Source organism: Lolium rigidum, chromosome 2, assembly GCF_022539505.1.
Source record: "Lolium rigidum isolate FL_2022 chromosome 2, APGP_CSIRO_Lrig_0.1, whole genome shotgun sequence".
Taxonomy (NCBI): domain Eukaryota; kingdom Viridiplantae; phylum Streptophyta; class Magnoliopsida; order Poales; family Poaceae; genus Lolium; species Lolium rigidum.
In genome coordinates, this window is record NC_061509.1 from 49,267,598 (window position 1) to 49,339,686 (window position 72,089).

At 45.0% G+C, this 72,089-nt stretch overlaps 1 protein-coding gene and 2 long non-coding RNA genes across 3 annotated transcripts; 2 read left to right on the forward strand and 1 right to left on the reverse strand.

Moving 5' to 3' along the window:
* The first annotated feature begins 1,929 nt into the window (after positions 1-1,929).
* On the forward strand, positions 1,930-4,400 carry LOC124686393. The gene is made up of 2 exons (XR_006997816.1): positions 1,930-2,247; positions 4,210-4,400. It is a non-coding gene; the product is annotated as an uncharacterized LOC124686393 (long non-coding RNA).
* An 11,106-nt stretch (positions 4,401-15,506) lies between these two features.
* Positions 15,507-18,143, reverse strand: LOC124686394. The gene is made up of 3 exons (XR_006997817.1): positions 18,042-18,143; positions 17,546-17,770; positions 15,507-16,778 (listed from the first exon to the last, which is right to left on the reverse strand). It is a non-coding gene; the product is annotated as an uncharacterized LOC124686394 (long non-coding RNA).
* Positions 18,144-51,053: 32,910 nt separating this feature from the next.
* Positions 51,054-56,692, forward strand: LOC124691718 (spliceosome-associated protein 130 A-like). The gene is made up of 3 exons (XM_047224991.1): positions 51,054-54,125; positions 54,590-55,081; positions 56,176-56,692. The coding sequence occupies exons 1-3, from the start codon at positions 51,069-51,071 to the stop codon at positions 56,311-56,313; spliced, it is 3,687 nt and encodes a 1,228-aa protein (XP_047080947.1). The 5' UTR covers positions 51,054-51,068; the 3' UTR covers positions 56,314-56,692.
* The last annotated feature ends 15,397 nt before the right edge of the window (positions 56,693-72,089 follow it).

Here is a 72,089-nt window from a genome sequence, read left to right on the forward strand (position 1 = left end):
GTCCTTCATCTCAGTATCAACACCAATAACAACATTTGCGGACTTGCCGCTGTTCTCACGCCGATCATGGCGTTCTGGGCAATCAGGAGCCCAATGTCCAGGAGCGCCACAAACATGGCAGTTCCCTTTCTTCTTATAAGGAGTCTTCCTCTTGAAGTTGGTTGAGTTGGAGGCTTTGTTCTTCACGTCAAACTTGCCTTTTCCATTGTTCTTATTCTTAGACTTGTGAGATTGGAAGTTCTTCTTACGTACCACATTGGCACTAGAATCTCCCTCAAAACTACGAGCGCGTGTGTCCTTTGCTCTCGCCTTCTCTTCCACATGAAGCGAGCCAATGAGATCCGAAACGGAAAACTCTTGTCTCTTATGTTTCAGAGAAGTAGCAAAGTTCCTCCACGAGGGAGGAAGCTTGGCAATAATGCCGCCGGCCACAAATTTGTCCGGTAAGGTACACTTAAACTGCTCGAGTTCTTTGGCAAGGGACTGAATCTCATGATCGAGCCTGCTCAACCACGGAGCGCTCATCAGTCATCCTGTAGTCATAGTATTGCTCCATGACATACAATTCAGTGCCAGCGTCCGAGGCCCCAAATTTGGCCTCGAGCGCATCCCACGCATCTTTACCATGGTCGAAAGCCATGTACGGGTCAACAATGTTGTCCCCAAGAATGCTGAACAAGGCCGCCTTAAACATGGCGTCGACCTTCTCAAACTTTTCCTGCTCCTCTACAGAGAGAGGCCCCTCAGGTCTAGCATTTGTGGCGCTAAAACAGCCTAGGTTTGTAAACCATAGAACTGTCTTTGTGCGCCACCTCTTGTAATGCATACCATCAAAGAGGGGAGGTCGAGTAGCGGCAGCAACGCTGCTTGAATTGATTTGCCTAGAATCAGGTTTTTGGATTGTTGAATATATAAGCAAATATCCATATGAAATAATCCGTACAAGTAAATGATAAATCATGACTATGAAAATAACAAATAAACTAATCATGCAGACTAGTAAGGTAGATGAACAGATCACATCTAAACAAGATAAACTGATCGCATCTACCATACAAACTAGAAGAAGAAACTCTAACAGAAACTGAAAGAGAGACGACAAGATCACATACTTTGCAGCAGCGTCGTTGTCGTCCATGTTGAGGTTGCCGAAGAAGTCGCTGAGGTCCGGGAAGAAGTTGTCGGTGTGGAGGAACTCGTCGTCCGATGACGACGTCGTGATGCCATGAGTCACGCCGGAGCGCTCCCCAAAAACCTGATTGCCCATCACCCGTACAGGTTCACGAGAGGCAGGGTTCCGGAGGCCTACTGTCCCGGCAGTCGGTGCACGCCGACGGACGGGATGAGGAAGACGAAGGCGGCAGCGCAATGAACTGGAAACGGGTAGTAGCGTATGCGTCTGATTCAGACTAGGGTTGGAGTCCGCGCTTATATAGTGGCAAAACGGCTGAGTAACGCGTCCGTTAATGACTCGAAATTGATTACACAACTAATTTCCCAAACAGCAAAAAAGATAAGCTCGGCTCGGCGAGATTCCCGCAACCCGCGCCGCGTCGCGTCGAGGCAGGCGGCGGAGGAGGAGTGCGCGAGGGCTCTCTCTCTTCTCACTCACTTACTAGGACTAGAACAGTCCACCTTATATACCACTCCAACTCTCTCCCAACTAGCAATGTGAGACTAAACTTTAGCTCCCACTAGTGCTGCCACTGATTATTGGAATGGACCATGTGAGTTTCAGAATTTGATAATGGATCATGGGCCAAAGGCCAAATGCCCCAAATTCCAGCAGTTGGGCACCGCGGCTGGTGGCCTCGGCGGTGTTCGGCTTGACTGGATTCGTGCGGGCGGAGCGATTCTTATTCTCTGCCTGTGCTCTTCAATTGCTATCACGGATTCATCTGGCAATTTTCCGGAGCAGGATTTCAGCGGCAAGGGCATGAGCATGGAGCAGGGAGGTCATTGACTCCTCGTTGTTACTGCTCCTCACCATGGCTTAGGAGTCCAACACGCCTGGAACCAGCACGGCCGGCTGAAGAAGCAACGGCTCCTATGGAATCCCAACATTTGGGGCCTCATCGTCGGCTGGAACCGAATATGGCACGTCACCTCGACCTTGCTCTTCATGAACACCCACTGTCCCCGACCTCCACTAGCCGCTGAATCAACCACCGCTTATGTACCTTGAGTTCCCCCCAATCTGCAGTTCCTATCCAAGATCCCTGACCTCCAAATGTCCCCCAAGGTTAGGTATGATTTTTTTTTTTCTGTAGGAGCATTCTGAATTGTGAATGACCATGACATAAAATTCTTATATTTTTTCATGTAGGTTTTTTATACTGTTCTTTAGTACTATGTGAGCTACCACAATTGTGCGATTGATATAGCTGAAATAGTGAGTGATACAGTTTAGGTAGATCCAGTTGCAAGTACTCTTGTTTTTGTTCTTGGTTAGATCAATTGGTCAACCTAAGCGAAAGTGGTTTTAGTTCATGTGTATTTTCATGTACTCCGTACATCAATATGGCACCCAAATCTCTTCTCGGTCCAGATGCGATGTATCACATAGTTTTCTTTGTTATAGTTATCACACATGATCATGTTGTTTATGTAGCTGCAAATTCGAGTTATATTTATGCCAATTAAAGCTGGTGTTTGCTTCTTAATACATGCTGAAGGCATTCGGCCATATGTTGTGTACACCAGTTACACTAATCGCGGTAAAAAATTGTTACCTTGCCATTAAATATATATGTGACTGTTCCTAATTGGATTGTTTTCCGTATCAATGGAATTTTGTTGGCTTGCTTTTTACTGGCCGTTATCAATGGTTGATGTGGTAGCTGTTACTTATAAAGAAAGTTACACATCACAATCTTCTCGGTATGTATAGTCTAAAGATTGATGTTGCATTCTCTGTTCTGCCTATCAGTTATAATCTTAAGAGCTGAATGCTTTCTGAAGGATCTTCTGCCTTTGTACTAGCCATTTTGAGTAGTTTAAAATTACTTTGCGTCCTATGGAGTAATAAGCTTTACTTGGACATGCTCCTGATTAGCATGCACAAGCTGCATCACCTCTTAAAATTCTACATTTTGGAGAGCCATGTACATGTTTTCCTCCGAAACCTTGTCTCTGACTTGAATGTCTCCAATCGTTTCAGGATTACTTTGTTCAGCAGTATGTTCAGCTTGTTTGGGATGTACGCATTTTTTTTACTTCTAAGCATTTCCCTAATTTATCGCTAAAGCTTCATATTTGAATATGGCCTTCTTTTGTTCTTTCATTGATGACAGCAACATTATGACTAGTTTTTCCATCCTTCATGGAATGAACTACTAATTTTTAATGGAGCGTGCTGTTTTAGTATCTGTTTTGGCACATTTTGAATTAAACATAATTTTTTGTTCATTGCAAAGCCTTTGATACTATATGGAATATTACTATGCCACGGAATCGAGGGATGTGAATGACTTTTTCTTAATGGTTGAGGTAAACTGACCTCTCTGAAACACAGCCATACCCGCAGTGCTTCATCCTCCATATGGATGCAAGAATGAGATGAGAAAGGTTGCGAAGAAGGTCCATGATTTTTTGGGCTGAGTAGGAAATACACTGCTTGATTTCATAGCAGAGTTTAGTATTTACCTACTTTTTGAAACTGAAGCTTGGATTTTGCCATATTTTTCTGTTGCACTAAAAAAACCACCATGTTAATTCCCTTGTAGCTTATGTTGATTTAGCATCAGACTATAGGATTGAACTTCATCACGCATGATATTTGACCAAATCGTCAGCAAACTATTTAGAGTATATGAAATGGAATATGTTCATTAAATGGCTTTCTTTATTCTGAAGGCCACTGAAATAATCGTAAGGCCACGTTTGGAGAATGGGGACATGTAGTTTTTCTTACTCGTTGTCATTTTAAGGCACATGATGGTTAGATGGTGTGATATTGCCAGTCATCCCACCATGCCATTAGTTCTTATGTCGCGTAATTTTATGGCCATGTCCATTCATGCTGGTAATTCTTGCCTCGGGCCAACAACCAATGCGGGTACGAAGTTTTTATGGCACATCAGACCATGCATGATAGTATTCTTATGTGGCGCAATCTTATGTTCCATAATTTTACCCTTTGTATTTGACTCACTTTATACTTCGTATCTTTCCCTCTGTTGAGCATTAAATGAGTTCCATTATGTGCAGCTTCTGATACGAGGAAGTCGGTCGTGGGCAAGTGATATGAAGTTAACATTGATTGACATTATAGTTTCTTTTGTCCGTGTTTAACACGGCTTATGCATTAGAAATTATCACTGATTTGAATTGTGTATACACAAGCCTTCCTATGTAACTATACGGTGCACACAAATATTATGTGTATTCTTTTCATGACATATCTCTCGGAGTTCTTAAGTTTCTTTTCATGACTTTTTTTTTTTGAAATAACCAGCACGCTGGATTTCATTGATTAGAAGGGGGAAAAACTTTACAAGTGACCCATCGATGTGTAACTACACGATCGAATAGGGCAGGGAAAACAGGAGAAAAAGGAAAAGAAAAGAGCCACCCGATGATCAAGGAGGCTCGAAGAGCAGCTTTCTAAGGGCCTTAGCATTAGCGAAACTCCATTCGCGCGCCTCATCACGGATCCAGGCGATGATGAGCTGGAAGGTCGCTGATTTGTGGCGAAAAATTCGCGCATTCTGTTCCTTCCAAACGTTCCAGCAGATCAGCGTAAAGAGCGAACTCAACCCTTTCTTGTGTGCAGCGGTCGATCGCTGCATCATAAGTTGCCAAATGTCTTGAGGCGACGTCGCTGTCTCCCAACATGTAGGAGCGAGGGAGGAACAGTGCGTCCAGTTTGCCACCGCCGCCCAGATCCTCCTGGTGAAAGGGCATTCGAAGAATAGGTGTTGTGAAGTCTCCAAGCTTCTGAGGCAAAGAGGACAGAAATACGCATTGGGCAAACGTCGGCGTTGGAGGCGATCGGCGCACCAAAGTCGATTGTGGAGCAACAGCCAAAGGAAAAATTTGCACTTGGCCGGGGCCCAAGGGGACCAGATCATCTCCGGCGCCGGGGAGAGCGTTCGTCCCTCGAAGAGCAGACGATAGGCCGAGGCGAGAAGAGTAGATGCCGTCCGCCGTGAGAGTCCACCGTATGGAGTCGGGCGTGCTCGGACTCAGTACGAGAGTCTGCACGAGACGCCAAAGATCGACGAACTGGGAGAGCAGTGTGGCTGGGAAATTTTGGCCCAAGTCAGCAACCCAACTGTCGTTGAGGATCGCGGCCGCGACGGTTTTGTTCTTCCTTCTTGATCTGGCGTAAATCAGCGGAAATTGGGTTCGAAGGGGAGTGTCACCATGCCATGAGGAGCGCCAGAACAGGGCCCGATTCCCGTCCCCTATGGTAACTCTAGTGGCTTCGTGGAAAAAGTCTTGGTCCTTGGCGTCGCATGGCGTTGGTGTGCCGACCCAGGGGCGAGTCGGCTCGCTCCACTCATGCCACAACCAGCGGAGGCGTAGGGCACGGCCGAAAAACTTCAAGTTCGGCAACCCTAGTCCGCCCACCTCCTTGGGCGAACAGACGGTGAGCCAACGCACTTTGCATTTGCCTCCTGGATTGGTTTCTTCATCGATGTCCCAGAGGAAGTTGCGCCTGATTCTGTCAAACTCGTGGATGAATTTAGGCGGAAGCTTGAGGGCCGTCATAGCGAAAATTGGAATGGCACTGAGCACGGAGGAGGCCAGGGCTTGGCGGCCGCCTGCGTTGATCCAACGGATCTTCCAGGATGCGAGATGCGAACGGGCGCGATCAAGCACGTGCTGGAGGTGCACCATTCTGAGCCTACCCAAGCTCAGCGGCATGCCTAGGTACCGAATCGGGAAGGATGTGCGCTCGCCAGAGAAAGATGACAGCACATCGTCGAGGTCAATGTCATCACATCTGATCGGTGTCACGGAGCTCTTGTCGACGTTGATCCGCAGGCCCGTAGCCTGCCCGAAGGCATGAAGAATCCGCAGAACCGAGTCTACCTCGGCGCGGATGGGGTTGAGGAAGAGAACTGCGTCGTCAGCGTAAAGGCTGGTGCGCAGCTTGGCTTCGCGGATCGGCAACCGCGAAAGGATCCCCGCGTCGGTGGCCGCCTGAAGGATCCTTTGCAGAGGGTCGAGGGCGAGGATGAAGAGCAAGGGCGAGAGGGGGTCACCCTGGCGCAAGCCGCGGCGGTGCCTGACGGGTTTGCCTTCGGTGCCGTTGAGGAGAACGACCGAGGTGGCAGACGACAGAAGCAAGGAGATCCAGTCCCGCCACCTAGCAGAGAAGCCCAGGCGCTGCAAGAGCTCGAGCAGAAACTCCCATGAAACTGAATCAAAGGCTTTGGCGAAGTCGATTTTGAGAAGTAGCGTTGCTTTCTTCTTCCGATGGAGAGCTCGAGCAGTGTTTCGGACGTAGACGAAGTTATCATGCAGAGTCCTTCCCTTGAGGAAAGCGCTTTGCGCCGGGGAAACCATCCTCCCGATCACCGGCGAGAGGCGCCTAGCGAGCACCTTAGCGAAAAGTTTCGCTATCGAGTGGATTAGACTAATGGGGCGGAACTCAGAGACACGCGCCGCATTTGTAGTTTTGGGCAGCAGGCAGACAAAGGCGCGGTTGAGCGACGCGAAATCGCCTCCGGCTATGTTGTAGATGTGTTGAAAGAAGGCCATGATCTCGGGTCTGATGATGCCCCAACAGCGTATGTAGAAAACGCCGTTGAAGCCGTCGGGGCCGGGCGCCTTCTCCGCGGGAGAATCCATGATTGCATCCCAGATCTCTTTGGCCGTGAAGGGATGGTCGAGGCCGTTCACCGGTAGCGTCGAAAGGTTGAGGGCCTCCCAGTCGAGGGAGCGTGTGCGAGGGACCGAAGTCCCCAAGATCGCCGAAAAGTGGTCGAAGAGGACCCCCTCCTTGTCCGGATGGGAGGTGGCGATGGTGGTGTCCGTGGTGAGGGCGTGGATGAAGTTCTTTCGTCGGCGGGAATTCATCTTGACGTGGAAGTAGCGCGTATTGGCGTCCCCCTCCCGTAGCCAAGAGACGCGAGACGCTTGGTGCCGGCGAGAGCGCTCAATCGCAGCGAGGCCCAAGACCCGAGCCTTGAGGGACCTGCGCAGGTGGAACTCGTGATCGGACAGGCCACGGTTCTCCTGGGCAAGATCAAGACGCAGGATGATCTCGTTTGCGAGGTGGAGTTGGAAACGTGCGTCGCCGAAGAGCCCCTTGCTCCAGGCGCACCGCGCCCGCGCCGTGCGGGCAAGCTTGACCCGCAGGCGAGTGAGCGGGTTTGTGGAGCGAAGCTCCATCGTCCATGCACCCTTGACGATGTCGATGAAGCCAGGGTGCCGGGACCAGAAATTCTCGAAGCGGAACCGGGCTTTCCGCGGCTGCATGCACGTGCTGAAGAGCGGCAGAGGGCAGTGATCGGAGTGTGACGACGAAAGAGCTTGTACCGAGCAGGACGGGAAACAGACGTCCCAGGGCACGTTGAAGAAGAAACGATCCAGGTAAACCAAGGTGGGGTCTACACGCTCGTTAGACCAGGAGAAGCGCCGATTGGAACATCTGAGCTCCGAGAGCTCAGACTCATCGAGGGCGGCGCGGAACTGCCCCATGAGACGCCGACAGAGGTTGGAGTTGCTTTTGTCTCTAGCTTCATAGATCATATTGAAATCACCGACGATGAGCCAAGGTGTGCCGTTCTGCGGTTTGGTGCTGATGAGCTCTTGGAGGAACGCCGGCTTGTCGGCGTCCACGGACGGTCCGTAGACCACAGTGAGCGAGAAAGAAGTTCAAGTGTGTAAGATGGTCGTCGTCGCGGTGATGGAGTGGTTTCGAATAACCGCGTTAGAGATTGAGACGATCGCCGAGTTCCAGAAGATGGCGATACCGCCACGCGTTTCGTCGGCCGGCAGGAAGACGAAGTCCTTGCGTGTGGCTCCGGCAATCTCAATAGCAAGGGAGCAGTCGATGTGCGCCAGCTTTGTCTCCTGAAGGCAAAGGACGGCCACCTTGGCGGCGGCAGCGAGCTCCGCAACGGCGGTGCGACGCGCGGGCATATTGAGGCCACGGGGGTTCCAGGACAGAATGGGGCAAATGGCTTCACTCATTGGGGAACCAGGGGAACAGCTTAGTTGATGACAGGCAGAGCAGGCGACGCGGAGAAGAGCAGCAGCAAACTGGTTGAAAAAGGAAGAACACCACCAAAGCATACATGGGGCGGGACGGCACCCAACTACACAGCCTCAAACAAGCCGTCCCGATGAAGAACACGCCACTAACCCAACACAAGGATCTAAAGCATCGGTTTAAGACCGACACCTGCTGCAACAGAGCTAAGGAACCTAACATTGGAAACTAAATGGCCACCGTGGCGGCTCTCCCAGCGGCTGCCTGCTTGGCAGCACGGTGAACGGCGTCGCGGTCGATGCGGGTGAGCTTCGCGAGTCCGTCGATGTCGACCTCGGTGAGAGGCTCCTTGAAGCGCTCGACGAGGCCGGCCGCAGCAACCTCCGTGCGGCGCTCCTCGCCACTGATGACGTGCATCTCCTTGGCCAGGCGCAGGGTGGCGCGCTGCGCCACCGGGATGGAGCACGCAGACGAGGCCTGGCGTTGGCTGCGCTTGGGCGCCGGGGATTTGGACCTAGGTGAGCCAGGATGCACCGTCGTGGGCGACGCGGGGTTTAGCGGCGAGGCCCCCAGGACCGACGCCGGCGGTGCCTTGAATAGCATCTGCAGAAAGTCATCGACTGGCTCTTCGCGTGCCAAGGGCACAGGTGCAGGAACGTCGACAATGTGCAGGTCGTCAACCTGCGAGGCGACGCAGGCGACCTGCTCAGGCCTATCCATGGTGGACAGACCAAAATCTGCCGTTGCCCAGGGATGAGGCACCATCGGCATGTCAGCAGAAGAGTTGCCCTTGAAGGAGAGCGGCAGGCTGACGGCCGCCGCACACGCGGCCTCCATCTCAAAGCACATCGGGTCCACACCAGAGGGCCCCCAGGTGGAGACGTCGAGGCAGGCCGAGGACACCATGTCCACCAGGGGGTCCGGAGCACCTGGGCTTGCGGACTGCTCCTGCGCAGCGTGGGTGGCGACGGGAAGCGAGGCGTCGAGCGTCGGCATGATCAGGCGCTGAGGTGGAGGGCCCGACGTGGGCAGCGGCGGCGGTGGAGGCAGCAGCACGTCCACCACCTTGGTAGATGGTGAAGGGACGCTGGTGGCGCGCTGTCGATGGCCTGCCGGGGAGCGGCTGCGGTGGCGTGTTCCCCCGCGCCCAGCAGCGTCGGCGGCAGGCGCCCCCGTGCGGGCGGGAGCAGCGGCCACGTCGCGCCAAATCTTGCGCTGGCCGGAAGAGTCGCCCTCATCGTCACGGCGCCGGTAGGAGGGAATGTTGTGGCAGCCATCCTGGCGGCGGCCACCGTAGCTCCTCTCCTCCCCATCAGGAATTCCGAAACGCCAGGTGAAAGGCTGCACCATGGGGTACGGTGGCTCGTCGGAAGAAGTGGAGGAGGGGATCCCGCTCTGTCCCGTAGAGGGGGTGCGAGAATCGCGCACGGTCCAGTCCTCCACGAGGTCGACGTGGATGAGGGAGTCGTATCGAAGGCACTCCGGCGGCGGCGCCACCTCCCTACGCGGCGGAGAGAAGCCGTTCATCTCGACGACGCGGCCCGCCTCCTGCGGGAAAACAGAGAAACCGTGGTGCCCCGGGATGTGGTCGATGCTACGGCACCACACCCAGCAGCTGAAGAGCTCAGTGTTGTCCTGCGCGTACGTGCGACTGTCGAGGCGGTCGACGAGGACATGGCTGCCCAGCACCTCCTGTGCCCCCTCCCTGGACCACATGTGCATCGGCATCCGCTCGATGCAGATGCGAGCGTGCAGGTTGTAGACGATATGCACGGCATGATCGGATTCGCGCCATGCCTGCAGGAGGAAGGTGGAGCCCTCAACGTGCAGACGACCATGCGCAATGGCGCGGTCACGGTGCGGCGGAGTGTCGAAGAGGACGAAGAACGCTTCTGGATGATGGCGAGTGACGCGGAGCTGGTGCGGTGGGAGCCGGAGCTCCCGCTCCAGCGCCTGACCCACCAGGTGCGGGTTGGCACAGTGCCGCGCTTCAGTGGCGGTGACGAGGACGCCGCGGCTGCGAAGGTTGAAGATCTGCTGCTCGATGCTGCGGGAAGCGATGACGATGGAGTGGCTCGAGGTCGGACCGGAGCGACGAGGCGCAGGCTTGGAGGCGACGAAGCGACGAAGCGGTCCATGACCGGAGGCGGGGCGGGGAAACGCAGCCGGTCGCGCACCGTCTCCAGGCGAGGCGCCGCCGTCCGCTTGAGCGAACAGCGAGGGCCGGCAGTGTGTCCCCAACCCCAGCAGTCGATGCACCGTACTGGATCACGGCAGGCGGCGCGGCGGTGATTCTTGCTGAGGCAGCGGAGGCAGCGCCCCCGGAAGCGCCTTAAAAAGGCCGAGCGAGCAGGGTCAGGGGCCGTGCCAGGGCGTCGGGGCGGCGGAGGGATGGGCCGCCGCTCGGCCGGAAGTGGGGTGGAGCGCCCATGCCGGCCGCTCCTGGAAGTCACCACCTCCCAGGGAGGGAAAGACTCTTCTTCCGAGGCTTTGACCGGAGGGGCGTCGCAGACCACGATGGAGCGGAGACGCGGGCGTTCCCCATCCAGCGTGGAAGCGGGAGCCGGCGACGAAAGGAGCGGCGGCGACGAGCAAGATCTACCGGATCTGGAGGAGTGCCCCGAGGGAGCAGAGGCCGGACCGCGGGTCCCCGCCGCGTTGCAGGTTGTGGGGGAAGGACCGACGGACGAAGCGCGGGAGATGGCGACCACCTCGGAGTCAAGGCCAGGGGCGGCCATGCCGCAGGGGACAGCGGCGCCGGGCGGCCGGAGGGCCTGCGGGAGAGAGCTAGGACTTACCTTCTCCTCCTTTCACGGTAGTTAGTAGGGTCTTGATTTTGCGGCGCATTAGGCCATGGTGTGATTTTGCCAGCACATTAATCCTTCTCACAACAAAATTTTCCTATGGATATGTAATCAGGCCGGCAGTTCTCGCAAGCAAATCTGCGTTGCCGCCTCAGAATATGCCATCAAAATATTACGCTGGTGTGTAGCTGAATGTCTCACGCGAAATGAATTAGTGATCTTGTTCCTGTGTGCTACGGTTCCTAGCTTCTGAAGTAACTTTTCATAATTAAATTACGTCGCATGCATACGAAGTGCACGTTATGCAGGCTGATCGATCGATCGGTTGAAGGAATCTTATGTCGCGTAGGCATTTCTTACGGCGCTTGGGACATGCGGTCGGGCGGTCAGTTGCGCGTGAGCCAGTGGGACTCCGCGCGAGATGGATGGAGCGACTAGTGCATAGGCCGGCCAGGGACAGGGATTCAGTGACATTCAAACAGCATGGCACGCTGTGCCATGATCTCCTATCCACCCTACACTCTTCATCTAACGGCTGCTATCAACCGATCTGAAAATTTTGCTAAATTTGTCTTTTTTGCTGCGTCCAAAATACAAAATATTTTTGATTGAAACTTTCCGTACTTACAACATGATTCGTTGGTAATACTTACATTTTTTGTTTTGAATTTTTTGATGATTTTTAATTTTTTTTTGAAAATCATCAAAAAAATTCAAAATAAAAAATATACATGTTGCCAACGAATCATGTTGTAAGTGTGGAAAGTTTCAATCAAAAATATTTTGTATTTTGGGCGCAGCAAAAAAGACAAATTTGGCAAAATTTTCAGATCGGTTGATAGCAGCCGTTAGATGAAGAGTGTAGGGTGGATAGGAGATCATGGCACAGCGTGCCATGCTATTTGAATGTCACTGAATCCCTGTCCGCCGGCCAGGTATGCGCTATTTGGCTCCCTGGGGGCAGAATATTATTCTGCACCCCGCCCGCCCGTACGGTGCCCAAAGCGTCCGAACCGAGCCAGACTTCACCAGCGCACGAAGCCCACGCCCCTGCTTGCATGGGACGTAAAATAATGTCCCTGGCGACGTAAGAATCTCTTGGTGCGTGCACCTGCGCACCACAACCGACGACATAAGAAAACCTTGGCCATCGTAAAGTAGGAGGGAAGTTCCACTCAGAGCCGGCAGACACAAGTGCATGTGACGTAAAAAAAAACAATACCAAGCTCCATTGAGGCATTGATCACCAGGCTTAATAAAATACGGAGTACTGATCAACTACACCAAACCGACGGTTTGGCGATCAATGATTGGAACAAGGAACATGATAATGCAATGAGAGCTGAGTAGGCAAAAGGATTTGGAATTTATGAAGGTAAAGTTTGTACATTCTGGATCACCAAATGCGCGAACCTACCTCATTATCAAAATCTAACCTAACCTATGTAACTATTTTAAGTCAGATCATATATGTATACAAATTACAAGCTGACATCTTTGTATACTAAGATCAACTAGTGCAAACGGTATATTGTCCGCGCTTCCAGAATAATATCTTGTCCTTGTAAGAAGTAGCTGAGACATTGTTCCTTCCTCTAGCCATATCATGTTCTCACACACATAAACAGGACAGCACATTCATTAATATGATATTATTTGAGCCATGGCAAATTTGCTGATCCACCGGCTTGACGCGGCGCAGGATACGAGAATCTTGACGGACGAGGAATGGTGGCTAAGGAAAACTCTGAAACACACGGTTCTTGGGTTGTCATCCCTGGAGAGAACGATGGCAAGGCAGAGGTCGAGGATGCGTTGGATGAAAGAAGGAGACGCCAACACGAAGCTTTTCCATGCGGTGGCGAATGGGAGAAGGGCTAGGAATTTTATTCCTTGCATCAAGCACAATGGAACAGTAATTACCGACCAAAGCAAGAAGGAGGAAGTGTTCTTTGAGGTGTATCAGCAGATGTTGGGTCAGATTCACACTAGGGAGGCTGATCTTGATCCGCGGAGCTTGGGCTGCCGGTACAAAGGGAGCTCCTTCAAGACCTGGGTTTGATTTTCACCGAGGAGGAGGTTTGGAGGATTGTTAAAGAGCTGCCAGCTGATCGTGCACCAGGCCCGGATGGCTTTGTGGGCGCTTTTTACCACCGTGCTTGGGGGACTATCAAGCGTGAGATCATGGCTGCAGTCCTGAAGCTATACGTGGGAGACGGCAGAAACTTTGGCAAGCTCAACTGCGCGTACATAACGTTGGTGCCAAAGAAATCGGACGCCGAGGAAGTGGGTGATTTTCGCCCTATCGCCTTAGTACACAGTTTTGCCAAACTTTTCTCCAAGCTACTTGCGAATAGGCTAAGGCCGAAAATGGAGAAACTGGTGAGCTGCAACCAGTCGGCATTCATAAAGGGGAGGAACTTGCATGACAACTTTCTGTTAGTGCGTCAGTTAGCAAGGAAAATTCACATTTCCAAGGAGAAAGGGGTACTGTTGAAACTCGACATTTCTAGAGCTTTTGACTCTCTGTCTTGGTCATTTCTGCTGGAGATTCTTAGGAGGATGGGCTTCCCGGACTGTTGGATACAATGGATTCAGATTTCTCTGCGTACGGCGAGCACAAAGCTCCTGGTGAATGGGGCTCCGGGCAGGAAAATTTGGCATGCCAGGGGGGTAAGGCAAGGCGACCCGCTATCTCCCCAACTCTTCGTCCTGGCCATGGAAGCTGTGACGCTGTTGTTCTGCCATGCGGCGGATCGGGGGCTCTTATCCCCAATTGGCAGATGCTCACAGGTGCAAAGGCTCTCGATCTTTGCGGATGATGTGGTGGTGTTTGTTAAACCGACAGTACGGGATCTAGTGACAGTAAGAGAGCTGCTAAAGATCTTTGGGGATGCCTCTGGTTTGCGTGTCAACTACAACAAAACGGCGGCGACTATGATCGAGGGTGCGAGAGGTTGAGAGGGAGTTAGTGTCCACAATCCTAACTCCGCGGATAACCGATTTCCCCATCCGATATCTTGGGCTCCAACCGGCCTTAAAACCGCTAACTAGGGCGCAATGGCAACCCATGATTGATGCAGCAGATGAGGATTGCACCTCCTTGGCGGAGGGCTTGATCACCAAGGCTGGTAGGGTCGTGTTGGTACAAGCAGTGATGACGGCGAGGCCCATACACCACCTGCTGGTTGCGGAAGCCCCGGCATGGGCTTTGGAGGAAATCGAGAAGGGGCTGAGAGGGTTTCTTTGGGCGGCCAAGGACAAGGCTAATGGAGGACAGTGCCTAGTCGCTTGGGATCAAGTCCGCGAGCCCGGGAGTTTGGAGGGCTAGGCATAAGGAATCTTCGCCTCCAAGGTTTGGCGTTAAGGATGAGATGGGAGTGGCTCCGGAGAACCGACAACACCGAGGCCATGGCAAGGACTGCCGATGCTCAAGGACGACAAGGCGAGAGAGGCATTCGACGGTTTGGTCAAGATCGATACGAGCTCGGGAAGGTCGGTTCTCTTCCGGAGGGACGAGATGGATTCATGGGTGTGCGACGGAAGACTTCGCCCGGGAATTACGCAACATGTCGGGACCGGGGTGAGAAACACTAGGACGGTGGAGCAAGCGATGCGTGGGAACGCTCGGATGCTAGATATACAAGGTTGTGTCGCAACGCTTGGGGCAAGGGAGTGTGTCGGGCTCGGCTTGCGATATCCTCCACTCGGCGCGATCCAAGTGTAGATGATGTCTTCGGATGGCCGTGGAGTGGTTCTCGTGCATACACGGCGAGTTCGGCGTACGAGATGCCGGCCTGTGGCCGTGTCGGATTTGAGTTGGGCGATGCGATCCGGAGGAGCCATGCAACGCCCAAGAGCAAGCTTTTATCCGGCTTGCGGTGCGGCACCGTATTTGGACGTCGATCGACGTACAAGGCACGGCTTGCGGGATGCTCCATCCCCCTGTTATATCGCACTCGCGGGAGGAGGACACGGGCGAGCATATCCTTGTCGGGTGTGTCTATGCCAGGGAGATCCGGTGGAGGTGCTGCCGGAGGCTAGGGATGCAATTCCAAACCCCGGATGTCGGTAGCTCTCCGAGGGAGTGGTGGACTAAGGAGAGAGGAAGGTTTAGGGCAAAGGAGAGAAGATGGTTCGATGGCTTGGTTTGCACGATGGGTCACGCGCTATGGAAGCAAAGGAATGCGTGGTGCTTTGCCAATGTCCACGAGACAGCACCCGGCGGAGACGTTGGTTGCACACATTTTGGAGGAGCTTAGGATGTATCGTGTAACGCATGATCGGGGTGTAGGAGTGTTAGACAATGGTTAGAGAGAGTAGTCTTGCTTAGTGTGGTGGAGTCAAATCCTTGCATGGTTCCATGTAAGGTATTCTTGTAAATACTGCTTCTACCTTCTATAAAAGTACGGTACGCATTCGCGTACTCTCAAAAAAAAAAAAAAAAAAAATATTATTTGAGGAACTCAAAGACTTTGGCCTGCTAAGGTTGGTGATGGTCTTCTTGTAACCTTCATCGATCCGAAAAGAAAGACAAATAAAATCTCATGTTGAAGGATTATCGTAAAAAGTCAGGTTAGATACCATCGATCGGTAATCTTGAAGGCCATGACATTACATTGGGGATACAATTGCAGAAAAAACAGAAGTACTTACCTCAAGATTAATTTTTTACAGCAACAATAAAATTTAACAAATACGAAGCAACATGGTACACAATGGAGAGAAAATCATCACTTACTCATCCAAATTGGTAGAAATTGGGTGGTAAAGAAAGAAGCAGCAAGCAACATTATAGGCGACAAAAGAAATGTCCATCGAGATTTTTAAACACTACTTGGCATTAGTACTAACACAACAGATTCTTACCCGTTGCAGTTGAGTATCAACCTGCCAGCACCTTCTGAAAAAAATTAGTCCGATGGGCCAACTATTCTGTCTAGATAACAGGCATAAATTTATCAAGGGCTTCAATTGAAGGCGGGTTTTTTAGAGAGCGTGCAAACAAGCATTTGAACATCTTTAAATTAAGTTCAGAAACTGAGAGATTTATTTGACTGCTATAGAGCAGTATACAGAGCTGTACCGTAACTTTAACTGTTTAAATATTTGACAGCAAAGTTCCTTGTAGTGCCCTACTGCCGTAAAGAGGTGCAGGCAAAAAATATTTTGTTGTTTTCTGTAGCCAATCTACCCTTGTTTATATGATCGGTCAGTTACTTCTGTGATCAGTTCTTATCCATTGTTTGGGGTGCTAATGTAATTTATCTTCTTTTAGCTTGATTAAGCAGGTACAGAAATCCCTAGTGGACATGTGAAGCCCCAATGACACAAGAACCTCGTAAAAGTAATTTGCTTATATCATAGTAATTACATTAATAGAATGCCTACTATCAGCTGGAAGAATAGCATACATTCAGATATATAAACATGTATCAGCAGGGTTTTTACCACTACCACAAGGACGTAACGCGGTTCTAATTTTCACTTGGCATCCAGGCACAATGCCCTTAATATCTTGAACATCACTAGACATCCAACAAAATGGACAGAGAATTAGCATAAGAATCAAGAAACTGAATATAATTTCCAACCGGAGATTTTCCTTTGGCAAAGATTGAACAATTGCAAAGGTAAGATGATCTCCACAATAGGATTTTGTTTGTTTGTTTTCACACCATGATCAGTACAGCTCAACATATTTAGAAATGTCACTTACTCATTCAAAATGGTAGAGATGGGGTGGTAATCAAAAGTGACAGGGCAAAGAAAGAAGCAGCCCGAGCCTTTCCCTGGTTGCGGACCACCTAAATCAGTAAAGTAGCACACATGAAGCAGCTTTATGATTAAAAGAAATTACATTTCGAAGTAGCTTCCGACAACTTTTGGGATTATTTAAATCCGCAATGATAAATAAAGGGCAGTACTGATGTCGCAGAATAACTAAAGAAGCACTAAGCTGTGTATGTTTGTGACTGAAAACACAATCATGGGGGATTAAGGAGCCCTAATTGATGAGCTACTAGCTGGGTATCAACTGCAAAATGCTCCATATAAGATGCATCAGTCAAAAATTAGATCAACGCAAATTAATAGAACAGGCTTCCGAGTACAACTATGCTATAATTTCAGAATCGTACTCGCGACTTACGAATCCAAGTATGCGACATTCAGGTGATATAAGAAAAGTACTCCCTCCGGTTCACAATAATTGCCAAAAACTGGCTATATCTAGACATGTGGTAGAAACTTTGACACTGCAAGACAATATTAACCAGAAAAAAATACTCGACGAGAACTACATATCGCAAGAACGAGGTTTCATCCAATATTTTGGTTGGTTTTGGTCCTCACTTCGTACTTATCACCATCATCTGGACGATGTAAATTCAACATGAGTTCCGATGGTGTGACAATGCAGTGGCTGAACAACAAAAAATCTATTTTTCCCCGAATTATACATGTCGTGAAAAAGATAATTGAGCTGCCAAGGGGAGCAAGATGATTCTCCAACATTTTTTAGCAGACTGATTATAAACAAACAGACCAAACAAGATTTAATTTGTGGAATCACCTTCAAGATTTAGCTCTTGTTCTCCTAATTCTGATAGTAGCACCGTCTCTCTCTCCAGTGAGGTTGAATGTGCTTCTCTTGGCCGATGTTACAAGCTTGCCATGAACCTGTTTGTTTTGGCCTCCCATGAGCTCTCGGTGCTGCAGCCGTGCGAAGTGTTGCTCAGCCTCACAACAAAATATTCAGGACATCGGTGTATCAGCAGTTGCATCTGATAGTTCAAATCTAGACATAATTGGATGAATTTTCGTCAGTAAATTGCACAATACTGCAAGTATATCTTCAAATGTTTTGGTGCATTCACAACCACATCAAATGAAATAAGAGGAAGAAGTATTTCTATAGACTGAGAAAGCAGATGCAGCAAGCAATGTCACGATGGCAGCGAGATAATCAGGAGTGCCAGCGGTAAGCACATCCAGGCAATTTCAGGATCAACCGTGAACAACCAGCGGTAAGCACATCCAGGCAATTTCAGGATCAATCGTGAACATACCTTGACGTCAAAGCCCACCAGCGTGCTCCAAACCCAGCAGTGCCGATGCCGACCGCCGCTCACGACCGAGGCCTCCCGATGTCGTCATCCGCAGCTGCAGTCGCCCGCGTCCCCGTCGCCTCGTAGCCCACCGCGACACCAGGTTGCAGTCACTCGCCGGTCACCTCAAGCAGTCTGGATCCCAAACCAGCCGCTACACACCACGCTCACGATTAATCCGAAGCATAAACGGGGAACAGAACCATAAAAACAATAGGTGGGGAGCGAGAGAGGGGGCTCACCCAGAGGATCTTCTCCTTGCCCGCATCGGCAGCGACAAATCCCATCTCCCGGAGATTGGTTAGGTCTCTCACCACCGCCTCCATTGACTTCCGTAGCGTCGCCCCGTACTACATGAGGTGCGCCTCGTCGGCCAAATCCCCCACCTCCATGGCCGACATAGGACAACCTGGCCAGCCATCCTCTCCAACGGGACCAACAGGCGCATCAACGGCAGGGCTCGCCGGAGGGTAGCTGCGCCGGTGAGCTCTATGGCTCGTTACGGCGAGATCTCGTTCCCCGCTCTCCCGGGCAAAACCTATACACCGACCAGGTCGGTGGCTACCGGCCACCGCACACCCCCTGGTCGGGTATGGGCCAGGCCCATTTGTGGCTGTTTAGCCTCGTTTTTTCTTTTTTCTTTTTTTATCTTATCTGGTTTCTTTTTTCTGTTTTCTTTTCTTTTTTCTGTTTTCGGTTTTGTTTATATTTTTTTTAGATTCGAAAATTTTGATTTTAAAAAATTGAGAAAATTGAGAAAATGTTTAAATTAAAAAATGTTCAAATTTGAAAACTGTTTAAATTTGAAAATCGTTCAAATTCGAAAACTGTTCAAATATGAAAATCGTTCAAATCGAAAAATCGTTCAAATTCGAAATTTGTTCATATTCAAAAAACGTTCAATTTTGAAAATTATTCGGGTTAAAAATTGTTCAAATTTCGAATTTTGAAAAATATTCAAATCCAAAAAATGTTCAAATTTAAAAACTGTTTTAATTTCAGAAAACTGTTCAAATTTTATGAAAAACTTTTTCTCGAAAAAAGTTTTTAAAAGTGTTAGATTTTAAAAAACGAAAATATAAACAGAAAAGAAAAAAACAGAAAAGAAGGAAGAAAAAGGAAAAAAGACTCACCTGATGCAATGGGTCGCGGCCCACTAAATTACTGGATCGTGGGGGGTGTGCGGTTCCTTCCACCCACCGACCAGGTCGGTGGCGAGGAGCTCCCCTCTCCCGCTCCTAAAACCGTCCGCGCGAACCGCCGATGTAATAAAAAAATACGAAATCAACCGGGAGGTGGGAGGCTGGTTGGGCCGCGCCAGGTTCAGTGTATTGTCCGGCTCAGCCGATCGACCTGGGTGCAGAATTACTTATTCTGCACCCATGGTATCTAATAGAGTTTCTCTATATATATATACCCAGGATAAATATTTCCTACTCCTGGGTGTAACTACACCCATCTCTCGTATACGATTATACAAAAAGTATATATGATACTTTATCAATTTGAGTATGTTCGTATATTGTATCTAAGATACTCCATACCAACTTTGGTGAAAAAAAATTAAATACACCCATAGTTTGCACTATATATACAAAATACATGCATATTTATACATAAAGAAATAGTGTACGTAAAAAAGTGTACATACTACCTACAAAGTAGTATATATACTACCAAAATATTCTTATATACTTCATACTACATGTATATACTCTTCGGTATGATAGATACTACCTAGATTGTGTGAAACACACGTGGGAGTAACTACACCCGGGTGTATATATATTAATGTTGTAGATAGGTCTCTTTTGCAAACATTTTTTTCTCTTTATAGACCTCACTTACCGTTGCAGATTTTTTTTCTTCAATTTATTCTGTAGATAGATAGATGTATATACAACCACTCCACATATATACTTTGTTGACGTCACTTCACTGGGCACTGATAGGGACGGGCAATAGAGAGGACCCGAGAGTGAAACGCTCGCTCGGTATAAATCCCGTCAATTTATTCATCTCAAATAGTACGAGCTTAATTAGGTACGGCACGGCCAAGGGCACTTCTTGAAAACAATCGCGAAAGGCTGGCGCCCATCTTGCTCCACGGTCAGCCACCTATATCCATCGTAGTCAAACAAGACCTGACTACAAGACCAGATCGCGACACGGTTTCGTGCGGCATGACGTCAGCTTGTACCCGTTGCTGTGTCTCTCGGCCCGGAACCGGAACCCTTCTGTCATGTACGTCTTCTCCGGCACCAGCCCTCCAAGGGTGTGTCCAGTGATGACGTGCGTCTACCCCATGCTAAAGTAATCCGCGACGTGCCACTGGAGACTCATCATGCACGAGCTCCAGCTGTTGTTGAAAGTGAGCAGGACATCGCTCGAGAGGCGGGGCACGGAGCCGCCGCTCGCCTCCGTCGACGTCACCATCACAGGGACGCCCCCTGTGGGTCGGCACCATGCTACGTTCGCAAAAGGAGGGCAGTCGGCCGGCGTCAGATTGCCGATGTAGAGGCATAGGCCGCTCATGCGGCGATCGGCCGGCAGGATGGAGTAGAGGTTTTCCTTCGTCAGCTCGTGCCCGTCCGTGTCGTAGATCGGTTGCGCCTGCACCTGCGTGGCGTCGCAATGGGCGGTCTGCTGGCAGGCCATGGCCAAGCCCAAGAGCGGGAGGATGAACAGGGGGTGCTCCATATGGCTATGAATCAAAATATGTTGTTTAGTACCTGAGTTGTTGACTTGGTGGTGGTGATGATTCAGAGGCATCCACAGAGTGGACTTATATAGATAGATGGTGTGATCGAGCAACGTTTAATTGGCAACATTTATACCAGATAGATATGCATACTACAGCTGGTTCAATGTTACAGCCTGCAACTATTTTGATACACCTCATTTAGTGTTATTGGTTTTTCTAGAAATCTATTCTAAACATAGAAATACACTTTCCTGCAACAATTTATTTTGTAGGTACACCTCATTTAGTGTGATTGATTCTTCTATCAATTCATTCTAAATAAGATACTCAACCATCCATAAACAAAATCGAAGCAGGTATGTCCGCTAACTAGTCTTGTCTAGAAACCAAAGAAGATGGATGGGTTCTAGTAACAATGTGTAAAGGAAAAAATCAAAAGAACGAAGAGTCACCCGCTAGCTAGTTTGCTCTAGGTAATTTTTTCCGATATGCGATTCGCACCATCTATGGACGAGGCTGAAGCAAGAATAGGAACTTTCATCACAACACCCTTGTACAAGGGCGTTAGGTATGTTTCATCGGCACGTGGGGCGAGGAAGCATTACCATGAGTGCTACTACTTTGGTAGTGGTCGTGGGGTCCCCAGGCGAGATGTGAGCCCCACAATCTAGGTACATTCAATGGATAGGGCCAACAAAGCAGGCCAATAATAGAAGGTTGTGATTGTTGTGGAAAAAATAGCAACTTGATATTGCAATAGGGCAAAAGCCATATATATACAACTACAGCCGGGAGGCCAAAGGCCAAAGGACATCATAAACACGCATAAATATAACTCTAACAATTGTGAAGGCCAAGAGGAATGTGCTATCAAAGAGTGAGGAAGTTGAATAGGGTTGGCTTGCAGTAACAATAAGAAACTAGGAAAGAGTTGGCGCATGAATAATGGTGGGGGGGGGGGTGTTGATAGACCGGGAAAGATGAGCAAAAAGAGCAATATTGGAGCGGATGTTGTGCTCTAAGACTACATAGTATTCTCGTTTTATCACTAAATGATCTAACAAACGCATGATTTGATTACTCAATATTGAGTCATTGAACGAGAGTATTAGAGTAAATTCACCTTTTTCTATGAAAGCAAGGATTAGGTTGGAATGTTTATTCGTCATCACGGATGCAACCATGTACCTTTTCTTAGGCGGGCGTAATGCAGCATATGTGTCTCATCATACTTATTTTGCAAGTTTGGAGACTAAATTATTCATTTATATTGTATCGATTATATACCCTATGACGGTGATGATATAAATCCATATACCTTAGTTTAAATCGCATATTCATCCTTCTAGACGACATCGAGGTCCTTCCACCTACAGTTTTGAACCATAAACCCAAAATTACTTGAAGTCTCCAATCTTTTGCAATTTTCGTATATATTTCTATCACTCATGTGATGCTCGTTTTGGTCAAGCTACATAGCTCTTCTTCAGTAGAGAGGACCATCGAGTGGATTGGATGTTGCTTTTCTTGGCCCACCTACCCACTACCCGCGAGAGAATATACTCAACCTTATTCACTCACTGCCCCACTCTCTTTCGCTCCCCGTCTCTCCAACCCCGTGGGAAATCCTCATTCTTCAGGCGAGGGTGCAAGGAATCATGAAGTATATTAAACCTATTGTGGCTTCTAGTTTGCAGAGGGAGTAGTATCATGGAGAAACTTGAGGACACTCAGTTACCAATGGACATTGTTGCTGAAGGCGTTGCAGTCCCGCAGGCTGAACCACCGCGGCCGGCGGTGCTACGAGTGCGCGCACAGCTAGTGTGGTGCTGCCAAGACAAAAGAGAGCTGCTACAAACCATTGATGCTAGAGTTTCAATTAATGAGTTATGCCCTAGAGGCAATAACAATAAGAGTTACTTATTATCTATAACTCCATGTTTATTATTAAGTGTATTCTTTATGTTATAACTGTTGTGTTCTTCGAATATGAGATTCAAAGAAAATCTCACTGGCATGTGTAGAGAGATAAACAAGATAGAAAAGCTTCTAGGCTTGCCTCTAAATATGACTACCTCATTTATTGTTAGATGGTCAAGCTTTTTTGATCATGAGCATTGAAATGCGGAAAAATAAAGGTGGATTGTTTGACTAAACAATAACACTCAATATACCCAAGTCACTTACGTGATACGAGACATATTCATCATTGTTAGTAGCATCATCTTTAAGTGTTATCTTATGTAAAAGTTCTTACACCATGAGAATATCATAGTAACCTCGTTGGTTGAGATCCTTTGATCTTATCAGCCCTCGCTAGTTAAATCCAGGTGTTGTGAAATTTAAGACTCATGTACGTATGATGGTATGTGATGTCTGCAAGATCACATGGCATATGTAGCCAGTTTTGAAAGTAAGAGTATCGAACGACGCAGTCACCAATTCACCACTAGCATTATTGTTACATGATTAGGATATGCAACATCTTCATAGCATATTTGTATGCGCGGAATCACAAGTAAAGATGCAATTCGTGTCTCGCCATAATGCACCCCACGTAGCCACCGCTAGTCCCCTTATAGAAAGCACCTTAGAGTAAACTAGCAATTAAGGGTCTCCCCGTGGTTACGGATATGATCTCTATGATTCCGTTATTCCCTTGTAATACATAGTTGATAGAGGCGATGGATTCTCTCACCTACGCCCGCATTCCACCAACCACATACAACAATGATTTATTCCAACATCCCTAAGGCAAATAATGTGTGGTCGACTTCACACAACATCACCAGAGAAGATCACTACAAAAATATTGCATACGATGAAACAATCTTTATTTCAATTCATGATATTGCTAGGGTTTCTCTATCTCCGCAAGAACGTATGGAACTGTAGGGATTCGTAGCATAGAAAACAAAAAAATTCCAACCGCAAGAACGAATAACAAGCCAAGATCTAATCTAGTAAATGGTAGCAACGAGGTGAAGATCAACATACCCTCGAAGATTGCTAAGCGTTAACGAGATAAACCTCGTGGTGGATGTAGTCGATCACTTGCCGCTTTCAAAAGCGCGTAGAAGATCTTGATGGTGCCACAATCGGGCAGCACCTCCGCACTCGGTCACCCGTATGGTGTTGATGATGACATCCTGAAAGAACATCTCTCATATTATGTTTTGTGTGTTTGATGTCAATATATGTGATACACTAATGGTTGTTTAAGTGATACAGGAATTACATAGATACATTTGTATGTGTGTTGGATGTGGTCAGTTTTGTCAAAAAGGCGAGTTGCAAAAATGTTCATCGGGTCGGATAATCCGGGCCGGATATTTCCAAAATATCCGGCCCCGGAATTCGGCTAAGGACTTGAGGAAATGCAGCTCAGTATAGGGGCCGGACATTTGCCCGGATATTGTCCCGGTTTTGTACCAGGGCCGGATTATCCGGGCCGGATATTTCAAGAATATCCGGCCCCCTCGAAAATGGCTAAGGACCTGAAGGATTGCTTCTCTGGATAGGGGCCGGATATTTGCCCGGACATTGTCATAGTTTTGTACCTGGAGGCCGGATTATCCGGGGGGGGGCGGATTATCCGGCCCTTACTTAGGGCGGATTATCCGGCCCCCCGAAATGCTCAACGGCTGGATTTTGGAGAGGGGTATTTATACCCCTCTTCTTCTTCCTTACCCCTTTGCTCAATCATTGCACAAGAAATCTACCAAGCTTCACCTCCATTAGAGCCACCTCAAGAAACACAAGATTTGCAAGATCTCCTTCCTCCCCCAACCAAATCTCTTGATCTTTGGAGATTCGAAGGAGAAGCCACCGATCTACATCCTCACCGAAGCGTTTTTCATTTCCCCCTCATTTGTTTGAGGGATCTCATGCTAGTGTTCCTATTTGGTTCCCTAGTTGATTTGTTGTTGATGTGTTGTTGTTGATTGTTGTATTGTTACAGATTTGGGAGCCTCCAATTCAGTTGTGGATGTGTGCCCCAAGAACCTTGTAAAGGCCCGGTTTCCGCCTCGAGGAAATCCCTTAGTGGAAGTGGGCTAGGCCTTCGTGGCGTTGCTCATAGGAGATCTGAGTGAAGCCTTCGTGGCTGTTGGTTTGGCTTGCGTAGCAACCACACTCCTCCAAACGTAGACGTACCTTCTTGCAAAGGAAGGGAACTACGGGAATCATCTCCGTGTCATCGCGTGCTCCACTCTCGGTTACCTCTATCCCATTCTATCTCCTATATTGCGTAGCTATATCTTGCTTAGTTGATAACCTTGTCATATAGGTAAATTCACTTAGTTGCATATCTAGATAATTTACCTTTGTGTCAAGCCTAAATTGAAAAAGAACTAAAAATTGGTTAGCACCTATTCACCCCCCCTCTAGGTGCGGCATACGATCCTTTCAATTGGTATCAGAGCCTCGGCTCTTATTTCGGGCTTAACCGCCTAAGAGTATGCCGAACGAGGAGTCCTCGGAAGGGGCCGCCAAGACGGTCTCCATGGAAGACTTCAATTCGTTGAAGTCCTCCATGGAAGCCCAAATGGAAAGCATGAAAAAGATGATTGCCGAGCTTTTGACTCCGGCCCTTCCCAAGGCTCCTAGTGTAGAGGTAAAGGACACGGGTGCGTTAGATGAGGGAGATGCTTCGGACTTACCCTCATCTACCAAACCCGTGGAAGGTGATAACTTAAACACTATAAAATCTCCCATTACATCTCCTAGGGGAACTAGTGGAGGTGAAAGCTACAATCGAGTAGCTCCACCTTTTCTATCTCCCGATATACCCCCCATCCCCATTTGAACATTCGGGGAGACCCACCTAAGTTTTCCATTGATAATTTCGATACTTGGCAATTTGAGTTCCGCTCTCATGTTTGTAGTGCCTCCAATGAACTTTGGAGAATCATCTTGGAGGGCTTCAAGCCATACAACCCCGACAAGTTGACTAGAAGATAAGCGGTTGATAGTCAACTCAACAACACCGCCTTGCACATGATTCAAACTAGTGTGGGGACAAAGGACTTGCATCGTGTTCGGAACTACACCACCGCCAAGGAAGCTTGGGATGGTTTGGTCGCGAGTTGCATTGGAAGTGAGAGCACAAGGAGGAACAAGTATAATGCTCTTAAGAATAAAGCCGAAGGGTTCATGAGGTTACCGGATGAAGATCATGAGGTCATGTATGGAAGACTTCTCACCGTTGCCGATGCCTTCCGGCTTATTGGTGCCACCCACATCAATGACTCTTGGATCAAGGAGAAGTACATTGAATGCATGATGCCATTTGTACCCATCGATGTCAAGACTCTTGTGGGGAGGGAATGCTATTCCTCTCTCACCTCTCAACAAGTCGTGCACGAGATGCAAGCTCTCAAAGTGCTTGAGGAAACCTCTCATGATTCTCGCAATCGAGCTCTTGGGATGGCAAAAGGTTCCAACCTTGCCTTGGCGGTCAACTCCGTTGAAGAAGTGATCCCTCAAGAATCTTATAGGGCATCTTGGAGTATGTCCTATCCGGAAGATTTGCAATGCCACTACCATGATCACATGGCCTTCCATGCAAAGTCCTTTTGGGTTGATCCCTCCAAGGCCAAGGAAGACAACATCAAGAGAAACAACAAAAGTGGGTTCACTAGATTTGGTCCAAAGACAAGATCATGCTACAATTGTGATGACAAGCGTCACTTCATTACCGAATGCCCCTATGAGAATAGAGAGCTTCATAATGGGAGGCTCATTCCCAAGGACAAGAGCAAAGACACAAAGGGCAAATATTCAAAAGCCCCCAACAAGAAATTCTACAACAACAAGACCAAGAAGGGCAAGAGGCCCCCAAGAGTTGTGCTAGTAACAAGGGAAGAATATTCTTCCGATGAAGTGGAAAGCTCTAGTAGTGAGGAAGATGAAGAAAGCTCAAAGGAATTGGCCGCCATCGTCACCACCAACACTCCCTCTTCATCTCTCTTTGACTCTCCCAATGAGAATCCTTATATCAAGAATGTACATTGCTTCATGGCAAGGTCCTCCTTGGACACATCTATTGTGCTATCAACTCAAGAAGAGTATACCTCCGGAGATGATGATATTGATGATGAAGAAGATGCAACCTCTAATGGATTGGTTGCTCTTGCCTCCCTCTCCACTAACTCTTCATCACCAAGTGAATCCCCCAATGAGGTCATTCATGTGGAGGAACAAAGTTGCCTCATGGCTAAATCCTCTGAGGTATCATCCCCTAACCCCTCTATGCCTAACATATCTAGTGATCTAGGGGTTGATGATGCTAGTCTAAAAGTGAAACAAGAAATGCTAGAGTTTGATGATTTCATTCTCAACCTACAAGGTAACACTAAAAAGCATGTTTCAAATCTCATGGTTCGTATAGCTCAACAAAGTGATATTCTTGAGAAAAAGGGTCAAATAGAGAGAGAAGACTCTCTTGAAATCCATGCTCTTAAAAATGCTCTTGAGGAAAGTCAAGAAACTATAGCTTCTCTTGAGGAGAGGCTAGAAACTCTTGAAGAGCCTCAAGATAAAATTAACAAGCTCACAAAAGCTAGAGATCATGCTAGGGCTAAAACTAAAGTGCTTAAAAAGGAAATGGCCCAATTTGAGGTTGATCATGAGAAACTTGTGAAAGATCTAGATGAACTAGACAAAGCTCACAAAGCTTTGAAGAGTGAATACACTCTCCTATCCAAGTCTTATGAGCAAATTCAAATTAGGCTTGCTTCATATGATGTGCCTAGTTCCTCTACTCCTTCATGTGATCATGCAAATGTTATTGAGGAAAATGCTAGGTTGAAGGATGAACTTGCTAAGGCCTCCTCTCCCCAAAGTAAACTTTCGTTGGATGATCTTTTGAGTAAGCAAAGATCAAACAATGGGAAGGAGGGCCTTGGTTATAATGCCAAGGCAAAGAAGGCAAACAAGCAAAAGGCCAAGCCCGCACAAGAGAAGAAGAAAGCCGTCACTAATGGTGAAGCCTCCAAGGGCAAAACCATGAATGATGATGATGTGGGAATTGCTAACCCTCACTATGTTTTATTTAAAGATTATTATGGTGATTTTTATGCTAAATATGTTGGCCTATATGATGGTTATGTTGCTTGGTCTATTTGGGTCCCAAAGACCCTTGTTGCTAACAAAAGAGGACCCATTGTGAAATGGGTACCTAAATCCAAGAATTGATCTCATGTAGGACTATGCCGCTGGGAGGGTCAAAATGGGTACTTGATAGTGGATGTACAAGTCATATGACCGGCGGCAAGAACCTCGTCAAGGAGTTGAGGCCCAATATAAATAATATCACCGTCTCCTTTGGCGATAATTCTACATCCGAGGTAATGGGTTTTGGCAAGGTTGTGGTTGCACACAACATTACTCTTGTGGATGTCATGCTTGTCAAAACCCTTGGTTACAATTTGCTTTCCGTTTCCGCCCTTGGCAAGATGGGTTTCGCCGTCTTTATTGATAATGATATTGTGGTCCTCTTGTGGAGCAATACTCTAAAAGTCGCTTTCGTTGGGTATCGCGAACACAACTTGTATGTGGTGGACTTTTCGGGGACCACCACGACAAGTGCGATGTGCCTATTCGGAAAGGCGGACGTGAGTTGGTTGTGGCATCGCCGCCTAGCCCATGTCAACATGAGAACTTTGCAAAGTCTTCACAAGGGGAACCATATTGTGGGACTAATGGAAAACGTGTCTTTTGCCAAAGATCGTGTTTGTAGGGCTTGTGTTGAAGGCAAAATGCATGACTCTCCGCATCCAAGCAAGACTATCATCTCTTCCAAGAGGATCTTGGAGCTCCTTCATGTGGATCTCTTTGGTCCCGTTACTCATGCAAGTCTTGGTGCGAAGAAACATTGCTTGGTGATTGTTGATGATTACTCAAGATACACTTGGGTCTACTTTCTCAAGACGAAAGATGAGACTCAACAAATATTCATTGACTTCGCTACCGAGGTGCAACGCCAACACAATATCCTCATTATGGCAATAAGAAGTGACAACGGCTCCGAGTTCAAGAACTATACACTCAATGATTTCCTTAGTGATGAGGGGATTCGACATCAATATTCCGTTGCTTACACCCCTCAACAAAATGGTGTTGCGGAGAGGAAGAACCGGACTCTTATGGATATGGCAAGATCTATGATGGCGGAGTATAAATCCCGCTATAACTTTTGGGCGGAAGCCATCTCCACCGCTTGCCACTCCTCTAACCTAGGCTCTATCTCCGCAAGGGCTTGAACAAGACTCCATATGAAATACTCACCGGGAACAAGCCTAATATCTCATACTTCAAGGTGTTCGGGTGTAAGTGTTTTTACAAAATCAAAGGAGTTCGTTTATCTAAATTTGCTTCTAAAGCTTTGGAGGGTATATTTGTTGGTTACGGTGCCGAATCTCACACTTATAGAGTCTTTGATATAGCCTCCGGGATTATCATTGAATCTTGTAGTGTGAGGTTCGAAGAAAATGATGGCTCCCAAGTGGGGCAAGTTGATGTTTGTGCAGGTGATGAAATACCTCAAGATGCCATAGTAAGAATGGGTGTGGGATTCTTCCGCCCCATTGAGGGACACGGTGTGGCGTCTCGGGAAGAACTATGCTCTACCACGGTGGAGCCCTCATCCTCTCAACATCAACAAACCCTACCTAGTGAAGCAAACGATGCACCAACCCAAGAACAAGAACAAGACCCTCCCTCTTGTGTGCAAGATCAAGGACAAGATCAAGGTCAAGATCAACCAAGCATTCATAATGGCTCCAATGAGGATCCAATCAACTCTTGCCCTTCTCCGAATATTGTTCAAGATCAAGCACACGAGAATGAGCAACCCCAAGCAATTGAGGAAGCTCAAGTTCAAGGTCAAGACGGGGACCCAAATGATCAAGTTGATCAAGTGACACCTCCAAGGCCTAGAAAGACCAAGGAGGAGATCGAGGCCCGTCATCTAGCAAGAAGAGAAAGGAACCTCGAACTTCGTGGACACACTCATGACAAGGTTCTTGGTGATGTAAGGGCAAAGGTTTCCACAAGAAGGCAATTGGCGAACTTTAGCCATCATCATGCTTATATCTCCTTAGTGGAACCCAAGAAAGTATTTGAAGCCCTTGAATATTCGGATTGGTTGGAAGCTATGCATGAAGAACTCAACAACTTCAAGCGCAACAAAGTGTGGACTTTAGTAAAGAAGCCAAAGGAGTGCCGCAATGTTATAGGCACTAAATGGATTTTCAAGAACAAGCAAGATGAGTTTGGAAATGTTGTGAGGAACAAGGCAAGATTGGTGGCTCAAGGGTTCTCTCAAGTTGAGGGAATTGACTTTGGAGAAACCTATGCTCCCGTGGCTCGCCTTGAGTCCATCCGTATCCTTCTTGCTTATGCTTCGCATCATAACTTTAAGTTACAACAAATGGATGTGAAAAGTGCCTTTCTTAATGGTCCTTTGCATGAAGAGGTTTATGTTAAGCAACCCCGGGGTTCGAGGATCTCAACTTTCCTAACCATGTCTACAAGCTTGATAAAGCACTTTATGGTCTCAAACAAGCTCCTAGAGCTTGGTACGAGCACCTTAAGGAATTGTTGGTAGACCGTGGGTTTGATGTTGGGCTAATCGACCCCACTCTTTTTACTAAGAGGGTCAATGGGGAGCTTTTCGTTTGCCAATTATATGTTGATGATATTATATTTGGCTCTACTAACAAAGCTTTCAATGATGAATTCTCAAAGCTTATGACCGATAGGTTTGAGATGTCTATGATGGGAGAGATGAAGTTCTTCCTCGGTTTTGAGATCAAGCAATTGAGGGAAGGAACCTTCATCAACCAAGCGAAATATCTCCAAGACATGCTCAAGAGGTTCAAGATGACCGAGATGAAGGGTGTGGCCACTCCTATGGTTACCAAATGTCATCTTGCACTTGATCCCAATGGTAAAGAGGTGGATCAAAAGGTATATCGCTCCATGATTGGATCCTTCCTTTACCTTTGTGCATCTAGACCGGACATAGTGTTGAGCGTTGGTGTGTGTGCAAGGTATCAAGCTTCTCCTAAGGAGAGCCACATGATGGCTCTCAAAAGAATCTTTCGATATTTTATGGTATTTGGTACCCCAAAGGCTCAAGTTTTATTCTCAATGGTTATACCGATGCGGATTGGGCGGGTGACAAGGATGATAGGAAATCAACTTCCGGGGCTTGCCAATTCCTTGGTAGGTCCTTGGTGTGTTGGTCTTCTAAGAAGCAAAATTGTATATCTCTCTCCACCGCCGAAGCCGAATATGTTGCCGCCGCAAGTGGATGCACTCAATTGTTATGGATGAGGCAAACTTTAAAGGAATACGGTGTCATTTGTGACAAAGTGCCTCTATTATGTGACAATGAAAGTGCCATCAAGATTGCCTATAATCCGGTGCAACATTCAAGAACGAAGCATATTGAGATCCGGAATCATTTCATTAGGGATCATGTTGCCCGCGGTGATATTGAGCTTATCTATGTTCCAACCAAAGATCAACTTGCTGATATATTCACGAAGCCTCTTGATGAAGCAAGGTTCACTTATTTGAGGAATGAGCTAAATATCATTGATTCAAGGAGTATAGATTGACCATCTTGCAAACACACCTTTGTCTCAAAACTTTATTTGGTTTAGTTGTGGGCATGGAAATAGGGGGAGTACGGTTTAAATTATTGAGCTATCCCTCCCCCCATAATGCCAACATTAAGAAATCATTCTCTTTATATCATGTTGATATGTGAGCGTCAATGATGAGTAGTGGCTTGGACCCAAGATATATCTTCGCGGTGCCATGCCACAATACTCATATATGGTGGCCTAGGCCACCACACTCTTCTTTGTGAAGAGTTGGAGTTATTTGGATCTTATCGCCTTTTATTTGACAACTCCATGTTCTTATGGGAAATCACTCTAGTTTGGCCTTATTTGCTCATATCTTGCAAACTTGAGTGATCATGTACCATTAACAGTTTGAGTCTTCTAAACCCAAGTCTACACTCATCTATAAGCCATTTCCATCTTGCTCATCTGTCATGTTTGGTAAAAAACTTGGAGTGTGAGGTTTCTCGGTCGGATGATCTAGGTTGCCCCATCTTATTGGTAAATTTGCATCTTATATGTGAGGTGATAGTTTATTGCACCACATATGGGTACGCAAATAACCAACTAAAGATAGGCGGGATTAACGGTGTTCTGGAATTTTCCGAACACCGGATAATCCGCCCCACAGCGACCCGGAAAATCCGGCCCGGCCGGATTATCCGCCGAAACTAGGGCCGGATTATCCGGCCTGGGCAGATCTTGAAAGGGCTGAGGACGAGGCCGCGGGGGGAAACGGTTCACTCCACCCCCCCACGCGCCTCTCTCTCCTCTTTCTCCTCCCAAGTTCGCCGGAGACTCCCCTCCTCGCCGGAGTTGCCCCGTCCACTCCCTCCCGGAGTTTTTGGGTGGATCGGGTGCTCCTCCCTCCTAGCTACCTTCTCCTCCAAGCGGCTCTCGCAATGGATGCGGGTATGACTCACAATCCCTAACCCTAGGTGTTGTGTTTTATATGTGCTATTTTCTTGGTGGATTTGGTGTCTAGTTGTTCCAAATCGTTTGTAGTGTACTCCTCTTGCATGCTATAAGGCCGATCTGTTTCAAGACAAGTTGTTGATTGGAAAATCTGCTAGTTTCGCAGGGCCGGATTATCCGGCCCCCGCGAGGACCGGATTATCCGGTCCGGCCGGATTATCCGCCCCCTTGGGGCACCGGATTATCCGGCTCGGAGCTTCATCGCCTCTGCAGTTTTGATTCAATCTATCTTGTTTTAGACTTGTACCAGCTTATAGTATGTTTCTAGAGTGCATTACTGTATCATACATGACTCATGAGCATTATCTTCTCTTTGCTATCCATCTTTGCTATTCACGAAGTCGTTCCTCTCGGGTACCTCTCGGAGACGCGCAAGAGCCGATCGTTCAAGTGATGAGTTCGTGTCCAACGCTCCTCGCAAGTCAACCTCATCTAGGCACAAGAACAAGGCTTCAAGGGAAAATTACAAGTCTATGGACATTATCTCTTATCAAGCAATCCGTATGAAGAACTGGTATGAAGACCTCCCAAGGGATGAAGAGACAGAGGGCAGAAAATATTGGTGCATGGAGCAGGAGTTCATCTATAAAGATATCTATGAGCCCATGGGGAAATTTCGTCCCATGCAAGCTATCGATGTGGACGTTCTGGCAGAAAATAATCACTTTGAGGATGCCATTTGGGTTGCTGGAAGGTTGGGCTTGAAGGACTTGATGAAGATTCAATGTGACTATAATCCAGAGTTGTTGAAGCAGTTCTTTGCTACGTTGGCCATCAAGACTGATGAGGACCGTACTATGGAATGGATGTCTGGCTCCACTCACTGTAGTGCCCCCTTGCACCGTTTTGCTGCTATTCTTGGTATTCCCGCGGAAGGTGGCCGTCGTCTCCATGGACCTCAGAGGACAGATAAGAATCAGCTGCATGATCTCTATACATCTGCTGGAAAAGTGGGAGAGTCCAAGGGGCTGCTTACCATCTATGGTCAATTGCTTAGGTTCTTTCGGGCCACCATCGCTCCTAGTGGTGGTAACAATGATGCTATCCGGGGAACTCTTGTGGACCTCATGTACCTCAGCTTTCGGTGTGCTCGTGATGAGAATGAGGAACGGAACTTCACTATTGATATCATGGACTACATCTTCCATGAGATTCGTGATGCCATGATCTCCCGGACCACCATACCTTATGCGCCTTACATCCAGCTCCTCATCAACAACACTGCGGGCGTGCGTGGTGAAGACTTGAGCGGGTACTCTTATTTGAAGCACTCTGTTGATGTCTACGTTCCCCCTCCTTTCCTGTAGACAGTGTTGGGCCTCCAAGAGCAGAGGTTTGTAGAACAGCAGCAAGTTTTCCCTTAAGTGGATCACCCAAGGTTTATCGAACTCAGGGAGGAAGAGGTCAAAGATATCCCTCTCATGCAACCCTGCAACCACAAAGCAAGAAGTCTCTTGTGTCCCCAACACACCTAATAGGTGCACTAGTTCGGCGAAGAGATAGTGAAATACAGGTGGTATGAATAAATAGTAGCAGTAGCAACGGTGCCAGAAAATAGCTTGTCGGGCGTGTAGTTGATGGTGGTAGTATTGCAACGAGTAGTAACACGATAAAACAATGAAACAAGCAGTAGTAACGCAGCGAGTATTTGGGAACAAGGCCTAGGGATTACACTTTCACTAGTGGACACTCTCAACATTGATCACATAACAGAATAGATAAATGCATACTCTACACTTTTGTTGGATGATGAACACATTGCGTAGGATTACACGAACCCTCAATGCCGGAGTTAACAAGCTCCACAATAATGCTCATATTTTAGTAACCTTTAGTGTAAGATAGATCAAAAGACTAAACCAAGTACTAGCATAGCATGCACACTTGTCACCTTCATGCATATGTAGGAGGAATAGATCACATCAATATTATCATAGCAATAGTTAACTTCGCAATCTACAAGAGATCATGATCATAGCATAAACCAAGTACTAACACGGTGCACACATCTGTCACCTTTGCACACGTGCGGGAGGAATAAAACTACTTTAATAACACATCACTAGAGTAGCACATAGATAAATTGTGATACAAAACATATTGCAATCATAAAGAGATATAAATAAGCACTTCACCATGCTCTTCAACGATGAATAAGTATTCGTGAAATATAGCCTAAGAGACCCACACGGTGCACACACTTGTCACCTTTACACACGTGGGACAAGGAGTCTCCGGAGATCACATAAGTAAAACTCACTTGACTAGCATAATGACATCTAGATTACAAGCATCATCATATGAATCTCAATCATGTAAGGCAGCTCATGAGATTATTGTATTGAAGCACATAGGAGAGAGATGAACCACATAGCTACCGGTACAGCCCCGAGCCTCGATGGAGAACTACTCCCTCCTCATGGGAGCAGCAGCGGTGATGAAGATGGCGGTGGAGATGGCAGCGGTGTCGATGGAGAAGCCTTCCGGGGGCACTTCCCCGCTCCGGCAGGGTGCCGGAACAGAGACTCCTGTCCCCCAGATCTTGGCTTCGCGATGGCGACGGCTCTGGAAGGTTTTCCGTATCGTGGTTCTTCGTATCAGGGGTTTCGCGACGGAGGATTTATATAGGCGAAGAGGCGGCGCAGGAGGGCTTCTGGGGGGCCCACACCATAGGGCGGCGCGGCCCCCCCTCTGGCCGCGCCAGCCTATAGTTTGGTGGGCCTGTGGCCCCCCTCTGACCTCTCTCGGTGTGTTCCGGATGCTTCCGGGGATTCTAAGATCTTTGGCGTTGATTTCGTCCGATTCGAGAATATTTCGTTACTAGGATTTCCGAAACCAAAAACAGCAGAAAACGAGAACCGGCACTTCGGCATCTTGTTAATAGGTTAGTTCCAGAAAATGCACGAATATGACATAAAGTGTGCATAAAACATGTAGGTATCATCAATAATATGGCATGGAACATAAGAAATTATCGATACGTCGGAGACGTATCATCTGTCAAGAAGGCCTACAAGCTTAAGCCTATCTCTTCTGTTGTACCTCCACCTGACTCCTTCATGGGTGATGCTCGTTCTAGTGGTTTTGCTCCTGCTCGCCATTCTGACCTCCCTGCTATGAAGAAACAAGTGAACAGGCTCAGTTGGTTTCAGCGTTACATCCTTTGCATGAACATTGAGATCCATAAGGAGAACTATGCGGCCATCCGGGAGCGTTACGAGATTAAGCATACTCGGGCGGTTATTCCGCACAAGCTCGGTGGTGAGCAAGGACCCCCTCCTCGGCCTCCAGTTCACCCAGGTTACAGTGGGTGGCATTCTGCACAGGTTCCGTGGAGTGATCTTGATAGTTGCATTCAAAGGTCTAGCCTCACTCGCCGCTCTCCAGATGCACCTGACACTGATGAAGAAGAAGAAGAAGAGGCGCAAGATTCCGATGATGATGATGCCTCCGAGTGATCCCCATGGGGCGAGTAGCATCGCGCTTGTCCCCTTTTTGGCGTTTCGATGCCAAAGGGGGAGAAGCGTTCTATTAGGAACTCTCTCGGGGATTTGCATGGTTTGGGCACAAGCATATGCGTTTATCACTTCTTTATCGCTTGTGCTCCCTCTTATTTGAACTATTTGCTTTGGTTGTGTTCCGTTTAAAACTATGTGCTATGTGGTGTGAGACATTGTTATGGTTTTCGGATTTCTATATGTTGAGATCAAGACTATTGTATCATGTGTGATGCTATATCTCCGTATCATATATCTACACATGGGTATGACTTCTAGCATCCTATCTCAACTTCATATATGTATATGTCTCTTGTTAGAGCTCATGTTGGATACCTCTTGTGTTGAGGCACCTCAATCCTATGTGTTGTGTATTTGTATTCAAATGCAAATTACTTATATGCACACATGTAGGGGAGTGCCTCTATGTTTTTGCCATCATGCTTGCCTCTATAGTTATTCTCTTGCAAATCCGTATATTGTCATCAAACACCAAAAAGGGGGAGATTGAAAGAACATCTCTCATATTATGTTTTGTGTGTTTGATGTCAATATATGTGATACACTAATGGTTGTTTAAGTGATACAGGAATTACATAGATACATTTGTATGTGTGTTGGATGTGGTCAGTTTTGTCAAAAAGGCGATTGCAAAAATGTTCATCGAGCTAGGATAATCCGGGCCGGATATTTCCAAAATATACGGCCCCCGAATTTCGGCTAAGGACTTGAGGAAATGCGGCTCCAGTATAGGGGCCGGACATTTGCCCGGATATTGTCCCGGTTTTGTACCAGGGCCGGATTATCCGGGCCGGATATTTCAAGAATATCCGGCCCCCTCGAAAATGGCTAAGGACCTGAAGGATTGCTTCTCTGGATAGGGGCCGGACATTTGCCCGGACATTGTCATAGTTTTGTACCTGGAGGCCGGATTATCCGGGGGGGGCGGATTATCCGGCCCTTACTTAGGGCGGATTATCCGGCCCCCCGAAATGCTCAACAGCTGGATTTTGGAGAGGGGTATTTATACCCCTCTTCTTCTTCCTTACCCCTTTGCTCAATCATTGCACAAGAAATCTGCCAAGCTTCACCTCCATTAGAGCCACCTCAAGAAACACAAGATTTGCAAGATCTCCTTCCTCCCCCAACCAAATCTCTTGATCTTTGGAGATTCGAAGGAGAAGCCACCGATCTACATCCTCACCGAAGCGTTTTTCATTTCCCCCTCATTTGTTTGAGGGATCTCATGCTAGTGTTCCTATTTGGTTCCCTAGTTGATTTGTTGTTGATGTGTTGTTGTTGATTGTTGTATTGTTACAGATTTGGGAGCCTCCAATTCGGTTGTGGATGTGTGCCCCAAGAACCTTGTAAAGGCCCGGTTTCCGCCTCGAGGAAATCCCTTAGTGGAAGTGGGCTAGGCCTTCGTGGCGTTGCTCACGGGAGATCCGAGTGAAGCCTTCGTGGCTGTTGGTTTGGCTTGCGTAGCAACCACACTCCTCCAAACGTAGACGTACCTTCTTGCAAAGGAAGGGAACTACGGGAATCATCTCCGTGTCATCGCGTGCTCCACTCTCGGTTACCTCTATCCCATTCTATCTCCTATATTGCGTAGCTATATCTTGCTTAGTTGATAACCTTGTCATATAGGTAAATTCACTTAGTTGCATATCTAGAGAATTTACCTTTGTGTCAAGCCTAAATTGAAAAAGAACTAAAAATTGGTTAGCACCTATTCACCCCCCCTCTAGGTGCGGCATACGATCCTTTCACATCCTTCTCCCTGTTCCAACGGTCAACGGATGTAGTAGATCCTCCTCGGAATCCCTCCAGCACGATGGCGTGGTGACGGTGGTGGTGGAGATCTCCGGCAGGGCTTCGCTGTAAGCACTGCGGGAGAAATAGGAGGAGGGAGTAGCTAGGGTTTGGGAGAGAGGGGGCTTGGGGCGTCGACCTGGGAGCCTGATTGCGTGTAGACACACGTCCGTTGGGAACCCCAAGAGGAAGGTGTGATGCGTACATCGGAAAGTTTTCCCTCGGAAAGAAACCAAGGTTTATCGAACCAGGAGGAGCCAAGAAGCACGTTGAAGGTTGATGGCGGCGGGATGTAGTGCGGCGCAACACCAGGGATTCCGGCGCCAACGTGGAACCTGCACAACACAACCAAAGTACTTTGCCCCAACGAAACAGGTGAGGTTGTCAATCTCACCGGCTTGTCTGTAACAAAGGATTAGATGTATAGTGTGGATGATGATTGTTTGCGAGAAAACGAGTAGAACAAGTATTGCGATAGATTGTATTCAATGTAAAAGAATAGGACCGGGGTCCACAGTTCACTAGAGGTGTCTCTCCCATAAGATAAATAGCATGTTGGGTGAACAAATTACGGTCGGGCAATTGACAAATAAAGAGAGCATAACAATGCACATACATGATATGATGAATATTGTGAGATTTAATTGGGCATTACGACAAAGTACATAGACCGCTATCCAAGCATGCATCTATGCCTAAAAGTCCACCTTCGAGTTATCATCCGAACCCCTTCCGGTATTAAGTTGCAAGCAACGGACAATTGCATTAAGTATGGTGCGTAATGTAATCAATAACTACATCCTTAGACATAGCATCAATGTTTTATCCCTAGTGGCAACAAGCACATCCACAACCTTAGAACTTTCGTCACTTGTCCCGCATTTAATGGAGGCATGAACCCACTATCGAGCATAAATACTCCCTCTTGGAGTTAAGAGCAAAAACTTGGCCAGAACCTCTACTAATAACGGAGAGCATGCAAGATCATAAACAACACATAGGTAATAGATTGATAATAAACATAACATAGTATTCTCTATCCATCGGATCACGACAAACACAACATATAGAATTACAGATAGATGATCTTGATCATGTTAGGCAGCTCACAAGATCCGACAATGAAGCACATGAAGAGAAGACAACCATCTAGCTACTGCTATGGACCCATAGTCCAGGGGTGAACTACTCACTCATCACTCCGGAGGCGACCATGGCGGTGAAGAGTCCTCCGGGAGATGAATCCCCTCTCCGGCAGGGTGCCGGAGGCGATGTCCTGAATCCCCCGAGATGGGATTGGCGGCGGCGGCGTCTCAGTAAGGTTTTCCGTATCGTGGCTCTCGGTACTGGGGGTTTTGCGATGAAGGCTTTAAGTAGGCGGAAGGGCAACGCGGGGGGCCACACGAGGGCCCCACACACCGGGCCGCGCGGCCGGAGTCCGAGCCGCGCCGCCCTGTTGTGGCGGCGCCTCGTGGCCCCACTTCCTTTCCCCCTCGGTCTTCCGGAAGCTTCGTGCAAAAATAGGACCCCGGGCGTTGATTTCGTCCAATTCCGAGAATATTTCCTTACTAGGATTTCGAAACCAAAAACAGCGAGAAAACAAGAATCGGCTCTTCGGCATCTCGTTAATAGGTTAGTGCCGGAAAATGCATAAATACAACATATAATGTGTATAAAACATGTAGATATCATCAATAATGTGGCATGGAACATAAGAAATTATCGATACGTCGGAGACGTATCAGCATCCCCAAGCTTAGTTCTCGCTCGTCCCGAGCAGGTAAACGATAACAAAGATAATTTCGGAGTGACATGCCATCATAACCTTGATCATACTATTGTAAGCATATGTAATGAATGCAGCGATCAAAACAATGGTAATGACATGAGTAAACAAATAAATCATAAAGCAAAGACTTTTCATGAATAGTACTTCAAGACAAGCATCAATAAGTCTTGCATAAGAGTTAACTCATAAAGCAATAAATCAAAGTAAAGGTATTGAAGCAACACAAAGGAAGATTAAGTTTCAGCGGTTGCTTTCAACTTATAACATGTATATCTCATGGATATTGTCAATGTAAAGTAATATAACAAGTGCAATATGCAAGTATGTAGGAATCAATGCACAGTTCACACAAGTGTTTGCTTCTTGAGGTGGAGAGAAATAGGTGAACTGACTCAACATAAAAGTAAAAAGAATGGTCCTTCAAAGAGGAAAGCATCGATTGCTATATTTGTGCTAGAGCTTTTATTTTGAAAACATGAACAATTTTGTCAACGGTAGTAATAAAGCATATGTATCATGTAAATTATATCTTACAAGTTGCAAGCCTCATGCATAGTATACTAATAGTGCCCGCACCTTGTCCTAATTAGCTTGGACTACGGGATCATCGCAATACACATATTTTAACCAAGTGTCACAAAGGGGTACCTCTATGCCGCTCTGTACAAAGGTCTAAGGAGAAAGCTCGCATTTTGGATTTCTCGCTTTTGATTATTCTCAACTTAGACATCCATACCGGGACAACATAGACAACGAGATAATGGACTCCTCTTTAATGCATAAGCATGTGGTAACAATTAGTATTCTCATATGAGATTGAGGATATATGTCCAAAACTCGAAACTTCCACCATGATTCATGGCTTTAGTTAGCGGCCCAATGTTCTTCTCTAACAATATGCATGCTCTAACCAATAAAGTGGTAGATCTCCCTTACTTCGGACAAGACGGACATGCATAGCAACTCACATGATATTCAACAAAGAGTAGTTGATGGCGTCCCCGGAAACATGGTTATCGCACAACAAGCAACTTAATAAGAGATAAAGTGCATAAGTACATATTCAATACCACAATAGTTTTTAAGGCTATTTTGTCCCATGAGCTATATATTGCAAAGGCGAATGATGGAAATTTTAAAGGTAGCACTCAAGCAATTTACTTTGGAATGGCGGAGAAATACCATGTAGTAGGTAGGTATGGTAGACATAAATGGCATAGTGGTTGGCTCAAGGATTTTGGATGCATGAGAAGTATTCCCTCTCGATACAAGGTTTAGGCTAGCAAGGTTATTTGAAACAAACACAAGGATGAACCGGTGCAGCAAAACTCACATAAAAGACATATTGTAAACATTATAAGACTCTACACCGTCTTCCTTGTTGTTCAAACTCAATACTAGAAATTATCTAGACTTTAGAGAGACCAAATATGCAAACCAAATTTTAGCAAGCTCTATGTATTTCTTCATTAATAGGTGCAAAGTATATGATGCAAGGGCTTAAACATGAGCATAACAATTGCCAAGTATCAAATTATTCAAGACATTTTAGAATTACTACATGTAGCATTTCCCGATTCCAACCATATAACAATTTAACGAAGAAGATTCAACCTTCGCCATGAATACTATGAGTAAAGCCTAAGGACATATTTGTCCATATGCAACAGCGGAGCGTGTCTCTCTCCCACACAATGAATGCTAGGATCCATTTTATTCAAACAAAAATAAAAACAAAAACAAACCGACGCTCCAAGCAAAGTACATAAGATGTGATGGAATAAAAATATAGTTTCGGGGGAGGAACCCGATAATGTTGTCGATGAAGAAGGGGATGCCTTGGGCATCCCCAAGCTTAGACGCTTGAGTCTTCTTAATATATGCGAGGGTGAACCACCGGGGCATCCCCAAGCTTAGAGCTTTCACTCTCCTTGATCATATTGTATCATCTCCCTCTCTTGATCCTTGAAAACTTCCTCCACACCAAACTCGAAACAACTCATTAGAGGGTTAGTGCACAATAAAAATTAACATGTTTAGAGGTGACATAATCATTCTTAACAATTCTGGACATTGCATAAAGCTACTGGACATTAATGGATCAAAGAAATTCATCCAACATAGCAAAAGAGGCAATGCGAAATAAAAGGCAGAATCTGTCAAAACAGAACGGTTCGTAAAGACGAATTTTAAAATGGCACCAGACTTGCTCAAATGAAAATGCCCAAATTGAATGAAAGTTGCGTACATATCCGAGGATCACGCACGTAAATTGACGTATTTTTCCGAGCTACCTACGGAGAGGCAGGTCGAAATTCGTGACAAAGAAAGAAATCTATTACTCGCGCAATGAATCCAAATCTAGTATGAACCTTACTATCAAAGACTTTACTTGGCACAACAATGCACAAAACTAAGATAAGGAGAGGTTGCTACAGTAGTAAACAACTTCCAAGACTCAAATATAAAATAAAAGTACTGTATTAAAAACATGGGTTGTCTCCCATAAGCGCATTTCTTTAACGCCTTTCAGCTAGGCGCAGAAAGTGTATATCAAGTGTTATCAAGAGATGCAGTATCAACATTACCTTGGGCTTTACCCTTACCTTTCTTGTTCTTTTTCTTACTCTTTGATTTAGGGAATATATGTGTACCCCCGGGTGTAGAGGTGAATTTTATGGTGCCTTCTCCCATATCTATGACTGCTCCCAATAGTTTCAGCAGGGATCTTCCGAGTGTGATTTGTCCTGTTCCTGCACATTCAATAACAAGATAATCAATGGATATTGTTCTCCCAAGAACGGTTGTATGCACACCCGCAGCTATTCCTTTAGGAATTATAATAGAGTTATCAATAAGAGTTATTCCTTCTCCCCCTTCAACGAATCCCCAAAGTTTCAAAGATTCATGAATACTCTTAGGCATTAGGCAAAATTCAGACATAATATCACAATTGGCATGAAGAGTTTGGTCACCGATAACAATTTTAATAGTAGGATCCCATAATGAAGGTTCAGAGTTCACTAGAACTTGATCAAGATGGTTACGAACATATCTATAATTTTCATTCAAGCGAGATGCACTTGTCTTAAGAGTGTTTAATCTATTATAAATGCTAATAAGGGCTGAATCAAAGTTATTAGCTGAATCATGTGATGCAACCAACTTCTTTATGGCATTAAAAGCTTGATCCCCATTGCAATGAAGGAAATCTCCTCCCACTACAGCATCCAAGGCATATCTATATCGAATCATAAGACCAAAATAAAAATTACTAAGGAGCAAACTTAGAGTCATTTGAGGTTCAGCTTTACGATAAGAAGTAAAAATTCTGGACCAAGCATCTTTAAAACTCTCCTCATCCCCTTGTTTAAAAGTGAAGACTAATTCCTCAGGTGAACAAGTAACAGGTGCAGAACTAGACAAGGTAACAAAAGTAAAATGCAAGTAACTAATTTTTTTTTGTGTTTTTGATATAGAGAGCAAGACAGTAAATAAAGTAAAAGTAGCAACTAATTTTTTTGTGTTTTGTTTTAGTGCAGCAAACAAAGTAGTAAATAAAATAAAGCAAGACAAAAACAAAGTAAAGAGATTGGATTGTGGAGACTCCCCTTGCAGCATGTCTTGATCTCCCCGGCAACGGCGCCAGAAAAAATGCTGTTGACGTGGGAGTTGAAAATCTTTGTGGTGTAACTTTTCTTCGTTCCCCGGCAACGGCGCCAGAAAAAATGCTTGATTGCGTGTAGACACACGTCCGTTGGGAACCCCAAGAGGAAGGTGTGATGCGTACAGCGGCAAGTTTTCCCTCAGAAAGAAACCAAGGTTTATCGAACCAGGAGGAGCCAAGAAACACGTTGAAGGTTGATGGCGGCGGGATGTAGTGCGGCGCAACACCAGGGATTCCGGCGCCAACATGGAACCTGCACAACACAACCAAAGTACTTTGCCCCAACGAAACAGATGAGGTTGTCAATCTCACCGGCTTGCCGTAACAAAGGATTAGATGTATAGTGTGGATGATGATTGTTTGCAGAAAACCAGTAGAACAAGTATTGCAGTAGATTGTATTCAATGTAAAAGAATAGGACCGGGGTCCACAGTTCACTAGAGGTGTCTCTCCCATAAGATAAATAGCATGTTGGGTGAACAAATTACAGTCGGGCAATTGACAAATAAAGAGAGCATAACAATGCACATACATGATATGATGAATATTGTGAGATTTAATTGGGCATTACGACAAAGTACATAGACCGCTATCCAAAGCATGCATCTATGCCTAAAAAGTTCACCTTCGAGGTTATCATCCGAACCCCTTCCAAGTATTAAGTTGCAAGCAACGGACAATTGCATTAAGTATGGTGCGTAATGTAATCAATAACTACATCCTTAGACATAGCATCAATGTTTTATCCCTAGTGGCAACAAGCACATCCACAACCTTAGAACTTTCTCATCATCGTCCTGCATTTAATGGAGGCATGAACCCACTATCGAGCATAAATACTCCCTCTTGGAGTTAAGAGCAAAAACTTGGCCATAACCTCTACTAATAACGGAGAGCATGCAAGATCATAAACAACACATAGATAATAGATTGATAATCAACATAACATAGTATTCTCTATCCATCGGATCCCGACAAACACAACATATAGAATTACAGATAGATGATCTTGATCATGTTAGGCAGCTCACAAGATCCGACAATGAAGCACATGAGGAGAAGACAACCATCTAGCTACCGCTATGGACCCATAGTCCAGGGGTGAACTACTCACTCATCACTCCGGAGGCGACCATGGCGGTGAAGAGTCCTCCGGGAGATGAATCCCTCTCCGGCGAGGTGCCGGAGGCGATCTCCCGAATCCCCCGAGATGGGATTGGCGGCGGCGGCGTCTCGCAAGGTTTTCCGTATCGTGGCTCTCGGTATCGGGGGTTTTGCGACGAAGGCTTTAAGTAGGCGGAAGGGCAACGCGGGGGCCACACGAGGGCCCCACACACCAGGGCCGCGCGGCCGAGTCCAGGCCGCGCTGCCCCGTTGTGGCGGCGCCTCGTGGCCCCACTTCCTTTCCCCCTCGGTCTTCCGGAAGCTTCGTGCAAAAATAGGACCCCGGGCGTTGATTTCGTCCGATTCCGAGAATATTTCCTTACTAGGATTTCTGAAACCAAAAACAGCGAGAAACAAAGAATCGGCTCTTCGGCATCTCGTTAATAGGTTAGTGCCAGAAAATGCATAAATACAACATATAATGTGTATAAAACATGTAGATATCATCAATAATGTGGCATGGAACATAAGAAATTATCGATACGTCGGAGACGTATCAGAGCCCCTTGATGGTGCGGCCAACTTGTGTGTCCAGCCCCTCCCCTCTCCTCCCCTTTAAATAGGTGGAAACCCCCTAGGGTTTGCCCCAAAACCACTTTGAAGTCCAACTCCAAACTTACCAAATTGAGAAACCTGGAGGGAGAGGGATTTCTCCCTTTCCCTCTTTCTTGGATGGCCAACTAGGTGGAGTCCACGGACTCCACCTTCCCAATTGGTGGGTTGGCTAGGGTTGGTGTAGTCCCTCCGGGACTCCTCCTTCCATAGTGATTTATTCCGGATGATTCTAGAAACTTCTACAACCTTCCATAAATTCACCGAACCACTCCCAAACTTGGAATGTGACTTCCCATATATGAATCTTATACTCTGGACCATTCCGGAACTCCTCGTGATGTCCTAGATCCCATCCAAGACTCTGAACAACATTCGAACTCCATTCCATATTTTATATCTACTTAAAACGACATTGAACCTTAAGTTTGTCACCCTACGGTTCGTGAACTATGCATACATGATCGAGACTCTTCTCCAATCAATAACTAATAGCGGGACATGGAGATCCATAATAGCTCCCACATATTCAACGATGAGTTCGTGATCGAATGAACCATTTACATACGATACCGATTCCCTTTGTCTCACGATATTTTACTTATCCGAAGTTTGATCGTCGGTATCTCCATACCTAGTTCAACCTCGTTACCGATAAGTACTCTTTACTCGTATCGTGATATGATATCCCTTGTGAGCTAGTCACATGCTTGCAAGCTAATTGGATGTCATACCACCAAGAGGGCCCAGAGTATATCTATCCGTCATTTGGATGGACAAATCCCACTCTTGATCCACGTGCCTCAACACTATACTTTCCGAACACTTAATGCCACCTTTATAGCAACACATTTACGAAGTAGTGTTTGGCGTCATCAAAGCATCCATCCGGTGTAGGTGATTAACATGATCTCATGGTCGAAGGATTAGGTTACTATGTATATTTAAAGCTTGAAGCACAACAAACTTAATGACTTGATCATATGCTACGCTTACTATGAGTGTATGTCCATCACATCATTCACCTAATGATATGATTTTGTTATTAATGACATCCATTATTCATGATCAGGAAACCATGATCATCTATTAATCAATAAGCTAGTTTAACAAGAGGCTTACTAGGGACTCCTTTGTGTTTACAAAACACACAAGTATTAATGTTTCCGGTTAATACAATTATAGCATGGGATGTAAACATTTACCATGAACACTAAGATATAACAATAATCACTTTTATTATTGCCTCTTGGCCATATCTCCAACAGTCTCCCACTTGCACTAGAGTCAATAATCTAGTTTCCATTTATAAAGATTTAACACCTAGGCTTTCTGGTGCTTATCATGTTTGCTTATGGGAGTGGTTTTAGTCAACGAATCTGACATGCTCAAAAATGTATGTATTTTGCAATTCATTTGCGTCTCCACGCATCACTCATTTTTTGAAATGAGTCGGCATTAATCGTATATGTTTGGTCTTCTGGTGGAACCTTAATTTTGCGGTATGAAATATGTTAAGAATATTGTCACATAAAATATTGCTTCATAGTTCTGACACTACCGAAACTACACCAAGTTCTCAAAGAACTCCTCAACTCAAACACCCTTGGTCATTGTCAAAACAATGATATACTCCGCCTTCATTTGTAGAATCCGTCACAATATTTAGAACTTATCTAAATCTAGCATAGACTTCGTCTAGCCCATTGTGCTACCTTTTAATGAATACTTAGCCTAATTGAGATTGAAATTCATTCTTATATGTGACCAAACTAATATCGGTGCAACACCTTACATCGATTTGTTTGTCATTACCCCACATAAAACTATATATTTATATCCTTGGCTCTGACAAAGCACTCGGGGATATTCTTACTGTTGTCCAATGATCATCATATGAATCATTCTGATATATGCTCGTAACACTTTAGAGCATAGGACATCTGATTGTGTATATATTATTCGCGATCTAAAATCACTCATGTGTTTTTACTCATTGAGTGTCAAATACACTCAAGTCTTGTTAAACCTGCACATGAAAAAGAACACCTTCTTGACGTTTTCATATTGAACTACTTCAATATTCATTCTATGTACTTTGACTTGAACTTATTATGCGCTTCAATCTATCTTCATAGATCTTGACGCTAAATATGTTTTTAGTCCATATCCTTTCATTGAAGTTGATTTTCAATGAAACCTTCTAATCATATCAAGTACATGAATATATTATTTATAATCAATGATATGTCATCTACATAAAGTATTATAAATATGTCTCAGTGCTCCCACTTAATTTCTTGTAAATGCAAGTATCTTCATCATTTCTGATGAAATCATAACTCTTTGATTATTTCATCCGGTGAAGATTCCAACTCTATGATACTCACTTCATCCAGTAAAGTTTGCATACCTTTCTAGCATTCTACGGACTAGCAAAAATCTCAGTTGTATCTTGTATACACATTTAAGGAATATATTTTTCCATCCTACTAACATATCTTATAAAAGAAATATGTAGCGATTAGTAGAACAATCCGTATAGACTATAAGCATCGTTGTTGAAGATCTAATCTTATCGCAGTCAACTCTTTGAACTTTGTCGTAAACAATCTTTTGACAAAGCGAGCTTCTTCAAGGATGTTATATCCAAGTCTATTAATTTTATAGATCCATTTACTTTCAAAAAGTATTTATTCCTCATAAGGTTTACCAAGCTCCAAGCTTGATTTTAGATACTATCTTGGATTTCATGGCTCTTAGCCATTTTAACGGAGTCAGGGCCCATCATAACTTCTTTGTATGTAGTTGGTTTATTATTGTGTAAAATCAATCCTTTGTCCATAAATCATTTATTTGATCACAAAATAAACCATACCTACAAGGTTCAATAGGTATTTCGATCTCCATGACTATAAAACTTTGTAGACATGGGAGCCATGATCATTGTGGCCGCTTCCGGAACTATTTCCGATGCTCCATGATCTTACTACATGGTACTCCCTCCGTATCATGAAACGTATATGAGACTTTTCAAAATTTAGATGTATCTAGCTACTATTTAGTGTCTATATATATATCCATTTTTAACAAATCTAAATGAACCGGTACGCCGCATACAGAGAGAGGGAGATAACTTCTGAAACCCATCTAGGTTTCCGTCCTCTCGCTGGCGACGTCGCCGGTCTGCTCCGCCTCTGCTGGCCTTAGGGCCTTGGAGGTGTGGCGGACCACGGCCCCTCTCCTGGGAGAGATTTGTTATTCTTTTTAGGTTGTTTTCAGTATCTTCTTTAGGATGATGAGGCGACGGCTACATCCTGATAGCGGAATAAGGTCCTCCCGTCCTATCCTCGCTTTGTTGGTGCACCTAGTGCCAACGAAGGGCGCGTGGAGTTTTGTATCCGGCGGATCTGCTAGGATCCGGTTAGTCTTCATGATCGTCGGTGTGGTTATATGTTAGGCTCTTTCGATCTACAGTTCTCATCATTGACGTTAATTGATGCTCTGTTGCGTTGGTCCTTTGGGGCCTTAGAGCATCTCTAACAGAGCCCGTAAATCCCGCCGGAACCAAACTTTTCCGGCGGATTTACGGGTTCGGGCCGATACGCGCGTAGATCAGCGCCTGAATACATGGGCCGGCCCGAATCGGAAGTTCAGGGGCCCGAGAAACCCCCCGCACGACCCCTACTAAAAGGGTTCGCGGAGGGGAGTTCCGTTCGCAAACCCTACTCCCCTCTGCCGCTGCCGCCGCCTAGGTCCGCCAGCTCCGACGAGCAATTGCCGTCGCCCCTCCGCCTCATCGCCGCCCACAGAGGTCCGCATGGCTAGCCGCGGTAGCTCCGCTAGGGGAGGAGGAAGCTTGGGCGGCAGGGACTCGCCGCCGCGTCCGCTCGTATTCCCACCAAGGCGGAGCGGCGAAAATGGGTCTGCTCGAAGGGCGCGCGGAAGCGCATCGCCCGCCGGTGGACCAACAGGGGGCTCACGCCCCCGGGGAAGCTCGCCAGGTACACGCTCGGAGGCGAGGGGTCCTCCTCCGGCGGTTCGCGGCGCCCCCCTTCATCCGAGTCAGAGGAGGAGGACAAAGAGTTGGAGGAGGAAGACGAAGTGTCAGAGGAGGAGGAGGAAGTGGAAGAGGCGGAGATGGCTGTCGTCCCGCAGCCGGCTACGATGGTCGTGTCCGCCGAGGACTACGTCCACGACGACGAGGAGGAGGCGGTCGTTGCTCAGGTTGCGGCCATGTCCGCCGCGGAGGCCAGAGCCCGCTGGCGCCACGAGGAGGCCGACGCCGTCCGGCAAGTCCAGGAATACGAGGCGGCACGCCGAGAAGAACGCGTCCGCCGCGTGAAGCTGGAGATCGTCGAGCTCGACGACGAGTAGGAACTCCACGCGTCCGCCGCCTCGCCTTCCACCGCCACCACCGTCGCTGCCGCGCGTAGAGGCCGTCGGGCCTAATATTGGGCAAAATTAGCTCGCGCCGCTGCGGACAGTAATTATTTTAGCTTATTACTTCGTATTATGTAAACTTTCATGCTCAATCGGGGCTAGAACTATCATCTATATGTGTTCATTGATGAATTCTCCCGCGAGATTTTTAATTTCGTGTTTTCAGTTCGTCTTTTACAGTTTCTGTTCTGCGCCACTGCCAAAATCGCACAAACTCACATTTTCGGGAGACTGAATACTTTGTTTTTGGTTTTAACCTTTTCGGGCTCTACTAGAGATGCTCTTAGCACGACGACCTCCCATCTGTCTGCTACAACAAGCTCTATTTTGACAAGCTTTGCTCGGCTCCGGTGATGGAGGGGCGAGGACGGTGACGCGCCTTCGACTTGTTCTGTTGTTTGTAGTCTCCGCTAGGTGGTCCAAAGACCTTTTTATAATTTTTGGTGTTCTTTATACTAATATTGATGATGATTAATAAATCGGTGGTCATTTTGGGAAAAAAAACTTTTAAACAAATCTCAGGCAGCATGTAGCGAGTACTGCTACTTGAAAATTGAAAGGCAAATGATGGGCTCTCATTTCCCCCCTTTCCCTCTCTCTCTTCTCCCGTCCCCTTGAGAGGCTCTCCTCAGCTCCCGGCTCCTCCCTCCCTCCTCTCCGGCGGCTTCGCCGGCCGGAGGTGGCGTGAGGGAGGAGGCCGGTCTGTATATAGTAGATTTAGGTTATGTACTAGTTGTGTTTGGGCTCTGTCCCGGTTTGGCTTAGTGCCGGTGGAGATTTGGTGGCCGAGGTCTGTGGGCGGCGCTCGGCGACTGGGGGCGATGCTTCTGCTGCTCACGGTGCTCCGGTGGACGGAGCCGAAGGTGACATCAAGCAGCGCTTCCCCCTCCACGAAGAATAAGCCATGTTTGGCTCCAGAATTGCAAGATCTGGAGATCCCAAGCTCTGTTCTTACCGTCATGGTGACGGGAAGAACTGCTAGCAATGGGATCTGGCTAGATCTGCGTGGTTCTGGAGGAGGCGGGAGAGATCTTCTTCCAGCATCATCAAGGCCAAGACGAAGACCTGCAGCAACATATGCTTGTTGCTGCTATTATGGCGTCGCATCTGCGGGGAGTTCATCCTCGTCGGCAACCTTGCCGTCGACTCTGCAGGCTGAAGGGCAGCCACTCCCCCCTGATCTGCTGCTTCCTCAAAGGCAGCGTAAGGAATACATCAACCTCCAGTTTCGGAGGTTTGCTTGCTCCACCGTGCTTGGCTCCCGCTGCGGTGACCCAAGTGGTCACGTCCCCGGTGTCGCCGCAGTTGAGCATGGCTGGATGCTGCTCGAGCTTCGTGGAGATGGAGTTGGACTGGATCACGTTTTTCATTCTAGATCTAGGGTCCTTTGTGCAAATACTGCAGACTGTTGTATTATTTTCCAACTTGTCAGGGTCCTTGCTGTAATTTGTACCTCCACCGCTCTAAATTAATGAAGTATCTCGGTCCTTCGGGACCTTACCTGTTCAAAAAAAAAAAGTGAAAGGCAAATAGTGGGACAATTTGGGGTGCGGATTGCAAATGATACAGGGGGAGGATGAGCCTAAACCGCCACGAGTGATCTTGTGCGTCCAAGTCAATCCAACGCTCCACATATCCAAATGCAATGCAACTCTTCTCCCACCCCGGCCCGCTCTCACCGCCACTCCTAAAACCCTAGATCTCTCGCCCCTTCTTTCGCCGCCGCCGCCGCCGCCGGAGGAGGCGCCATGTACCTCTACAGCCTCACGCTGCAGCGTCCGACGGGCGCCGTATGCGCCGTCATCGGCAGCTTCAGCGGCCGGGACTCTAAGAAGTCCAACGCCGCCGGGTCCTCCACGCAGGAGATCGCCGTGGCCCGCGGCGGCACGCTCGACCTCCTCCGCCCGGACCCGGAGACGGGCCGCCTCCGCACGCTCCTCTCCGTCGACGTATTCGGCTCCATCCGCTCGCTCGCCCAGTTCCGCCTCACCGGGGCCACCAAGGACTACCTCGTCGTCGGCTCCGACTCCGGCCGCCTCGTCATCCTCGAGTACTCCCCCGACCGCAACCGCTTCGACAAGGTCCACCAGGAGACCTTCGGCAAGTCCGGCTGCCGCCGCATCGTGCCCGGCCAGCTCCTCTCCGTCGACCCCAAGGGCCGCGCGCTCTGCATCGCCGCCCTCGAGAAGCAGAAGCTCGTCTACGTCCTCAACCGCGACGCCTCCGCCCGCCTCACCATCTCCTCCCCGCTCGAGGCGCACAAGTCCCACACGCTCACCTTCGCCCTCACCGCCCTCGACTGCGGATTCGACAACCCCGTCTTCGGCGCCATCGAGCTTGAGTACGGTGACTCTGACCGTGACCCTACGGGGCAGGCTGCTGCCCAGGCGCAGAAGGTCCTCACCTTCTATGAGCTCGATCTGGGGCTCAATCATGTTTCACGCAAGGTCTCCGAGCCGATAGACAATGGTGCTAATCTGCTTGTCACAGTGCCTGGTGGCGGTGATGGGCCGAGCGGACTTCTCGTGTGCTGCGACAACTTCGTCCTCTACCGGAACCAGGGCCACCCGGAGGTGCGGGCTGTCATTCCACGCCGTGTTGACCTCCCGTCTGAGCGTGGCGTCCTCATAGTTGCTGCCGCCACACACAGGCAAAAGAGCCTCTTCTTCTTCTTAATACAGACTGAGTATGGTGATATCTTTAAGGTTGACCTGGAATACAGCGGTGAAGTTGTTACTGAGCTCAAGATCAAGTATTTTGACACCATACCCGTGGCATCTGCTATCTGTGTGCTGCGCTCAGGTTTCCTCTTTGCTGCTTCTGAGTTTGGCAATCATGCTCTTTACCAGTTCCGTGATATTGGCCGGGATGTGGATGTCGAGTCCTCCTCAGCGACACTGATGGAGACAGAGGAGGGGTTCCAGCCAGTATTCTTCCATCCCAGGGCGCTCAAGAACCTCATCCGTATTGATGAGATAGAGAGCCTCATGCCAATCATGGACATGCGTATTGCAAATTTATTCGATGAGGAAACGCCCCAGGTTTACACAGCTTGTGGCCGTGGCTCACGCTCCACTATGCGCATCCTTAGGCCTGGTCTTGCCATCAGCGAGATGGCCAGATCGATGCTTCCTGCTGAACCAATTGCTGTTTGGACTGTCAAGAAGAACATCAACGACATGTTTGACGCCTACATTGTTGTGTCCTTCGCCAATGTTACACTTGTGCTCTCCATTGGTGAGACCATTGAAGAAGTCAGTGATAGCCAGTTTTTGGACACCACTCACTCACTCGCGGTTTCGCTCCTTGGTGAGGACTCTCTTATGCAGGTCCACCCGAACGGAATCAGGCATATTAGGGAGGATGGCCGTGTCAATGAGTGGAGGACGCCTGGAAAGAAAACAATCACTAAGGTTGGATCAAACCGGCTCCAGGTGGTGATTGCCCTCAGTGGTGGAGAGCTCATCTATTTTGAGATGGACATGACAGGTCAGCTCATGGAGGTGGAGAAGCAGGACATGTCTGGTGATGTTGCGTGCCTGGCCATTGCGCCGGTTCCAGAGGGGAGGCAAAGGTCCCGTTTTCTCGCAGTTGGCTCCTATGATAATACCATCCGGATACTCTCCCTCGACCCAGATGACTGCTTGCAGCCTCTGAGTGTACAGAGTGTATCCTCTGCACCGGAGTCTCTCCTGTTCCTAGAAGTACAGGCTTCAGTTGGTGGTGAGGATGGTGCAGATTATCCAGCCAACCTTTTCCTTAATGCTGGTTTGCAAAATGGTGTCCTTTTCCGAACTAATGTTGACATGGTCACTGGTCAGCTGTCAGACACACGGTCTCGCTTCCTTGGTCTGAGACCTCCAAAGCTTTTTCCCTGCATAGTTAGCCACCGGCAAGCAATGCTTTGCCTGTCCAGCCGTCCCTGGCTTGGCTATATACATCAAGGTCACTTCTTCTTGACACCACTGTCTTGCGATACACTCGAGTCTGCTGCATCATTCTCTTCCGATCAGTGCTCAGAAGGTGTTGTTGCTGTTGCTGGAGATGCTCTCCGTATTTTCACCATCGAACGTCTTGGAGAGACATTCAATGAGACGGCTATCCCTCTGCGTTACACCCCGAGGAAATTTGTGATTCTTCCAAAGAAGAAATACCTTGCTATCATTGAGAGTGACAAGGGTGCATTTAGTGCAGAACAGCGAGAGGCTGCTAAGAGGGAGTGCCTTGAGGCTGCCGGTGTGTCGGAAAATGGAAATGGTAATGGGGATCAAATGGAGAATGGGGATGGTCAAGAAGATGGTGCTGAGGACAGTAACACGCTTCCTGATGAGCAGTATGGTTACCCAAAGGCAGAATCAGAGAAGTGGGTTTCCTGCATTAGAATTCTTGATCCAAGGAGCAAGGACACAACTTGTCTGCTGGAATTGCAGGACAATGAGGCGGCTGTCAGTATTTGCACTGTGAACTTCCATGATAAGGAGTATGGTACTCTTCTGGCTGTTGGTACTACCAAAGGATTGCAGTTCTGGCCAAAGAGAAGCCTCGCTTCTGGGTTCATCCACATATACAAGTTTGTGAATGAAGGGAGATCACTTGAACTTCTTCACAAAACACAAGTGGAGGAAGTGCCTCTTTCTTTGTGCCAGTTCCAGGGACGTTTGCTTGCAGGTGTTGGTTCAGTTCTCAGATTATATGATCTTGGGAAGAGAAAGTTGCTCAGAAAATGTGAAAACAAGCTTTTCCCGAGGACGATAGTGTCTATTCATACTTACCGTGATAGGATCTATGTTGGTGACATGCAAGAGGTATGCTCTCACTGTCTATGTGTGTTTATGTGTAGCTAAGAAGATAAGCTGTTGATTTCACTTGTGCACAATATAAAATATTTATTATCTAAACGACAGACCTAGCTACAATGTTAATAGTCAGCAATAGTTCATGATATTTCATTTACCAATAGGGTTGATTTATGTCTGGTTTCTATAGTGAGGGGTACGGGATGGATTATCTGGCATACTTGATGGATAATGTAGATAGACACCATCTTCTTGTAGGCCTTTTTTCCGTTTTGTTCTGATGGGTTTTTAGCCAAATTTCTCAAAACAAAGATTTCAGTTATCCCTCTCGGGTAAAATATCCATATGCTGTGAATTATGTGTGACATTTCTGAATCAGTTCGTGACATAGACCTAATATGTCATATACCAGACTTCATTTCTTGGACTATTTCTAATTATTGTTTTGTGTGTCAATCTTCATCTCCATGCAGTCATTTCATTACTGCAAGTATAGACGGGACGAAAACCAGCTATATATCTTCGCTGATGACAGTGTTCCCAGATGGCTAACAGCAGCAAATCACATAGATTTTGACACTATGGCAGGAGCTGACAAGTTTGGCAACATATATTTTGCTCGTCTTCCCCAGGATCTCTCAGATGAGATTGAAGAAGATCCAACCGGAGGCAAGATTAAATGGGAGCAAGGGAAATTAAATGGTGCTCCGAACAAGGTGGAGGAGATTGTGCAGTTTCATGTTGGTGATGTTGTGACATGTTTGCAGAAGGCCTCTTTAATACCTGGAGGAGGTGAATGTCTTATTTATGGGACTGTAATGGGTAGTGTGGGAGCACTGCTTGCGTTCACCTCCAGGGAAGATGTTGACTTCTTCTCTCACTTGGAGATGCATCTCCGCCAGGAGCATCCACCATTATGTGGAAGAGATCACATGGCCTACAGATCTGCCTATTTTCCAGTCAAGGTAACTTATGTTTTTTGTTCTGTTTATCATGTCATCACATTAGTATGTTCGTAGTAATTCATGTTTATGTTGGTCTTTAAAGAATAATCATGAAAATAAATGAAAATGTCTCTGTAGCAGTCTGTTTGGTAATGGAAGTGTTTGTGAGTCTGTACAAATTGTGTGAGAACAAACTTACAGTTGTCAATTCTGACCATTCTGAATATAATCATGTTCAACAGGCAAATTTTATTAGCTAGTTTGCCGACTTGATATGCAAGTAATAAACTGTTCGCTTGTAGAATCACATTATAGATCCTTGATCATAGTATGGATTATTTTATTCAGCAAGAACTACAAGAAGAAAACCTGAACCAGCCATTTCAATTCCATGCAGTGCCGCTCGAAGGTCACTAATATAACATTTACCAACATGTTACCACTTCATAGGATAGAACAGCTATATTGTGGGCTGGCTTTAACTGTATTTCCCATTCGCCCTTCAAGTGATGTATTATGTCATTTTGAGCTGAAGTGTAAATACAGTTTAGCTCCGTCTTCTCCGGGGAAACAAAATTTAGCGTGGTGAACTGTGACTATCAATCCCAATATAATCATTTTCAACCAGGCAAACTTTATACTTCCTTCGTTCACTATTATAAGATGTCTTTTAGGTTTTTTCAAAAATGCATGTATCTTAGATGCGTCCCAGGTGTAGGTTGAGGTTCTCACTCGTTTCGGTCCGTTCCTAGTCCACATTGAAATATCTAAAACATCTTATAGTGAACGGAGTGAGTATTGTAAACTCAGTAGTATGCCAGCCAATATGCAGGTATAAACGGCTCGCTCATAATATGAACAATTGATCATAATATTGCTGGTAATTTTGAAGTAAGAACTATGAAAAGGAAACCTGAAACAGCCTTCTATTGGACCAGCTCAGGGATCACTATTCACTCATGTGATACCAACATGCTGCCACTTCATCATAGCATAAAGCATCTATCTGTTATTTGCTAGCCTTTTTTATGTATTCATTTTCAAATGAAGTGTAAATGCAGTTTTAAGATCGCCATTTTCTGTTTCATGCTGAAGTATTGTGTCATTTGTTATAGGATGTGATTGATGGTGATCTGTGCGAGCAGTTTCCATCCCTCCCAGCTGACATGCAGAGGAAGATTGCTGATGAGCTCGACCGAACTCCAGGTGAAATCCTGAAGAAGCTGGAAGACATCAGGAACAAAATCATCTAGTACCTGTTGGGTAGCACAAATGGACCTGACAGCGGAATGCAACTGTGATGTTTTCTCATTGCCGTAAAATCTGGATCTCCTTCCCATCCACCAATACAGCTCCTGTGGTTGTTTATGACAGCGTTCCAGTTGTTCGCGAGTCAAGCTGAGTGGACAGGGCCCGCAATCCCTAGTTAGCCGGATCAGTAGGACTGTTGATGTTCTCAACAGTGGCCCAGTTTTCCTTGTAGATTCAAGCGTGAACAGAAAATTATATGGCTGCACCTGAGTAGTCTTTTGTACCTGTTAGAACAAATGTTGAAGTTATTTGGCCTGATGTAACTGAATTTGTTTAATACCGAGGGGTTGATGTCGCGGTATGCAGCAGCTTCTTTTCTGATGCACCATAGAACTTTTCAAGTGACCCAGGTAGTAGAGATGTTGGTGTTATTCGTTTTGGATACCTGTAGTTCTGTGCTACGTCTGCTTCATCTTCACCACTGTTTTCCTTTTCAATATCTCTACGCTCAAGTAACTCGGTGGAGCTTCTGAACCCTGGACATGCTTCAGGTTCTGTGGGACAGTTTCCTTCATGTTTCTTCTCGATTTAATCAGGCTAAACAACATTTCAGTGCTTTATTGAGATTACTGGTCTGTGCTGCCTGGAATGTTTGGAAAGAAAAGGAATGACCACGTAGTTAGAGAACAAACCCCTTCACTTGCTTGTTGGAATGTTTGTTCCTAGAGTGACCTTTGCCCGAAAACTCCAAAGTATACCCGAGCTTGGGTGAGCCTTTTATCCATTCTCAATCAAGCATCCGTTTTCTTAACTCTATTGCTTCTAATAATCATCCAAATCATGCTTTATGATCTATAATACTTGTCATTTATTTGCTTACAATGCTATTTACTATTATGCATGTTTTGTGAAATGTAAGAGTATCATTTTATGAGTTCATTTTGGTTACTCTGAACCTTGTAAGACTTTGCATAATTACTTAGAAGCAATATAATAAACTCCAAAGTTAATGTTAGTTTTATCACATTTATGCTAGTATAGGTTAATCTTGTTGATGCATGTAAAATGCATACATGAACTTTGTCCTTTATTAGCATGAATTTCCACATATTTGCAACATATATGATGATAATACCAAGTTTTACATTGATTTATGGGGATTTACCAATAATTTTATTTATTTGGTTTATAGCTCTCCAGAACATGAATTACCAGTTTTGTGTATTTTTCACTTTCAGAGACCTATACGGAGTCAAATTGAGCAAGGATTTGTTGAGGGTCATTTTTTCGTCAGGAGAAGAAACATGGGCCTTTGAAGCACACCTGGAGGGGCATGATGCCCAAAAGAGCACAGGTGGAGCGCCCATGCAAGGCGGGCTCACCACACCCTCTCTTTTGACCGTCGATCGTTCAAATCACTTGATTCTTTCGCGAACCGACGTATTTTGACCGAAAACCACTATATATATGGCCCCCGAGGGTTTTCTGGAGGAGAGCACCGCAGGAACACAGAAACACGAAAACGGGGGCTACAGCAGAAAAAATTGGAGGGGGAAACTCCGCCGCCGCCGGAGGTATCTCCACCTTCTCCAAAGTCTTCCTCATCATCGTCATGATCAAGGGGGAGTAGTCCACCTCTGAACTACGAGTTTGTGGCAGTAGCTTGATCTATTTCTCTCATGTTCTTCATAGTTCTTAGTGCCATATGAGCTGCCCAACATGATTATGGTCATATATGTAATACCTATGTGGTGGATCTTTATTTTATGATATGATGCTATGATATTTAACTATACTTTGTGTAAGGTGTATTGATAGATGCATAGTATGTACCCTATTCTTAAGTATTGGTTCTGATCCAACTTGTATGGAAGAAACAGGTGGGGGTGATGTGCGTGTTAGATGGAATAGCATGGTATTAGTGATTGAATAGTGACAACAAATTCGTGATCTATTATGGCTTTGTCTTTTCTTTTGCCATCTCACGAGTGATAATCTTGTTTGTTCAAGGTAGCATATTTCATACTCAAATATCATGTCAAAGTACTTATGGCTATACCCTGTTAATTCTTGATACAAGATTGCATGAAGTTTTTCGTCTCTTGTGGAGTATAAGAGAGATGTGTTGCATCATCTCTATGTTAGGACGTGATGCTCATATGAATGTGTATCATACACATGTTGAAGTTATTTTCTTCATATCTCATTGATGAATTGTCATTGTCCACTACAACTTAAAAGAGAGAATAGTCAAGTGAACCCATGAACCCCGGTCCAATTTTAATCAGAAGAAACACCCTTCCATTGCTTTTATCTTACTTTTTATTTGCAACACTATTTTAATCCGAAAATACAAAAAACTATCCTTCTTATTTGCATACAAAAACCCCAAAACAAACAAACCTTTACCGCTTTTACTTAGTTTACTTTACTTGTTTAGTTTCCTTTACTCTAGTTACTACTTTACTTTACTTTACTTTTACTTACATGAAACCTTGTGCTTGACAACTGCAAGGTGGACTTAGGGACACAAGACTTTATTTTATTTTGCAGGATTGCGAGAAGAAGAGAGGGAGATATAACTCTTTACTCCATTCCCCGAGAGTTCGATATAACCCTCGAGACATCCTTGTGGGAAAAATACTCTGCTGACACAACACTCTGCACTTGTAATCCCAACGTCATCATTAACCAAAAGGATACTTCAGAGAAGTTGGTAGGCAACTATGTCAAGGAGATAGTGACTAAACATGAAGTATCTAAGAAAATAGTCTCAGATAGAGATTCCATCTTTACTTCAGCATTTTGGAAACAACTCCAAGAAGCATTAGGATCCAAGTTAGATTTCAGCACTGCATATCATCCACAGATCCGAGGTCAAGCCGAGAGGACTAACCAGATCCTACAGGACATGTTGAGAGCTTGTGCTGTAGACTTTGGAGGCTTGTGGTAAGATCATCTACCATTAGCAAGATTTTCGTATAACAACAATTATCACAGTAGTATCCAAATGGCACCATTTGAGGCGTTATATGGACAAAAATTCAGATAACCCATATGTTGGTTTGAAACAGGAGAAAGTAAGGAGTTTGCACCAGATCTCATCGGCCATTTAAAGATAGCCCAAAGCCAACAAAGGAGCTATGCACATTAGAAGAGAAGGTCGTGGGAGCCCGAAATCGGAGACATGGTATACTTAAATGTTAGTTTAATGAAAGGGTTAAAAAGATTCTGAGTTAAAGGGAAATTGAGCCCTAGATACATTGAACCTTTCAAAATCCTAAGTCAGAATAGAGGAACAAATTTTGAGCTAGAGTTATCCGAGAGGTTAAAATCAACCCATAGTGTATTCCATGTATCTCAACTCCGGAAATGCCTGAAGGTACCAGATGAAGCAGTATCACATGAAGAACTAGAACCTCAAGCCGACCTAACCTATATTGAGAAACCAGCTACGATACAGGAAGAAACCTGAAAGAGGTTAAGAAATCAGGCAATAAAGTGCTGCAAAGTACAATGGAAACATCATCTAGAGTAAGAAGCAACTTGGGAAAAGGAAGATGATCTCAGAATATCTTATCCCGAGCTAATCAGGTATCAAGACCGTAACTTCGGGACGAAGTTTCCGTTAAGAGGGAAAGGCAATAACATCTCAGGTTTAGGACAAACGCGGGGTAGATTTAGAAAAGGATTGTGCATTTGAAGATATCATTTGAATTTGAACTTTCATATAGAATTTAATATTCAAACAAACAATTTGAATTCAAACTTAAGTATTAAAGCAGAATTCAAACTAAAAAATTACCACACACATTACAAAAGCTCAAATATGAACTTTATTGATAGATATACACATTACATTGTATTTACATTATTCTTTAACTATTATAACAAATGAATAAGATGAATAAAAAGGAAAATTACAACTCTTTGCAAATAGAAACAAAATTTCGACACACCTAACTAGAACCTACCTACTACCATCCTTTAACCTGTCCATTTAATCTTCTATCATTGTGTTCTCGTGCAAGATCAACTTAAAAACAACAAAACAAGTGGCATTCCAAGCTCGTTAGATAAAACATAACTTCACCATAGTGATAAACATCACCGGGCCGACCCAATCCTATTGACTCAACCCCTCACTTCCAAGCTCCTCACACACAAGGCAGCTCAACACACACACATCACAGTCACATGGACTGATGTGTCGACCAAGCAAGGTAACAACCTTGCTATAAAAGCAAGAATTACAACATAAAAGTGCAATCCATCGACAACACCTGTTCACAACCACCAAAACCACCACCAATTCATCAATATAACCACAAAAGTTCATCTAGTTCATACCCAAAACCACCACAAGCCAATAACATGGTGAAATAGAGCAAGATCAAGGAGAACGTGAGCTAGGAGGAGATCAAGCAGTTGATCGAGAAGTAGATCAAGCAATACACCACCACACCAACAATTAAAAACTTTGTCTAGGAGCTGGAGCAAGGTATACTAATACCCTGGAATAGACCAAGGGATCTATTTCATACACAACGAGCCATATGAATTAACAACAATAATTGAAGTAATATTTTATCAACATATGGTCTTTGACCAAGTAAAGCTGGCATTCAAAGTAGCAACCAATAAAAGGATACCAACCCGATAGAGTTGTTATGCTTCATAGTAAAAAGGATAACATAGCATGGACTACGCAAAAACTAGCACCCGTTCATACAAGCAGCTAAGAAGAACACCTAGCTCTACTCAGTTTGAAACCATTAGAATAAAAGTAACAACAAGATTAAAGTCTATATTATTTACTTATTGTTCTCAAAATCAAAATCATAGTGGCAATCAAATATAGATCACCTTATGTTAAAGCCAACCAACCAGCATATACATGGAGATCCATACAACAAAATCATGGACAAATGATGCAGTCACTTAATCCATTAAAAGCAGAAGCAATAGCCAATACATCATTACTCAATAGAGTTCCGATTAATGAATTATCATCCAACAAACCTAACATTGGATCATTAGCGGGTAAATGAATCATGTAATCCTTTCAAGCACACCTCCGTAGATGCACACAACCTTTGTTACGAAACTAGGCAATAGTTTTCCAAGCTATACCATTTAGTGAAGCAATAGATGGCATAGGCACAAACAAGCCCCACCTTCATCGCAAAACAAATTTATTTCATCTGTAGTTAATCGAAGTAATAGTTCAATCGCTGCATAGGAGCAACCAAGCCCACATAACTAGTGCAAGCTAAATAGAGACCACAATTGTAGATAAGAATCACAATAGCCAGTATAATAATGAAATCCATGGGCCCTCAGGAGTGGGGAGCAATAACCAAAATCAATAGGATATCATGATCAAATAGGGCAACCAGGAAGCAAGTCAAGAACCAATAGCACTAGAACCAGTAGTATAATCTAACAACCAAGGGCAAACCCTATAGAATGGGGCAACAGATTAATCATGGCAAATCAGAGAGATCGAGAGGGAGAGGGAGAACACACACACGCAGAGGAGGAAATTACCTACGCCTAGGAGTTGCAACGAGGACATGGGGAGGCAATGCTCTCGCGGCTGGTCCGGGGGAAGCTGGTCCGGTCTAACCCGATGGGTTGACCTGACTAGTGGGATGAGGGACATTTTAGTCTTTCCACAAATCATTTTATTTTAATAAATCTATAAAATCCATAGAAAGGCCCTAAAAATCATAATTTTTTAGGGAAAAAATATAAAAACATTTATACTTTTATTTGACACTTCAATTTTATATTTCCTAATTTAATAAAGTTTAACTAAATATAACTTTTAAAAGGAAACATTAATCAATTCCAAGAATTGAATAAATAATAAATCAAAAATATTAAAATATTTTCTTAGATACTTAAAATAATACAAGAAAAGCCTTAAATGGAATTAATAAATCTTTTTGAAAGTACAATTAAGTCCTAACTTTTAATAATTTCAATATTTTAAACTCATTCAAACCTTAATGATTTGAAACTTAAACAAACCATGAAGGGGAGGTAATACCAACTAAAACACTAAAGCATGCATCTTTTGGATCTTTAAACATTGCCCTTACTAGATAACGATGCTACTTTTCAGAACCCGAGGTCCCGGGTCTGTCAAACACATCGAACTATAGTATCTCGTAGTATCTCAAGCAAGCTAACCACTTGCTCATGCCTTTGATTACTTTACATGATTTACATGCAAAGCAATATACCTACCATTCTTGCATTAAAAGCAAAATGTTACTTTTCCAATTATGAATATGCCTATGTGGTTGCCAATGAAACCATGGTTCGTGATAATGGGGGAGGTTCCATTGCCAGGGATGTTATATCATCTAGGATTAATAACCCACGTGAGTTCGGTGGTTCCACATGGGTTGGTGATGACCCACAAGTATAGGGGGTGTATCGTAGTACTTTCGATAAATAAGAGTGTCGAACCCAACGAGGAGCAGAAGATGTTGACAAGCAGTTTCGATGAAGGATTCACTGTAAATGCTCACAGACAAGTATTCAGGGGGCTTTGATATAGCAGATAAATAAAGTACAAGTAAATAAAATGCGAGAGTAATAGTTGCAGCAAGTGGCCCAATCCTTTTTAGCACAAAGGACAAGCCGGTTTGTTTACTTATAATGACCAAACGTTCTTGAGGACACACGAGAATTTAGTCTAGTGCTTTCGCTTCATATAGCTGATTAATCTTCATTGTTTTGATAAGTGTTGTGTGGGTGAACCTATGCTAATGCACCGCCCTTCCTAGGACTAATACATACTTGTGATTATACCCCTTGCAAGCATCCGCAAATACAAGAAAGTAATTAAGATAAATCTAACCACGACCTTAAACTACGAGATCCCGCTATCCCTCCCGCATCGATATACCAACGGGGTTCGGAGTTGTTGTCACTCCGGCAACCCCACAATTAGCAAACGAATACAAGATGTATTCCCCTAGGCCCATAAAGGTGAAGTATCATGTAGTCGACGTTCACATGACACCACTAGAAGAATAACACCACAACTTAAATATCATAACATTGAATATCAATCAACATAGTTCACTACTAACATTTAGACTTCACCCATGTCCTCAAGAACTAAACGAACTACTCACGAGACATCATATGGAACATGATCAGAGGTGATATGATGATGAATAACAATCTGAACATAAACCTTGGTTCAATGGTTTCACTCAATAGCATCAATAACAAGGAGTAATCAATACCGGTAGAGTTTCCCCTATCAAACAATCAAGATTCAACCTTAGATGTTACAGCGGTGACGAGGTGCAGCGGTGGAGATGGCGGTGTCGATGGTGGAGATGATGGTGATGATGATCCCAATGAAGTCCATCTCGATGACGATGACGATGGCGTCGATTTCCCCCTCCGGGAGGGAATTTCCCCGGCGGATTCCTGCCCGCCAGAGAGCTCTTTTCTCTCTGGTGTTTTCCGTCCCGCAGAGGCGGTTGTGTCTCCTCGCGATTATCCCCCGGAGCTTAGGTTTTCGGGGCGAAGAAGTACGCGAAGGAGAGGCGGTCGAAGGGGGTTGTGGGCCCCCTCCCCACAAGGCGGCGCGGCCAGGCCAGGGCCCACGCCGGCCTATGGGGGGGCCATGGCGGCCCTCCTCGGTCCCTCCTTTTGGCTAGCTTCGTCTTCGGGAAAAATAAGATCTTCGGTGTAATTTCCGTCAATTGTTGATCTCCAGAAATATTGCATTCTGACGGTGCTTTTTCCAGCAGAATCCTGACTCCGGTGAATGATTCTCCAATAATCATGAAACATGCAAAATAGATGAAATAACATAAGTATCATCTCTAAATATGAAATATATCAATGAATAACAAGTAAATTATGATATAAAATAGTGATGCAAAATGGACGTATCAACTCCCCCAAGCTTAGACTTCGCTTGTCCCCAAGCGAAACTGAACTCGGTAAACAAGACCACATGTTTATGGAGTGAAGAGTCGATAAATAAAATACGGACAAGAAGCATCATATTAATTCACACAAGACATTCTAGTGAACAACTTCCCAATATGATTCAACTTGAAACAGGTAAAAGGAAATCACAAATAAAGGTGCATAGGAAATCATAATTGGTGATGGCAAACTTCGTTCTTGGTCGGAGAACATTTAACAGATTGTACTTATTTATCGAGCAGCGCTCTTATATTAAAGCTTATAGCAAAACTTGCATACTCAATCATAATAATCTCCTCATAATCATTGATAACCTTCAAAGCTATATTCATTCAGATAAAACTTGTACTAAAAAAGGAAGAATAAAAGGCATGATTAAATATATCAGAATATAGATGGTTGGATCACAACAACTCAATGGCTTGCTTAAGATGGAGGGAAATAGGTTTACTGACTCAACATGAAAATAAAAGATAGGCCCTTCGCAGAGGGAAGCAAGGATTAAATCATGTGCTAGAGCTTTTCAAGTTTTGAAATCATATAGAGAGCATAAAAGTAAAGTTTTGAGAGGTGTTTGTTGTTGTCAACGAATGGTAGCGGGTACTCTAACTACCTTATCAACCAGACTTTCAAGAGCGGCTCCCATGAAGGACGTTATCTCTACCAGCAAGGTAGATCATCCCTCTTCTCTTTTGTTTACACATGTACTTTAGTTTATTTAAGGATGACACTCCTCCCAACCTTTGCTTTCTCAAGCCATGGCTAACCGAATCCTCGGGTGCCTTCCAACATTTCACATACCATGGAGGAGTGTCTATTGCAAAATTAAGTTGCTTACTGATGAATCAGAGCAAAACATGTGAAGAGGATTATTAATGAGAGTTAATTAATTAGGGCTGGGACCCCTTTGCCAGCTCTTTTTGCAAAGTTATTAGATAAGCGGATGAAGCCACTAGTCCATTGTGAAAGTCTGTCAGAAGTAAATGACAAGATCGAAACATAAACACTACATACTTCCTCATGAGCTATAAAACATTGACACAAATAAGGGATGATAACTTTTGAATTGTTTAAAGGTAGCACATGAAGTATTTACTTGGAGTGGCGCAAAATACCACATAGTAGGTAGTTATGGTGGACAACGATGGCATAGGTTTGGTTTAAGGGTTTGGATGCACGAGAAGCATTCCCTCTCAGTACAGGTCTTTGGCTAGCAAGGTTGATTAGCAAGCATAAGAGTTGAGGGAAACAAACAAATATACATGTGATAGAACCAATCATGCATCTTTCTTGTAAGCACAAATAATTTTAACTTCAGAATACTAAGCTAGGAACTAACAAGAATGAAACAACATATCTACATGTATTTCCTCTTTTCTACTTAAACTCAAATTATTGTTGCTATTGACCAATGCTAAGTTTGCCAAAACCAAATAGATTTACTCAATGCTCCCAGAGTGATACCAATACTAACAACAAGATCAATCACATAATAGGGATTGCAAACTAAAATAAGATGTGCAATATGTAAATGATAAAACTTCTCATTAATATTCCATAACGATAACTCACACCAAGGGATACATAGATAACCAACTAAAAGAGAGATACTTCCACACTGCAAACCATCTTATATGATAACTTCCCTACTCATGATATGACACTACTTCATAGTAAAAAGGTAAAAGATAGTGATGATGTGATACCGCGGCACTCCCCCAAGCTTGGAACAAACCAAGGGGATGCCAATACCGATGATGAATTACTCCTTTGGTGGTGATGGTGATGGTGATGGCTCGTTCCTGCGATTCTTAAAGATCTCCTTCAGCTTCAGCTTCTCAGTTTGGCAGTTCTGCACTAAGACTCGAAGAGATTCATTGTTATCTAAAAGTGGCGGTGGCGGCCTTGTGATGGGAATTGAGTAATATTCCAGCATTCTGCGAAGTCGTCTGTTCTCCTCCTGAAGTATCTCCACTTCCCTTCTCAGAGCACGGTATTGATCACAAAACTCATCGGTAACCTGTAGTTCTTCCTCCACAACAGGGAAAGAGTTAAGGCTAAGAGCAGGCGGAAGAGGTCCCTGCAAGTTATGAGAAAAAAAACGTCCAGTGTTAATCGATCCCACCAAGATTGGCTTACTCCCCACAGTTTGCCGCTTTATTTTTATTGATGAAATCTCCTTCACTTCCTCCTTGAATTCTTCTTTCGACTCAGGGTCTTGAATATCCTCCTTCAAAGGCCCCTTGTCCTTGTTGTTGGAGACCATGGTGCTTCTAGATCAAAAACGGATCCTGGCAGAAAACAGCTCGAAACAAAACACGACGAGAAAGCGATATACGGACCTCCAGGGGTCCGGGGGATTATATAGCAGAAATTTTCACGACAAAAGGAAAGTACCAGGTCGAACCAGAGTCGGAGGGGGACACCGAGGCACCGTCACCATAGGGCGGCGCGGCTAGGCTGGGGCCCGCGCCGGCCTATGGGGGCACGCCCTCGTGCGTCTCCTCCTTTCCGTTTCGATCTCGTAATTTTTCATATTTTCCAAAAATAGCAAAAACATTGTTCGTAAAGTTAAACGCGGACTTTTTATTACCGGTCTCGTTACCTATTCAAAGTCGAACTCTGCAGAACTGTCAATTCGACCTTTGATGAAAGCTTCCGGAGTTACCACTTGAATAACATCAACATCTTCATTATAAGAATCTCCAGAGATATAGTGCTTGAGTCTTTGTCCATTCACTACTTGTGTGGCATCACCTTGCAGAGAAATAATTTTAATTGCCCCTGAACGTTACACCTCCACAATGACATATGGCCCTTCCCATTTTGAGAGTAATTTCCCTGCAAAAAATGTGAGACGAGACCGATACAATAGGACTTTATCTCCCACATTAAATTCTCTTTTGATAATTCTTCTATCATGCCATTTCTTAACTTTCTCTTTAAAGAGTTTAGCATTTTCATAAGCTTCACTTCTCCATTCATCTAGAGAACTCAATTGTAGCAATCTCTTCTTACCGAGTTTAGGATCTTTATTTAGTTCTCTTACAGCCCAATAAGCTTTGTGCTCTAGTTCTAAAGGTAAATGACAAGCTTTCCCATAAACCATTTTATAAGGTGACATTCCCATGGGATTTTTATAAGCAGTTCTATAAGCCCATAGTGCTTCCTTTAATTTACTAGCCCAGTTCTTTCTAGATTTATTAACAGTCTTTCCCAAGATAGATTTAATATCTCTATTTGATAATTCTACTTGCCCGCTAGTTTGAGGATGATAAGCGGAAGCAATCCTATGATTAATACCATATTTAGCAAGAGTTTTTCTAAAACCACCATGAATAAAATGAGAACCTCCATCAGTCATAATATATCTAGGTACTCCAAATCTAGGAAAAATAATATCTAAAAGCATTTTAAAGAAGTCTCACCATCAGCACTTTTTGTGGGTATGGCTTCCACCCATTTAGTAACATAATCAACAGCGACAAGTATATGAGTGTTACCTTCTGAAGAAGGGAAAGGACCCATGAAGTCAAATCCCCAACAATCGAATGGTTCAATAACAAGAGTATAATTCATAGGCATTTCATTGCGTCTGGAGATATTACCAACCCTTTGACATTCATCATAAGATAAAATAAACTTCCTTGCATCTTTGAAGAGAGTTGGCCAATAGAAACCTGATTGTAGAACTTTTTGCGCGGTTCTATCTCCGGCGTGATGTCCTCCATAAGCACTACCATGACACTTACTCAATACCTCTTGTTGTTCATATTCGGGAACACATCTTCGCATAATACCATCCACTCCTTCTTTATATAAGTGTGGGTCATCCCAAAAATAATGCCTCAAGTCATAAAAGAATTTCCTCCTTTGCTGAGCTGAAAAGGTTGGAGGCAAGTACTTGGATACAATAAAGTTAGCATAATCAGCATACCAAGGACTATCTCGCGAGCTCACCTTTATTACAACCAATTGTTCATTTGGAAAACTATCATTAACAGGAACAGGATCATAAGCAATTTTTTCCAATCTAGATAAGTTATCAGCAACAGGATTATCAGCACCTTTCCTATCTATAATATGTAAATCAAATTCTTGCAAAAGAAGTACCCATCTAATAAGCCTAGGCTTAGCATCTTTCTTTTCCATAAGGTACCTAATTGCAGCATGATCAGTATGAATTGTGACTTTTGAATCAACAATATAGGATCTAAACTTGTCACAAGCAAACACTACAACTAATAATTCTTTTTCAGTTGTAGCATAATTTCTTTGAGCAGCATCAAGAGTTTTGCTAGCATAATGAATAACATTCAATTTTTTATCTACTCGCTGTCCAAGAACAGCGCCTACAGCAAAATCACTAGCATCACACATAATTCAAAAGGTAAATTCCAATCAAGAGGTTCAACTACAGGAGTAGTTGTTAAGGCTTTCTTTAGAGTTTCAAAAGCTTCCTTACAATCATCATCAAAAACAAAAGGTACATCTTTTTGAAGAAGATTAGTAAGAGGCTTTGAAATCTTGGAGAAATCTTTAATAAATCTCCTATAAAACCCAGCATGAACAAGAACACTACGAATACCTTTAACATCTCTCGGATAGGGCATCTTCTCAATTGCTTCAACTTTAGCTCTATCAACTTCAATATCTCTCTCAGAAATTTTATGTCCCAATACAATTCCTTCATTAACCATAAAGTGGCATTTCTCCCAATTAAGAACAAGGTTAGTTTCTTCACATCTCTGCAAAACTTTATCAAGGTTTCGCAAGCAATTATCAAAAGAATTCCCATAGACAGAAAAATCATCCATGAATACCTCTACAATATTCTCACAAAAGCCATGAAAAATAGACGGACATGCATCTTTGAAAAGTAGCAGGAGCATTACATAAACCAAAAGGCATACGTCTATAAGCATAAGTTCCATAGGGACAAGTGAAAGTGGTTTTCTCTTGATCTTTAGTTTTAACGAGCAATTTGTGAAAACCCGGAATAACCATCAAGAAAGCAAAAATGAGTATTTTTAGACAACCTTTCTAACATTTGATCAATAAAGGGTAAAGGGTAATGATCTTTCTTAGTAACCTTATTAACTTTTCGATAATCAATGCACATTCTATACCCTACAACTACTCTTTGAGGGATAAGCTCATCATTATCATTAGTCACAACAGTCATTCCTCCTTTCTTAGGAACGCAATGCACAGGACTAACCCATCTACTATCAGCAATAGGATATATAATACATGCTTCAAGAAGTTTTAATACCTCATTCCTTACCACATCCTTCATCTTAGGAATTAGACGACGCTGATGTTCAACAACAGGCTTTTTGCATCATCTTCCATGTTGATAGCATGTTGGCAAATAGAGGGAGAAATCCCCTTCAAATCATCAAGAGTGTAGCCAATAGCTCCTTGGTGTTTCTTCAATATTTCCAATAACCTTTCTTCCTCAAATTCTGAAAGCTTAGAACTAATAATAACAGGATATATTTTCTTATCATCAATATGAGCATACTTAAGATTATCAGGTAGTGGTTTTAAATCAAAAACGGGATCTTCCTTTGGTGGTGGTGTTGTACCTAAATCTTCAACCGGCAAGTCATGTTTAAGAATAGGTTGACGAAGGAAAATTTCATCAAGATCATTCCTTTCTTCCCTAAAGACCTCACTATCCTCCAAATGTTGCTGCAAAGGATTATTAGGAGCAAGAGCCATAGACGCACACTGTTCAACTCTAAAATCGTTATTAGGCAAATCAGCTTTATAAGGAGTTTTGGCAAATTTAGAGAAATTAAACTCATAAGATTCACCAGCAAATTTAGTCACAATTTTTTCCTTCTTGCAATCTATAACAGCTCCACAAGTATTTAGAAAAGGTCTACCAAAAATAATAGGACAAGACTTACTAGCAGCAGAACCAAGTACCAAAAAGTCAGCAGGATATTTAATCTTACCACATAGAACTTCCACATCTCGAACGATCCCAATAGGAGAGATAGTTTCTCTATTAGCTAGCCGAATAACCACATCAATATCTTCAAGTTCAGAAGAACCAATTTCATGCATGATTTCCGTATAGAGCTCATAAGGTATGGCACTAATACTTGCACCAATGTCGCATAAACCATAGTAACAATGATCACCAATTCTAACAGAGAACATAGGAACACTGGCTTTCCTAGACTTATTAGGATGCGAAACAATATTAGAAGCATCTTCACAGAAAATAATATGACCCTCTTCTACATTTTCAGTCACAAGATCCTTAACTATTGCAATAGCAGGTTCAACCTTTATTTGTTCTTCAGGTTCTATAGGTTTCTTTGCACTTTTATTAACCGCACTAGTTATAACAGAATACTCCTTCATTTTAGCAGGAAAAGAAGTTTTTTCAATATAAGCTTCAGGAAGGATATGATCAACAGTTTTAATTTCAACACATTTATTTATAGATGAATCAGTTTTATCTTTGTAAGGTTCATGATACTTATCAAAATTCTTCCTAGGCAATTCAAAATGAGAGGCAAAAGCTTTATAAAAATTTGCAACAACTTGAGAGTCAAGACCATAAGCAGCACTCATATTATGAAATTTATCAGTATCCATAAAAGTTTCAATGCATTCATAATCATAATTTATACCGACTCTCTACCTTTGTCGTTCTCCCATCCTTCAGTATTCTCTTGGATCCGATCAAGAAGGTCTCTTTTAAACTCTTCTTTGTTGCGTGTAAATGATCCAGAACAAGTAGTATCCAGCAAGGTTTTATCTTGAAAAGAAAGTCTTGCATAGAAATTATCAATGATAATATTACCAGGAAGCTCATGAATGGGGCATTTGAGCATTAAAGACTTCAATCTCCCCCATGCTTGGGCAATACTCTCTCCATCATGAGGCCAGAAATTATATATGCGGTTCCGGTCTTTGTGAATTTCACTTGGAGGATAGAATTTAGAATAAAATAGAGGCACGATATCCTTCCAATCAAGAGAATCACCATTCTTCAGACAATTTATACCAATGCGCCGCTTACCGGACAGACGATATAGAGAATAGTTTCTTCCTAATTTCATCCATAGCAATACCTGCACACTTGAATAAACCGCATAATTCATGTAAAAATAGTAAATGATCTCCAGGATGGACAGTTCCATCCCCTTCATAGCGGTTATCCACAACACGTTCAATAATTTTCATAGGTTTTTTGTATGGAACCTCTTTCTCACCTGGCGCCTCATCCACTACCTTTGCAGTAGTAGTAGATTTTCCAAATAGGAATTCAAGAGAAGATCTCTCCATAATGAATTATAGCAGACGAGCGGAAATAAAATCAGCACGTACAGTAAAGGTTTCCCTTACCAATTCCACTTACCAATAGCGCTTCACTCCCCGACAACGGCGCCAGAAAATAGTCTTGATGACCCACAAGTATAGGGGGTGTATAGTAGTACTTTCAATAAATAAGAGTGTCGAACCCAACGAGGAGCAGAAGATGTTGACAAGCAGTTTTGATGAAGGATTCACTGTAAATGCTCACAGACAAGTATTCAGGGGGTTTTGATATAGCAGATAAATGAAGTACAAGTAAATAAAATGCGAGAGTAATAGTTGCAGCAAGTAGCCCAATCCTTTTTAGCACAAAGGACAAGCCGGTTTGTTTACTTATAATGACCAAACGTTCTTGAGGACACACAGGAATTTAGTCTAGTGCTTTCGCTTCATATAGCTGATTAATCTTCATTGTTTTGATAAGTGTTGTGTGGATGAACCTATGCTAATGCACCGCCCTTCCTAGGAC

Excerpts from the sequence above, each read along its gene's own strand:
- LOC124691718 (XM_047224991.1), top strand. The coding sequence starts at position 51,069 with ATGTACCTCTACAGCCTCACGCTGCAGCGTCCGACGGGCGCCGTATGC. Across the intron at positions 54,126-54,589 it reads ATGTTGGTGACATGCAAGAG|TCATTTCATTACTGCAAGTA; the intron begins GTATGCTCTCAC and ends ATCTCCATGCAG. Across the intron at positions 55,082-56,175 it reads CTGCCTATTTTCCAGTCAAG|GATGTGATTGATGGTGATCT; the intron begins GTAACTTATGTT and ends CATTTGTTATAG.